At 38.9% G+C, this 72089-nt stretch overlaps 3 protein-coding genes across 3 annotated transcripts; 2 read left to right on the top strand and 1 right to left on the bottom strand.

Moving 5' to 3' along the window:
• The first annotated feature begins 3345 nt into the window (after positions 1-3345).
• Positions 3346-9282, top strand: LOC114271336 (cytochrome b5). The gene is made up of 4 exons (XM_028212965.2): positions 3346-3572; positions 3685-3785; positions 8640-8706; positions 8832-9282. Exons 2-4 carry the CDS (start codon positions 3699-3701, stop codon positions 9074-9076), a joined length of 399 nt encoding a protein of 132 aa, XP_028068766.1. The 5' UTR covers positions 3346-3572; positions 3685-3698; the 3' UTR covers positions 9077-9282.
• A 26397-nt stretch (positions 9283-35679) lies between these two features.
• LOC114271338 (cytochrome P450 78A9) lies at positions 35680-38761 on the bottom strand. The gene is made up of 2 exons (XM_028212966.2): positions 37479-38761; positions 35680-36575 (listed from the first exon to the last, which is right to left on the bottom strand). Exons 1-2 carry the CDS (start codon positions 38451-38453, stop codon positions 35943-35945), a joined length of 1608 nt encoding a protein of 535 aa, XP_028068767.2. The 5' UTR covers positions 38454-38761; the 3' UTR covers positions 35680-35942.
• A 12694-nt stretch (positions 38762-51455) lies between these two features.
• LOC145819822 (uncharacterized) lies at positions 51456-52712 on the top strand. The gene is made up of 2 exons (XM_082913680.1): positions 51456-51621; positions 51700-52712. The coding sequence occupies exons 1-2, from the start codon at positions 51550-51552 to the stop codon at positions 52435-52437; spliced, it is 810 nt and encodes a 269-aa protein (XP_082769806.1). The 5' UTR covers positions 51456-51549; the 3' UTR covers positions 52438-52712.
• Positions 52713-72089: the final 19377 nt, after the last annotated feature.

Below are 72089 nucleotides of genomic sequence, written 5' to 3' on the forward strand. Positions count from 1 at the left end.
TTGAACTTTACTCAATATCCTGCAGTACTAGAAGGTTATTGTGATGCCAATTAGATATTGGATACTAAAGATTCAAAATCCACTAGTGGATGTGTCTTTACTCTGGGAGGCGCTGCTGTTTCTTGGAAATCCACAAAACAAACATACATCACACGATCCACATTGAAATTTGAGTTTATTGCTTTACACAAAACAGAAGAAGAAGCAGAATGGCTTCGCTACTTCTTAGAAGACATTCCAATGTGGCCAAAACCTATGCCAGCTATTTGCATTCATTGTGATAGTCAATCTGCAGTAGGCAAGACACTGAATCATATGTACAATGGTAAGTCATGACATATTTGTCGTTGACATAATATCGTAAAGCAATTGTTCTCAAATGAAATAATCTCAATAGATTATATAAAATCTAAGGAGAATATTACGAATCCGTTAACAAAAGGTTTGACTAAAGAGCAAGTGTATAGTTCATTAAAGGGGGATGGGATTAAAACCTATTACATAAAAGTCATCATAATGGTAACCCTACTTAAATGACTAGAGATCCCAATAACTAAGTTCAAAGGGACAACTAAGTTATGTATGGCTCGCCACAAATCACCAAGGGATTAAAATTACCTACCCATTCCTATAGTGAGAATGATATCTGTAACATGTGTTGTATGGTTTAAGGATAAGCTTTGCTTTTAATGATTACTTATATCTTGATTTAGGCATAAAAATCAAGACGAGTATAAAAGAGATACTCATAATAAGAATCACCTATATGAACACAACCGTGAGAACCACGATGTGTTAGAAAATATTTTGTGTAAAATCTATTGTCTTGGCTTACACAAACGGCTGAACAATTCAAGGCATCGCGTCCATTGGTTAGCTAGTAAGTTCGATAGGTTATCACTAGAGAAAGTTCAAGGCTGAAAGCTACCTATCCTGATGCGAGATATTTTTGATTTACACTCTTTTGACAAATTCTGTATATTGTTGCATTTCCGTTGTTATCCAATTCCATTCATATGGGGGATTGTTAGAAATGGGTTTTGGAAGTTTTGGAAAAAAAAAAAAAAAGATTTTTCCTCAACTTTGGTCCATTTTTTAGGTAGGACCCATGCGCCAAAGTTGGTAGGTCTAAGTGGCAATGCGTTTTATGTCATGTTGTGATTCACATGGTATATTTGGTTGCTCAAAACCATTATCGAGTGAATGGAAAATTGAAGCCAAACAAAGCTCCATGGAAATGATGTTTTTGGTGAAATTTTCTAAAGATTTGGTTTAAGGCTTGTCCCACATTGATTTTGTGGGCATACTTTGAATGGGTTTATAAGGCTTGGGCTTGTAACTTGGGGAGGGCCCCAAAGAGCACCCCAAATTTGTAGAAGGGAGAGGTTATGAACAAATTGGGCTAGACCCATTGGACCCAAAAATAAACACACACGCGCGTGCCGTCGTTGCCGGTCGGTCGGTCGGGTGGGCTGGCTTGGGCCTAGGCACGGGTGCGTGGTGTGAGGTTGGATTGGGCTTATCCAGCTCAATACCTATCTGTTTGGGTCAAAAACATTTGAATTGAATTTTATTTTTTGGTAAAATAAAAAAAAACTGTCCAAAATTCTAATTTAATTTTGAAAATCTGTCCAATTTTCCCTCTACCTGAACAGGTTCCAATCTGTTTGAAATTAAATCGAACAGATTCAATATCTGTTTAAAATTCAAACCAAACAGTGCATTACCTGTTTAAACAGATTTGTATATGTTTAATTTAAACTGCACAGGTTTTGTACCTGTTTAATTCAAACCAAACAACCACCGCTCAGTCTATAAATAGGCAGTCTCTCATTTTGGTTTTTTCACTCCAATTTTCGTCTCTAACTCTACTTGCTCTCTTTACATTTTGCTGCATTATTTTCTTGTGAGAAAGAGCGTAAACACAAAGTGTGTCCGTTGTGCGAATAATTTGTAGTGCTACAATTATTCGTAGTTAATCGTTTTATCCTAGGAGATAGACGTCCATAATCTAAAAGCACTGTGGAGAGGACGCATCTGTCTTAAGGACATAGTGTTAAACACGAGACTTGATCAAAAGTTTGTTCAAGAAATTAATTTTGTAAGTTATTAATTTACTTTCTGTTTTATTATTTTCTGCTTCAAATTTTGATTTTATTTTTGTAACAAAATAAAAATCTATTTTTATTTATTTATTTTTATTTTCTAATTTGATTTTTGTAATCAAACAATCTCTCTCATTTCCTTTATTTCTTATAAATTCCGTTTGTTGTTAAGTACACAAACAAAATTTATTTTTTAAATACAGTGAAAATTGTTCAACAATACCAACATCAAGTACTTCTTTCCCACTTCTCAGCTTTCCTCTACCATTTTTCAAACTTTCTGTACATTTCAACCTCCCTTCTATTAGTTATCACCAAAAGGAAAAAAAAAAAAAAACCCTATACATAGAGAAAGAGGAGAGAAATTGAATGAGGTCACAATTGTAGAGATCTTATAGTAGAAGTACAATGGAACTATTGCAGTGCAGATTTGGCAATTACAGCAGGAAAGAGGGTTGGGGTGAACAAAGTTGAGAAAAATGAGTAGATGGCGATGGTGGTGGTGAGGGTGGTCAGTGGGTTGGGAATGAATGGTAAGAGTAATTGATGGCTAGAGATGGTGAGAGAAATCTACAAAATGCGATAGTGGTCATGATAAAGTTGTTGGGGTTGGATAAATGGGGCTGAGTATGGCGGTTGATAGTGGAAGAGGAATAGAAGTGATAAGAAAAATAATGGTCGACAATGTAGAAAGAAAGAGAGTGACGAAGAAAAAAAAATACAGTGTATTTAGTTTCAGTTTTTTAAAAAATAAGTTTTTTATATTTTTGTATTTTTTTGTTTTTAGTGAGTATTTTTAAAATTTTAAGCAATTTTTTTACTTTTTAGATGCATCTTACTTAGATGTATCTAAATAGTAAAATATTTGTAAAAAAATATTTTAAAAAATTAATAAATACACAAAAATATTAAAAAGAAATTTATATTTTTTTTATATTTTTGATATAGTAAATTTTTAAAGATTTTGTTTACAATATTATACTTTTTAAGTATATTTATGTTAGGTGTATCTAAAAATTAAAAAAAAAATTGTTTAAAATTTTAAAAAAATTCAGTTAAAACAAAAAAAAAATACAAAAAATATAAATATAAATTTTTTTGAAAAGTGAATTCTGAAAACTAAAAACAAACATTGTCTGTGATTTCGTAAATTTTTTTTTCCTATAAATCTCATGCAGACGTAACTTTAAAAAATAATAATAATAATAATAATAAAAGCCCTACTATTTTATAATTGATTACCCAAATATCATTTTTTAGTAGTTTGTCTTTGTATTTTGTGGATACTTTCCGTATGCAAAGTTGTAATGCAAAGTTTTAATGGACCATGGCATAAATAGAGGAGTGTAAAAGGCCTTGTATTGCAATACCCAAACTAGGAGGGAGTAAAAAAAAAGTGGTTTGAGGACGGTGCTCTCTGTTCTGTCGTTTACTTTGAAAGTCCATCCGCTCTCTTTCTCTCTCGCCGTAAGAGATCTTCTCTTCCTTCTCTTGAATCAATTTTCTTGTGATTTTAGCATATTCACATACTTTGCGTATCGAATCTAACAGTTTCGTTTCTGGGTTTGTGTTTTTTTAGCACTAGTGGCAGATATGAGTTCAAATTTGAAAGTCCACTCGTTTGAGGAGGTTGCAAATCACAATCACAAACAGGATTGCTGGATTATCATCTCTGGAAAGGTCAGTTTTTGTGTAATCTTTGTTCGAAAATCTTTATTTATTTTCTATTTATTATTCATGATCTGTTAACTGTTTGTGAAAAGTTGTGTATCAGGCTGATTCATGATTTCCTATTATCTTTTCAGTCTTTTAACACTTGTGAAAACTTGTTTGGGGGTTGATGAATTTGAGGATTGGATCTAAAGACTTGAATTTGACAATCAATTTGAAACCAAGAAATGAATTATACAATGCAGAAATGAAGAAATAAACTGATTTGGTTAAAGAAGTAGTATTTGAGATCATACAACAAAAACATAACCCGACTATGGTGTAGGCACGATGATAATCAAAACCACGAAACAGATTTAGGCTGTGTTTAGATAATGGATTTGTGAATGACATTTGTGTAGGGGCAAAGATAATGGAAGGGAATAATGAAAAATATGGCGATTCCTTTTCATTTTCCTATACAAATCCCTCATAAATTCAATATTAAAACACAATATTAGAGTGCAAAAATACAAAGTAAAAATAAATAAAAGGACGAGCCGGCAATTCTGATATGTTTAGATTCAACGCTAAATTACTAAAAACATGGTGTTTTCAAATTCATTCCTTGGGCCTTTCCTCAGAAAACACGACACCAATGATTTGGTTGTGATGGATTTTGATCTTGGTGCTTATTCCAAGTGCTCAAGGTTGTTCATTTGAATTTTTGTTCTTAATTTACTGAACTTTAGCTTGACACTATGGTCTGTACAACCTTTACCATGGTGTCCCAAGTAAAGCTAAAGAGACTTATATATTTGTGTTGCACTAGTTTCATCACATGATTATGCCATAACAAACTCATACAAGACAACTTATGTCACATTTTTTAGGTGTAAACAATATTAAACAGAACCTCAAGGATTTGTTTTTGAAACTGTGAACTTGTTGTGAAAATCGGAAGTAATTCATGACTTCGTACACCACATTGAAGACATTTATTTGATGTAATTTCTTGTTTTGTAAGTTGCATGAATAATTTGCTTCTTATCCAAATACCTAGATGAGATTATCAGAACCTCAGGTATTAGATTACTGGGTATTGGATTCCTAGTAATTTTCACCGATCCAGACAAAGCCTTATAGTATTTGGGACAAAATTGAAAAAATTTAGACTTTGGGGACCAAATTGACATGAAACACTAACTTTAGGGACCATATGTGAATTTTATTAACATTCAATTAATAATTTTGACGGCCATTTGAAATTGAAAAAATTGGAACTTTACCAAAGTGACACAGGTCACATACTTTAGGAACATGTATATTTTTTCCATAAAAATATTAAGAATCTCTTTCAAATGCTTTATGAATTATTTAAGATATAGTATTGCCATTATTTGTACAAATAATGCTAGTATTATTCTGCTTGTTCTAGTTGAATGACACGGAAGAGATGGAGAAGCACTATCTTTGGATTACTTATTAAGTCATATAATAGTTGTTGAAAATAACTTTAGTTTTACTAGTTGAAACACTCATGGAAATAGTATATATTTTAGTGGGTATCCGTCAATTAAAAGGATACATCAAGTGCAAGTTTTTCCACTAGCACAATAGCCATAGTTCATATATGTACAATATATATGAGTTCTTATTAGTGGCGTCTCTTCACCTAAGAGAGATAATTTTGTAGAATAAACTCTTTTGTGAAAAGTAGGGAGTTTGCTTATGGTTTCTTGTAGTAAAAGTCAAAGTGACATTTGTCTATGTCATCGATATCTTAAATTGTGATAATAGATTGTTGTCATGACTAGAATAATTGGTGAAAGTTGGTGGACAAGGATATAACTATATCACCTATTACTCATAATTCATTTAAGTAATTTGAAAATTCATTCGGAAAGTTTCATAAAGTTGTTAAATTGAAAGACTTGCAATGTTTCAACGGCAAAAGGGATGTAGTGAACTTATTCCTTTAAATCTCAAATGGTTGAACTTCGACTCCACCGTTCATCAAAAATTAAGTCTTGAGTTCAGTGCGACAATGTACACCCACAGGCATGAGATTGAAAGTACTATAAAGACATTTATTTTAGGCATCTCAAGGTAAAGTGTTTGGTACCTAGGTAAAGGTTGAGCTTAATCCTCTTAATAGGCTTATAACAAATTTTGGTTATTGTGTTTGAATTGTAAGGGTACTAAATTTTGGTTATTTTAGTTTTTCAAAACATTTTTTTTGGGATTTTAAAATTATTTCTTAAAGAAGAAAAGTGAAATCTATGCTCCTTAAAACGTGGATCATTTTGGTATGAGGAAAGGGGATAGGGCTGTGGTTATGACACATGTTCTAAAATGTAGTATTGTAAGGATAGACTTGTATAGATTGCACTATTAGAATCTAAGGTACTTATAACCTTAATTGCACGAAGCGGGAGCGGGGGCAGGAACGGGAGCGGGGAAGCGTGAGCCGATAGAAGTTTCTTAGGTTGGGTGCGCCTCGAGGAGCGATAATATATATATATATATATATTAATAGTTATTTTTAAAATATACTTATTATATAAAGGTGAGTTAAATAGTTATTTTTAAATATATTTATTATTTTTATCTTAGGTATTATTTTTATTGATAATATTTTTAATTTATTTATATAATTATTTTTATTTTTAATTGATATATATTATAAATAAAAAATATAACAAATAAGGAATAATAAAATATGTTAAAATAAATAAAAGATAAAAATTGGATGATTTGTTTTATAGATTTTATTTGATTTTTTTTTATTATATTTGATTTAATTAGATTTATTATATAACAAATTATATTATTTATTATATTTATTATATGTTAAAAACAGGAGGGGGGAGACAAACAGAACACAAATCGACGAGAGACAGAGAGAGAGAGAGAGAGAGAGAGAGAAGAAGAAGAAGAAGAAGAAGAAGAAGGCGGCGATGGCGAGAAGATCGAAGGCGAGAGCAGATCGTGAGCAGATCGAAGGCGAAGTCGACGTCGAAGGTCGATGTCGCAGGTCCAGGTGATGTCGAAGGTCGACGTCGATGTCGAAGGAGAAGGCAACAGAGAGACCAGGTTTCTCTCTCTCTCTCTCTCTCTCCCCTTTACGATCCCATCTTGGACTGAATCGCGTTTCTCTCTCCATAGAAACGCAATTCTTACACGTTTCTTTCTAGGAAACGCGGAATCGCGATTCTTCCTCAAAATCGCCACCTGGTTGCACGATTCCTGCAACTAAGCTTATAACTATGAGAACTTTTTTAATTATTTTTAATAATTAGACATTCAATCAAATATATTTTATTGTTCTGCTAAAACTCCCCTCTATATAAGTTTTAGTTCACTATACTTTGTTTCTTCTCCTAAGGAGAACTATTAAGAAAAGATATCGGAAAAGTTTTGGGCATTGCTTTTGTTTGCTAAATTCACTGTTTTTTAATTGAAGTCTACCATTCCAAAATGTAAATCATTAGGGTACTAATGTTTTCTGATGACGCTGGATGGGTTGTTTTGAATAGACATGTTAGTTAAAATAATTAGACACAATTCTTGGCATAAAAAGAAATGCTTGTTGGTCCTAAAGTTGTGTCTTTTCAACTGAAAAGATAAAATGGTTGGTGTAGAAGTCATGTCTATTTAAGGACAAGGGCATGATGGTTGGAAATCACATCCATTTATGAAGGATCTAAGGAATAGACATACCACTTCATGAAAGGCGTAGTCTACAACGTTAAATCATGAAATGACACAGTCTAAATAACACAAACATATTTATTGAAAGAGCTGCAACCACTATTGCAATTATACTTGAAAAAATATGATCAATGAAGGGACACAACCATTATGAAGAGACACCATTAATTAAGCTTATAAAGAGGTCCTGCATTTCACCATTTAAACACGTTCAATTGAAGCAATGATAGGCATCTTTTATTCAAGTTCTCCTTTTTTCTTTTTCTTCTTATTCTTGTTTTCTATTACATTCTTGTATTTGGGCATATTTGTAATTCTCCTCACTGTTATTTTGGTCCACTTTCATAGACTAGGCTTCATTGTATTGCGTTAACCTGGTGCATTGCAATTTGAAAAATTGGTGGGAGCAAATAGCGTCTCGAGAATAGTGACCTAATCATGCCTTGAAGCATTCGACTTGATTCCATTTCTTTCTTTTCCACCAATTTCTCAAAAAAAAAATTTTTTTTCTTAAAAACAAAATTCTTGGTGAAAGTTCTAGAATTGTTTTTTAAAAGAACCTGAAATTTGTATTTGAAAAATGGATGGAATAGGATGGTACAGTTTTCCAAGGCATTTGCAAAATATTGAAGTGACAATTCTCTGTGTATTGTGGTGGATTCTGGACTGCTTTTGTTGCCTTTTCAATTTCCAATCCCCAGTTAGATGTCTTTTTTGGCTTCATTTCTGAAATTTGTTTTCAGAAAATTTTCATAAAAAACTGAAAACTAGTTTAGTGGAGGGGGGAAAAAATGAGAAACCCTCACTATGTTCACTTGGTTTCCTCTTTTTTGAGATGGAAATAATTCTTTAAAATTTGTAAATATCTTTAAGTGTTTATTTTTTTCAAACTAGTTTTTATTTTTCAAAAAAAATAAAAATAAATCAGAAAATAGATTTTGAAAACGAAGCCCAACAAGGTTATAGCTCTTCAAAACCCCTCTGCTAACCCAGAACAAAAAAACTGAAAAAATGAAAAAGAAAATCTTTTTTGTCAGTATTGCATAGCTTGTTAACCACTTGACATTAGATTATTAGTAAGAAGTGCTCCACTTGGTAACTGTTGTTTAATATTTCCTTCATTTTCAAAATAACATGTTATTGACTGGTGATTCTAATGCTGTGTGTTAGGTGTATGATGTAACATCATTCTTGGATGATCATCCTGGAGGTGATGAAGTCTTGCTAACAGCAACTGGTAAGATTGTGATGTGGCATTTCACTTATCCTATCATTCTTCTCATCAAATGACACCTTTTTCATGAAATTGAAAGGCCAACCACTGATATTAGACCTAAATCAAATCCGGGTGCAAATTTTCAGGGAAAGATGCAACAGATGATTTTGAAGACGTGGGCCACAGTGACTCAGCAAGAGATATGTTGATCGATTACTTCATCGGTGAGGTTGACAGCTCCACTCTTCCAGCAAAACAGCAATATAAGCCTCCTCCAAAAACATCATCAAATCAGTCACCGGGAATTTTGATGAAGATATTACAATTTGTGGTACCCCTCTTAATCCTTGGATTAGCATTTGCTTGGCGGCAATATGGAAAAAAAGACTAGGTGAATCATTCAGATAAGCACTGTGTGCATTGAACCAAACGAGTCTGCAAAACCTATTCTTGCTTGCCTTACTTCAGTAGTGGTAAAAAAATTTGAAATTGGTGTTGTGTCTTATTAAGACTTTGTTGTGTCTTATTTGCCATCACTAGTTGGTTGTGTAATGACTTTGGAGTTGATTAACCTTATGTCATGATTCATTTTCTTTATTTCCTAGCTTTGTGTGGTATTTGGTTTTCTTTTAGGCAGTGGTGGGTGGGGATGGGGTTATCCATTGCATGGTGGGAATGTTGCTTTGAGTCGAGCCAACTAAGAGGGGACTCCCTTGCATGGCCGTCCCTCAAATTGTGGTTGCTGTTACTCCACGGAAACAAAAACTGGCTGTTATGTACCGTTGTGTCTTCTGTTATTTGCCATCACTAGTTGGTTGTGTAATGACTTTGGAGTTGATTAACCTTATGTCATGATTCATTTTCTTTATTTCCTAGCTTTGTGTGGTATTTGGTTTTTCTTTTAAGCAGTGGTGGGTGGGGATGGGGTTATCCATTGCATGGTGGGAATGTTGCGTTGAGTCGAGCCAACTAAGAGGGGACTCCCTTGCATGGCCGTCCCTCAAATTGTGGTTGCTGTTACTCCACGGAAACAAAAACTGGCTGTTATGTACCGTTGTGTCTTCTGTTATTTGCCATCACTAGTTGGTTGTGTAATGACTTTGGAGTTGATTAACCTTATGTCATGATTCATTTTCTTTATTTCCTAGCTTTGTGTGGTATTTGGTTTTTCTTTTAAGCAGTGGTGGGTGGGGATGGGGTTATCCATTGCCAGGTGGGAATGTTGCTTTGAGTCGAGCCAACTAAGAGGGGACTCCCTTGCATGGCCGTCCCTCAAATTGTGGTTGCTGTTACTCCACGGAAACAAAAACTGGCTGTTATGTACCGTTCTGGGTGGTAAGTGATGGATTTTCGAAGAACATGTACTGTTACAGGCTGGTTTACCGGCACAATTGAAACCCTCCACGCTAAACCGGCTGATACATGTTACTTTAACTGTTGTTACTATGTACCAGTCCGGTTCACAACTGTAACATGTGACACCCGATTAGAGGGATTGCTAATAATTTTGTGACACAATTCTCATTACGTAATGACATTATCAATGGCGGTGATAACATTAAAGACTGCACACGACACCCACCTACACATTTGTTGCCAAGGATGACATTGTCACCGAGCAGTGATTTTCAAGCTGAAATCCAAACCTACTGGTGTGCTTGACTTATATTGGGGCAGGGGTGGTTGGCCCATTATAGTAGTTTCCAATTCAAGTTAATTGAACCGAGTATCTAAATTGGTCTGGATTTAAGGTCTGTAGGCCTATTAGCACTGTACCATTATATGTAATGGTCTGGCCTATACTTTGTGCATCTACATACATGGATTTATCGTGTACATGCAATTGATTGACAAATTCATAGGTAGTATTGTATTGTAGCAACACTCGATTATCTCATATTTTGGTTTTTCTTCACTTGCGTGTTATTTTCTTAATTTCTATATGTTTATAATTGAGGGGAAGATCACTATCTTGTATCTTGTAAGATGTTACAAACTAAACATTGATGGTGCAGCTAAAAGGAATCCAAAGAAAGTTAGGGTTCATTTGGGAAGAATTTTTTTAGCTTGACTTTTTAGCTTTTTAACTAATTTAACCTGACTAAATTAGCTCTATTTGAAAAGAAGATTTTAACTTTTTTTAATATTTTTGTTTTTTCATAAGAGAAAAAGTGAAATGACTATGTTTTGGATGTGATATTTTGTTTTATCAATTTATTTAGCTTATTTTATTCTTTTGTGCTTTCTTAGGCCAAGTTTGGCTAACCTAAAAAAGTGTACTTATTTCATCTTTTGATCTTTTTTGGGTCACATCAATCAACATCTCCTCTCTACTTTTTCTACACATAATACAAAAAAAGTTAAAAAGTGTACTTATTTAGTCTTTCCAAACTTGGCCTAGTCCGAACTCACTTCCAACCATGTTCCCAAACGGCAGCTTAGTTGTGGAGGCATTATTAGCGATTGTGAAAGAAGATGGATTATTGTTTTTACAGGAACATTTGGTATTACCTCAAGCATAATAGCCGAGTTTTGGGCTTTGAGCTTAGTTGTGGAGGCATTATCAGCGATTGTGAAAGATGGATCATTGTTTTTACAGGAACATTTGGTATTACCTCAAGCATAATAGCTGAGTGTTGGGCTTTGAGCGATGGATTAAAGCTAGCGCTGCGGATTGGCAAATTTCGAAGTAAAAATAGATGCAACGTTGTTACAACAGTTGATTATGGGGATCCCTGAAGAGCATCACCATCTTGGTATAAAAACTCTTTGGAACAGCTGAGAGTATCGATAATTAGTTATATTTATCATGAAGCTAATGGATGCATGGACATCCTTGTATGATGATGCTTTCAGGGTGAAATATCCAATCCATGACTTTGTTATATGAATTTCTTTCATCTATGTAAGTTTCAGTTTAAAAAAGAAAAAAAAAATATAGAAAGAAAGAAAGAAAAGAAAAGTGGAGAAAGCAAAAGAGAATAATTCATATGATAGAGCATGGTGCAAGTTGGTCTGTCCTTGGAAAGTGTTGGTCCCTACGAGCTTAATGCGGCCCCCATTTTAGGCAAGTATAGTAGCACCCATTCATGCTATGTAAGAATGATAATAGAGAGAATATTTATATACCCACTATCATATTTGTAAAAATTTGTAATCTTTTTTTATTTTATTTTTAAGTTCTCATATTATTAAATTCAACCACCTACTTCAATTCTTAGTGTAAAATTACAAACGATTCACATTTAAAATCATCGATATTATATATATATATATATATATATATGAACACCGACAAATAAGAACCACAATTGTACTGAATGGATGTATGAGGAAGGCAGGCATGTAAAATGATTGTAGACAATAACTTTTAAATCTAAAGTCAGGAAGGAAGGACTGTGGGGGATATGCCATTTCAACATCCAGACAATTATTTTAGGAAACATATGTATTGTCCTACCCAAATGACACGCAAATCTTTTAGGAAACATATGCATTGTCCTAAGGAAAATGACTAATGAACTAATGCATCCCCTGCAGAGAGAGAGAGAGAGAGAGAGAGTCATGATACTTTCTGAACCCCTAATAATAGTAGCTGAATTAATATATGATGCGATTTTTTATTTGTTGACAATTTTATGTACACAATACCATAGTTATAAGTATATTTTAAACTACTTAATTGACTAAGTGGAAGAAAAAATTGATCATATCCATCTATTTTTGTAGGTTTTCTTGCCTTGCATACACATGCCATGATGGTGCTCTCAAACCATTGAATAATATTTTGCTTAAAGAATCTATTCAATACTACATGGAGATGATCCAAATGATTTTTATTCAACATCATTCTTAAAATTGTTTTTTAGTATTTGTTTTTGGGTACAAATATCAAAATTATATTGAGTTCTATAAATTTGATATAATTATATTAAATTTTCTTAAGATTTTAATTCATATAATATTCAACTCACTTTTCATAATTAATTTGTTAGTGTGTTTTTTTTTTTTTTTTTTTTTTTGTTTTTGTTTTTAGATGGGGAGTTAATTTGTTAGTTGTACAGATAGAAAACTAATGATATCATGTCACGACCCCAAACCGCTCCTAGTAGGATAGTGCCGTGATGGCCAGTAATCCGAGATTACCGAAGGCCAACTTTCAAAATTCACACACAATCAGAGTATAAATATATGGGGCTCACAAGTGCAGAAGCAATATATACAAATCTAATTAATCCATAAGAGCTGTGCATAAGGCAAATGGAATGGCATACAACTTTACATAGCTTTACAACTTGAATACAAATAAAATAAAGTACAAAAATACATATTACATCTTGACTAAAAGGCTTCTCAAACTGACATGTTCAAAATACATAAGCTACAAGTCGAGAAACATAATCTTCCAGATTGCTGACATCCTCACTGCCAACATAACATATATACAAAACACACATCTCGGCGTAACCGACTTCTTGCTTGTTACCTACATATATACATAGGGAGGGTGAGCTTGGATACTCAGTGAATGGTACAAGTAATAAAGGTTTTAAATGAATGATACCCGAGATCCTTTCAAAACAATACATAGTATATCTTTATCAAAACCATACATAACATAGCTTAGATTGGCTTGAAATAAAACATCAATCGAACCTTGGTCTCTCAAAACTTACTTACTTACTTAACATACGTCAACTTAAAACATGGAGTGATGACATTCCGGGCAAAACAAAAGTATAACCTCGGCATCAAGCACGCCCGTTCATAGTCCGTCGGTGGCCGATATCTTAACAAGGGTGCTACTTAGGCTTAACGTCCCCTAGCACGAAAGGACGGTGCTACCCAGGCTTAAAGTCCCGTAGCATGGAAGGACTATGCTACATAGGCTTAAAGTCCCCTAGCACGGAAGGACTATGCTACATAGGCTTAAAGTCCCCTAGCACGGAAGGACTATGTTACTTAGGCTTAACGTCCCCTAACACGAAAGAACAGTGTTACATAAGCTTAACGTCCCCTAACACGAAAGGACTTGTGCCACAAATACTTAAAGTCCCCTAGCATGTACGGACTATGTTACCTAGGCTTAACGTCCCCTAACACGAAAGGACGGTGTTACTTAGGCTTAACGTCCCCTAACAAGAAAGGACTTGTGCCACAAATGCTTAAAGTCCCCTAGCACGTACGGACTATGTTACCTAGGCTTAACGTCCCCTAACACGAAAGGATGGTGTTACTTAGGCTTAACGTCCCCTAACACGAAAGGACGGTTCCAAGAATGTCATCCAAAACAAAGCTTATACTTGATACATAAAATAGGGATATCATTCATGTTTAACAAATACTTTTATCAAAACAAGGCAAAGCTTTATCAAAACCTTATAACATAGCTTTATTAAAAATACCACTCACATAACTCTTCGGACGTCGGGATCAAGGCAAGGGTCCAAGTCCTACAAACACATGGCAAAGTCTACTGAACGTACTTCTCAAAACAAGTCTTACATGCATGCAAATGATCTCGGGAAAACATGCTGGAAGTCAAAACACTGTTTTACATGTCAGGAAGACATGCTGGGTACCAACCAGGTCTTTGCCAAGGTCCCACACCTCCTGGCCGAGGTGTGGCTACCTAGGCTTCGGCATGCGGCTGCATGTCGAGGTGCGCACAAGACAAACTAAAGGCGTAAGTGATCATGCAAGGTAGGCCAAGGTGAGATACGATGCTTGGCCTAAGTATGAGGTCTAGATAAGAGTGATCTCGGCGACTACACTTAGGGAAGTGAGGTCTAGAGATCTGGGTTTCCACCCGTGAAGAATAGGAAGAACATGAACATGAAGATCATGAAGAATATAAATGCTAGAATCATAACTTCTTTATTACAAAAATCTGGGATTTCATGCTATGAGTTCGAAAACATGGACCTGGGTACCCATACTTGAAAATCATATGAAAACAAACACAAAAACATGGATCTAGACATGAGCTTTCGGATCAAAACATGACTTTTCTTGAAGAACACATGAATACTATTTTCTCTTTCTAAAACCGAACTTCAAAGCAATGTATGGCTTACAAATCATATTCAATCATGCAATACAATAACATGAACATAAAGAACAACATGAGCAAATCAAGAATCTAACCTTAGAACACGGATCTAACGGTTCGATCTCTAGGGATCAAGCTTGGAAATCTATTCTCCCTCAAGAACTTCTCTTCCTCTCCTAGAGCTTCTCTCTCCTCTTCAAAAACAAGTATAGAAATGATAGGTTTCTCCCTCTGCCGGCTAACTTAACACTCAGCTCGGACACGTGGCAACGGCTGGTTAGCTCTCATCAAAAAGGTGATAGATTGACAAGACAAGACTATGACAAAGTGTACTCAACAAGCTAGGCGGCAAGAGCACTCCGATGAGTGATGACATCGGCTAAGGACAAAGCTTCGGCAACTAAGGTGACAATGACCTCGGCTAGGAAGGACAACACTTGACTAAGCTATGCCACACCTTGGCCTAAATGTGCCACACCTCGGTCTAGGTCATACCACTCCAGGACAAGATCACTTAAGTGCAAAGGTAGCATCTCGGCCTTGGTGATGAACACCTCGGCCTAGATAATGACATCTCGGCTAATATGTCAAGGCGAAGATGGAGGTCAAACAAAGGGGTTCCAAGACAATTCTAGACTGAAGATGACCTCGGCTTGGAATGATCTAGGCTTAACATAACTTAGGCTCGAGACACCAAGGAAGGAACAAAGCATGCACACAACACTTAGGCAAATCACATAAACACAAAACAAGACATTGACCTTACTTAGGCAAAACAAGTCACAACCATACAAATGCAAGCTTAACGAATCATAATCATACAAATGCTCATGAACATGACTAAGACATAAATGTGGGTTGTTACATCCTTCCCCTCTTAAAGAAGTTTGCTCCCCAAACTTCACTTACCTTGTTCCCAAAACGACTCCGGATGTCAAGTTCTCATCTCTTCTTATCATCTCTAGCCTTTACCTTGGGACAATCCTTAATACGATGACCTCTCTCACCGCATCCGAAACATGCTCCGGTCGCACGAAGACAAACTCCAAAATGTAGCTTCCCGCAACTTGCACATGTCGGCCAAGTGCCACCTTCCGGATTCGCGTTGTTGGGACTATCCTCCTTTGTCTTCTCATCGGCATCATTCGGGTCTGCCTCTTCTTCGCGATTGTCATAGGTCTGCCTCTTCTTCTGATTCTTTCCCGAACTTTGACTTCTGTTCAGGTTGGCTTCTGCAAGGATGGCTTTATCTAACACTCCAGCATACGTTAGCATGTTGAGCAAATTAACCTGATCTTGTATTGGCCCTCGAAGTCCACTCTCAAACTTCCTAGCTTTTCTGTATTCGTTGTCGACCATGTAAGGTATATACCTTGCCAACTCGGTGAAAGCACGATCATACTCTGCACTAGGTCGAATGGTCGAAAAGGGTGCCCCGGTAAAACCGGGGTTTGTGTTCCCATACTGTCAGAGCCCACAACCGGTCAGCCTTATGGCATGTTTTGACAGAGTCAAGCCTCCGGCAAACCGTTCAGGAATGGCAGATGGCAAACACGGTGTCCTAGGCGCACCAATGCACATGCGATGCAAAGAGACACATAAATGAAATCAAAACAGGATATCATGAGTTTGAGTCAAGCTCTCTAAATCCCCAGCAGAGTCGCCAAAAACTGTAGACGCCCCCGAACGCCCCGGGAGGACGAGTCCCGTTCTGTTCGTTTTGGGGTCACTACAGTTCAGGACTCTCAAATTGTCACGGTTCTAAATCTGAACCAAAGAGTCCAAATCCGGCAAATCGTTTTAAGAAAACAGATTTTTAGAAAAGAAGTGTCAAACATGGACTGCTTTGCCAAATACAGAGTCGCCACCTAAATATTTTATTTTGGGAAATTTAGGAACCCTGACTCGGTGCCAAAGGCCACGTGTCCGTCATCACCAAAGTTGCCTCGGCTCGGGAGCTTGGTAACGATTGAGGAAGGTCAGCTATGAGCACCCCCTCTCACCCGATCCGAAGATCGGCCTCTACTAACCGTGATATCCGTTTTTGAAAACGTTATGTGTTCTTATTCCAGTTATTAGCCTAGAATTACTATGTTATGCGCACAGCAAACAAGTATAGACCAAATTGCCTAAATTGGAACAAAACATTGTATGTTTGTTTTGAAAATGGTTTGCTACTCGCAAGTAGGCTAAAATGCAGATTTTGCCACCCTCAAGTGGGCTTTAGAAAAGATGGTTTTGCCACTATCTAGTGGGCTTAAAACTCACAGTTTTAGTGCATCATTCTAATTTAGGTAATTCAACCTCCATCCACAGGCACTCAAGCAGTTATATCACATAAGCAGCTAGCCTCATGGTAAGCATGTTGTCATGGCAACACTCACACGCATGCAAGGATGCTAACCGAGTACTCCAAGCCAAAACAGAAACTAGTTAGTAATCATATGCATGATCCTAGTTCATGTTAAGATGGCTAATGCAACGCATAAAGGATGCAATCTAGAATAGGCTCGGCTAATCTAAGGATGACATGTGAAAATGCACAGGTAGCATGTATTCAAGTTAAATTTGAAATACTTTATGCAATTAGCATGATGCGCCGAGCCTGGTGCATGCAAGACTAATGAATGATGCACTCATGCATAGCATAAGGTATGCTAAAGTAAACATGTCCTAATACTAACCATCAAAAGCAGGTAAGTAAAAGGGAGAAAGAAGTGGGGGTTGGAAGACATGCACACACGCACCCACACTTAATACACAATTGCCCTCACTCGGAGGGTCCGAATAAATATTACAGTCCGAATATATAATATCAAATTAACTATTACAAAACTTCTAATTAATTAACAAATTAAATGCAGAAAGAAGGTGGCCACAGCCCCGCCTCGAGGTGCGTGAATGATGCGTGCTTGACTCATCTCGCCCGGAAACTCACTGCCATAGCACTGTTGCCTCTGTTAACACTGCCTTGCTCATCTGAGGACTGCCAAAGTCCAAGGGTATGCTCTTTGGACACTAGGGGAAACCACCGACCAAGTAGAAACACCACCGGCCGAAGGGGATGATCACCGGCCACTGAATAAGCTATCGGCCACAAATTCCTGGCCGGTCGGCACTGTATTTAGCCGACCGGCCAAAACTTCCTGCAGAACCTACAGTTGACAGCAGCAGAGGGCAAGCAGTGTATGGCATGGAATTTTTAGGCAAATGTATGCATGGACACACTTCCTGTCATGTAATGGACTCAAAGGAGCATGGCCCTCGACCCTCGGGCCATTAATTATGCATTTTGATGCATGATAGCCTAAGAGGCCAAGTTAGCAACTTAATGTAAATGCATGCAAACAAAACACATGAATGCCAACACCCTATCATGTTAAGGTCAAGGGGGGGTCAGCGACCGAGGATCGAGACGCGTTACGTCACTTTGAGTACGAACGCATCTCAATTCTCATGTTTGGTTTGACACCCCAAACCAAAGAATGCAATATATGTATGCAAATGTGGCTCGACTATGCAACATGAGGCTAAGTTACAAGGTATGCCAAATGCAAGGTAAGCTAAACATGTAAATGTACAATGCTAGGAATATAAGATGCAATGCAATGCAATCAAACATGTAAACTAAGACATGAAATGCAACTAGCTAATAATATGCAAGCATGCAAGTATGATACAATGCAAACATGAAACCAATGCAACATGATCATGCAATGGTGGACCTAAGACACAAAGGGCAGACCTCAACCCACTCCCAAAACAGTGACAAAAGATGCCTAAAATGATGAACAAATACTCATGTAAGCATACACACCAATAGGCCCAAGATTAAGGCATAACCAAGGAGTATTCTACTACCACTACCCCAAGCCAACATGGCATGAGCTATACAACCAAAAACAGAGTTTTAATGTACCAAAATAAGTCCCAAAACCCACTGTTATGGCAACTCGAAGCCTAAAACACATAGGCATATACAATGCTCAATTCAAGGCACAACAAAACAATTCCCCTAAAGCATGAAAGAGATGATGAGTGCAGGCATATAAGTATGGTTTGGGGACTGAAATGACATGGCAAATGACTCCAACTCATTGAAATAGGCCAACTAGGGCATGTTTATGACTCACACACTTTGGGCTCACAAGCCAAAATGCATGGCAACCACATCAAACATGTCAAGCATGACCAAATCAGTAACCAACAGACCTTAAGCATGGAAAAATAATGCTAAAACCTTCTTAGGACCAAGCCAAAAACATACTCAAATGATATGCTATAACATGATGCACTTTAAGCCAAATGATGGGATTTCAAAGCAAGTGTATTATACATGCAAAAGGCCAAAAAACCAACATGAGGCAGAGACAATACATGCTAAATGAGCACCAAATAAGCTCTGAAATAAAGCCAAACATGACTAGACATGCATGCTACCATATTGAGCCAAGACATGAACAAAATGAGAGACCAAGGGAGAGGGGTGTCCCTCCCCTATGCAAGACCTCAAACCCCCTTCTTCACCACTGAAAATCCACTGGATTTCAGTGGTGAGAAGGCTAATACACCAAAGAAATCAAAACTTAATAAAGGAAACACAAAAAAGGGGCCAAACAAGGCCTAAGAGGGGGAGGTCGACCCCCAATGCCAAAACAACCTTAATGAGATATCTTAAGCATGCAAATATAAGACTTTTTTCAGTTATACACAAAGTCCAAAACAATGAGCAAGATAGGCAAAAGTCTAGTGCAAGATTAGGGAATCTAAAGTAAAAGAGTTACCCTTGAAGAACCCTTGATGAACAGCAAGTGCAGCCTTCTTCTTTTGATCAAAACCAGTCCAAAACCTCAAGAACAAACCCCCAAAGCCCCTCAAATTCGAAGTAAGGTGTAATGCTATGTGTTTTAGTGCAAAACTAAAAACAAACACACACTTTAGGCCCTCAAACACACACAAAATGAAGAGAGAGAGGGAGATATAGAGAGAGAGGATGATATATATCAGATATATATGTGTATAGCTCTGGTTTTTTGCTGAACCAAACAAAGGAGGAGAAGGGGCTCTTATATAGGCAAGCTAATTGGCCAAAGCTTCTAAGGGAAGCTACTCAAAAGGGTCAAGGCTTACAAGGGAAGCCAAGCTAAGGGTGCAAGGCTTCTTAAGGAAGCTAGAACAGCTGGCAAGCTTCTTGAGGAAGCTTTGACAAAGGGTCAAGCTTCCTCAAGAAACTTTGACCAAAAGGGTGCAAAAAGGGCAAAACAGCCACAAGCATGCCCCGGGGCAGGTTTGGAGCATTCCAGCTGGCACAGCTAGCATGCACCATGCCTGAAAAAGGTAAAAAGGTGCTATCGGCCAGAAAAGGAGATCACCGGCCAAACAGATGGCCGGCCGGCCATACTGAGTGCCGACCGGCCAATGGTATAATTCACCAATGGCCGATAGCCTCAAAACATGACCAGTGGCCTCAAACCAAGGCCGGTGGGTGTCAGGGGTAGCTAACAAGTTACTTTCTATCCTCAAAAGTAAAAACACAAGTGTTTGGTACAAAACCAAACACAGAACAGTCGAGTTGAGAGATCCTGAGGCAAGGCGCGTAGCCGAGACCTCCGGGAACTCAAAACGAAACACAAACATGAGTAATCACCGAGTGTTCGAGCGGTGACGTCCAAGTCTTGAGGACGGTCAAAATTTGGGTGTCTACACACACCTTGTCAAGTAGCAAACAATATGATGCAATCCTAACATCATTCTAAGGGACATCCTATGCTCTTTAGGACTCAAAGTGTGTGAATAACGTACTATAAGGAACGCGTGCTCTGATACCATTCTGTCACGACCCCAAACCGCCCCTAATAGGATGGTGCCATGATGGCCAGTAATCCGAGATTACCGAAGGCCAACTTTCAAAATTCACACACAATCAGAGTATATATATATGGGGTCACAAGTGCGGAAGTAATATATACAAATCTAATTAGTCCATAAGAGCTGTGCATAAGTCAAATGGAATGGCATACAACTTTATATAACTTTACAACTTGAATACAAATAAAATAAAGTACAAAAATACATATTACATCTTGACTAAAAGGCTTCTCAAGCCGACATGTTCAAAATACATAAGCTACAAGTCGAGAAACATAATCTTCCAGATTGCCGACATAACATACATACAAAACACACATCTCGGCGTAACCGACTTCTTGCTTGTTACCTACATATATACATAGGGAGGGTGAGCTTGGATACTCAGTGAATGGTACAAGTAATAAAGGTTTTAAATAAATGATACCCGAGATCCTTTCAAAACAATACATAGTATATCTTTATCAAAATCATACATAACATAGCTTAGATTGGCTTGAAATAAAACATCAATCGAACCTTGGTCTCTCAAAACTTACTTACTTACTTAACATACGTCAACTTAAAACATGGGGTGATGACATTCCGGGCAAAACAAAAGCATAACTTCGGCATCGAGCACACCCGTTCATAGTCCGTCAGTGGCCGATATCTTAACAAGGGTGCTACTTAGGCTTAACGTCCCCTAGCACGAAAGGACGGTGCTACCTAGGCTTAAAGTCCCCTAGCACGGAAGGACTATGCTACATAGGCTTAAAGTCCCCTAGCACGGAAAGATTATGTTACTTAGGCTTAACGTCCCCTAACACGAAAGGATTTGTGCCACAAATGCTTAACGTCCCCTGGCACGTACGGACTATGTTACCTAAGCTTAACGTCCCCTAACACGAAAGGACGGTGTTACTTAGGCTTAACGTCCCCTAACACGAAAGGACTTGTGCCACAAATGCTTAAAGTCCTCTGGCACGTACGGACTATGTTACCTAGGCTTAACGTCCCCTAACACGAAAGGACGGTGTTACCTAGGCTTAACGTCCCCTAATACGAAAGGACGGTTCCAAGAATGTCATCCAAAACAAAGCTTATACTTGATACATAAAATAGGGATATCATTCATGCTTAACAAATACTTTTATCAAAACAAGGCAAAGCTTTATCAAAACCTTATAACATAGCTTTATTAAAAATACCACTCACATAGCTCTTCGGACGTCAGGATCAAGGCAAGGGTCCAAGTCCTACAAACACATGGCAAAGTCTACTGAACGTACTTCTCAAAACAAGTCTTATATGCATGCAAATGATCTCGGGAAAACATACTGGAAGTCAAAACATTGTTTTACATGTCAGGAAGACATGCTGGGTACCAACCAGGTCTTTGCCGAGGTCCCACACCTCCTGGCCGAGATGTGGCTACCTAGGCTTCGGCATGCAGCTGCATGCCGAGGTGCGCACAAGACAAACTAAAGGTGTAAGTGATCATGCAAAGTAGGCCAAGGTGAGATACGATGCTTGGCCTAAGTATGAGGTCTACGTAAGAGTGATTTCGGCGACTACACTTAGGGAAGTGAGATCTGGAGATCTGGGTTTCCACCCGTGAAGAACAGGAAGAACATGAACATGAAGATCATGAAGAACATGAATGCTAGAATCATAACTTCTTTATTACAAAAATCTGAGATTTCATGCTATGAGTTCGAAAACATGGACCTGGGTACCCATACTTGAAAATCATATGAAAACAAACACAAAAACATAGATCTAGGCATGAGCTTTCGGATCAAAACATGACTTTTCTTGAAGAACACATGAATACTATTTTTTCTTTCTAAAATCGAACTTCAAAGCAATGCATGGCTTACAAATCATATTCAATCATGCAATGCAATAACATGAACATAAAGAACAACATGAGCAGATCAAGAATCTAACCTTAGAACACGGATCTAACGGTTTGATCTCTAGGGATCAAGCTTAGAAATCTACTCTCCCTCAAGAACTTCTCTTCCTCTCCTAGAGCTTCTCTCTCCTCTTCAAAAACAAGTATAGAAATGATAGGTTTCTCCCTCTGCCGGCTGACTTAACACTCAGCTCGGACACGTGGCAACGGCTGATTGGCTCTCCTAAAAAAGGTGATAGATTGACAAGACAAGACTATAACAAAGTGTACTCAACAAGCTAGGCGGTAAAAGCACTCCGACAAGTGATGACATCGGCTAAGGACAAAGTTTCGGCAACTAAGGTGACAATGACCTCGGCTAGGAAGGACAACACTTGACTAAGCTGTGCCACACCTTGGCCTAGATGTGCCACACCTCGGTCTAGGTCATACCACTCCAGGACAAGATCACTTAGGTGCAAAGGTAACATCTCGGCCTAGATAATACACATTTCGGCCTTGGTGATGAACACCTCGGCCTAGATAATGACATCTCGGCCAATATGTCAGGGCGAAGATGGAGGTCAAACAAAGGGGTTCCAAGACAATTCTAGACTGAAGATGACTTCGGCTTGAAATGATCTAGGCTTAACATAACTTAGGCTCCAGACACCAAGGAAGAAACAAAGCATGCACACAACACTTAGGCAAATCACATAAACACAAAATAAGACATGGACCTTACTTAGGCAAAACAAGTCACAACCATACAAATGCAAGCTTAACGAGTCATAATCATACAAATGCTCATGAACATGACTAAGACATAAATGTGGGTTGTTACATATCATCTATGTACACTCAAATATATATATATTATTTTTTTATTCATAATTTGCATTAATTTTAGTTATTTTAACCTAATAAAAGGGTAATCAATGTAATTATACTGAGCTTGTGCGACTTGTGTATATTTTCAAAACCTAAGAGGTAATCAATGTAATTTATCCTAGTCAAAATGTGGAAGGATTTCATTATAAATTTACCTAATAAAAATAAAAGTGAAGTGTCTATACGTTGTATAACAATAGGGACAATTACACTACAGAGGTGTCAGTAATAATTAATTATAAATTAATACAAAATTTATAATTTTAATTATTAATATTTATAATATTTCTCACTTTTTAATAATTATTTTTTTTCTAATATTACTGTCAAGTTGTTTCTCCATAAAAATAAAATGACTTATGAATTTACCTAATAAAAATAAAAAGTGAATTGTTTATACTTTGTATAAAAATAAGGTGAGTATAGAGGACTTCCGGTGCTGCTGTGTCTTTAAGGCAAAGTAGCTTGCTGTGTTCTTTTGTGGGAGTTCGTCCCGAATGTTTTTTTGATAATTTGAATGTTTATATTATAAGATCCGTCGAGAATATTTTTTATGTAAAAAATTAAATTAATCGGATATTCATAATCTCATAATTAGATCTTAATTATTTTTAAAAATTTATAAAAGTTATGTTAACCGTTAATTTTTATAAAAATAAATGTGTTTTGGTTATAGGGTTCCAGATATTCAATCAATTTGATTTTTTACATCGATGATCTACTCGATGAACCCTATAATATAAACGGTTCAGATTATTGAAAGAGGCTCAGGACGATGCTCTACAAGAAAGCACAACAGCTTGTTGTGTCCAAAGACATAGCAGGATCCTAGATCCAAGTATATAACACCACCACTTTTTTTTTTTTTTTTTTTTTTAAAAAAAAAAAAATTGGTTCTCGTAGGGAACAATGGAAGCTAGCTAGTAAACATGTGTTGAAGATAACTTTGCCATCATATCAACGGTACCACGAAAATGATGGCACAATCTATTGCCTAGCAAGAATTTGCTTAGTATCTCCATTTCATTAGTGGAAAAAGTACATACCATCCATTAATCTTTATTAACATCAACAACTTTATATTTCACTTCTGAAAAGCATACATTAGCTACAGGGTAAAACAAATAAAATAAAATCTAAGACACAAAAACTCATCACAGTATTGAATATAGAATGTATATGAAGAAAAAAATATTTTAAAAGTGAACCTCACTGATAAATCTTGTAAATTCTTGTCCTTTTAAAAAGTACTATATGTGAGGTTCTATAATTAATTTTGGTGCTCATAACAAAATTGATAAAAAAAATAAAAAATAAAAAATAAAAAAAAAGAAGAAGAAGAAGAAGAAAATATTATATGTCAAATTCTACAATTAACTTTTGTGTTGGTAGTAGAATTGATTAAAAGATAAAAAGTCCAATGACCATATGATTAGTTAAATCTCAATGAGCATGATTCATGGGATATGCCACATTCATATGCTAGGTGTAGGTGGTGGGTGAATTTCATAATAAAAGTGTGAGAATAAGCAAGTTCACCAAACTATAGAGACAAGCACACCAATGTTTGCCAAATCATAACACATTAATCAGAAAATTCTTCAATTAGGAGCTCTCTATTGCTTCATCTATCATGATCCTTATCTACAAAATCATCATTATTGGTATGAAAATCTATCCACCTCAATAATTAGGGTGAGGACATTCATGATTATACGCCTATCTCTTTCTTACTTTGTATAAATTAAATTTGCTTTTTGTTTGTGGTTGTAAAGTATATGTATGCTTAAATTGCAAATAAGATAAGCTAAAAGGCAATACGAAAGTGTTTGAGTTTGACTCTGCGCTCAAAATTGAAAACTAAAATCACATTATTAAATATAATATAAGTATTTATTTTATTTTGGTACACAATAATATATTTTTATATTATTATTTATCTTCTGTTTAAAGAAAAAGAAATGTCCTTATAGAGTTTTTTTTTTTTTTTTTCACATGTAAAGCGAAGATTGGAATATTTAATAATAAAAAATAACTTAACAGTGAGTGTTGAAACACTAACAATCAGTACCCTTATTGGACTCATATACCAAGAAATTTATAATGATTGAGTCGAGTTTATTTTAACTTGAACTCAACTCTAAGTATTAATTGGACTTGAATTTAGCCTCAAATTCTATTCAAATAGACAATAAATGAGCTAAGCTCATGCTCTCTATTGCAACCAAGTAATGTTGATACAAATTTTGAATGTCAGTGCAATCAAGAAAACTTCCCAAAAACAACCTAGCAGGATTGATAAATTTTTACAATACCATATGTTTATTTCATTTATATTTTTTATAAATTAAAAAAGAAAAGAAAAAATGAGACTAATGTGGTACTTCATGACTATCCACCAATAGTACTAGAAAAATAAAACAAAAAACAAAACATATTTACAGGCTTTGCACCTGAATGCTGACACAACCATCTCTATTTTCAAGTGGTCCTTAGTCGTTCCTCCTAAAACCCAAATTTAAATTAACATTATGCTTTCTAATCTGTATGATATAACTTTGTCAAATAATAATTAAACATGCATACGTATGTGAAATATATAGTTAAACTATCTGTTCTCAATTCTCAACTAAAAGTTACGCATTAATACAATCACCACAAACGTTGAGAAATAAATATTAAATGCAATGATGATATTGTTAAGTTATCAATTTTTTAAATGTGTAATTTTGTCCTACACATGAAGAGAGACAAACAGAGAACCAAATAGAAGAAGCAAATAACCAAGCAGAGAAAAAGAAACAAAATGGAGACAACATACCAAAATCCCAACGGAGATACTTGAATGTAAGACCTCTCTCAACATGTGCTCTGATATTATGTTAAATTATCAATTTTTTTGAAACTTTTAATTTTTAGAAAATAAGCTCAACAACGTATATCAGGCATCCAACATATATCATTTTATACGATGTTATTAGCCAATAAAAATCGTCAATGAAATTGACTCGGCAATAAGGTTTGTCCATTGTGATTCGAGCATCATGGGTTCAAAACTATGAAAATCTTCTCTTCGCACGCAAGATAAAATTGTTAACATCAGATCCTCTTCAGATTCCCCAGTGAATCTCATGCATTGAGACAAGAAACTGCCCTTTAAATGGAATTGGATGCGCACTCTTTGCCACCCACTAATTCAATCACATAGTGGGTTGTTTGGTGCAGCTTGCCACAAGCTGAAAACTAAGAAACTAAAAACACTCTTTCTCTTATTTCTAATTAATCTACTTTTTACAATTTATTTAAATTATTTCTGAAGTCACTTGATATTACCGCTTACAAAGATTAAAAAAACAACTTATAATAATGCGATTGAAGCAGACGTACAAACCAGTTAAGAAAGACCAGTATTTTTGAACTTGCATTGTTCCTTATCCAAACATGGGGAGTCACCTTGTTTTGTTTGTAGTGATTGGGCTCATTTTCAAGGTCTCCATCATTGTCCAGGGCTTCCAAGGCAAGCTCCAGACCCAGAGATGGCCTTTGCAGCTTTGATGGACACTAATCTTAAAACTATTTGCACACACTGGTAGGAGGGATGTCTTTATCTATTCAATGTAAGTCTAGAAATACATAAATCGGTCACAGAAACAAATTTTGAAAAATCTAAACTGTTCATGTATATTCTGTGTTTCATTTTGTGTTTGGTTTATATGTTTGTAGTGATTAGCATTGGCATTTTTCTGAGTAAGAACCTAAAGCAATATTATTTGGAGTCTAGAGATGATGTAGATGTTGCCATCCGCACGTTTTGCATTTATACCTTTGTCTTAGATTTTGGTGTGGCTGTAATTTTCAATTCATAAAGTTGGTCCCAACAATGTTGCAAGCGTGTTATGAATTATGATGGTAAACAATACAAAAATGAATGCAGATAGAGATATCCAAATTCCTTCCATTGGCGGACTCAAAAGTTGTGCTGGGGGAAGGTTAAGATAAAATTATTAGATTTTTAGGGGCCCAAAGCAAGATTCATATAAATTTTTGGGGTTAAAATGCTAATTATTATTATTTGTTATAAATACTCAAACATAAGATTTATATAGATTTGGGGGGTTAAAATGTTTTTTTTTTTTTTATAATAAATACTTAAAATTGCATAAACTAATGAGAATTTGTTAACTTTGGGAGGATTGAAGTAACATACACAAATTTAGAGGCAAGTAAAATGATAAGGGCCATTTGGTACGTTTTTAGTTTTCTGTTTATATTTATAAAATTTTAAAAAATTTAAATAAAAATTTATTTGGTAAAATTTTTGATTTATAAATCAGTGGTCTCAATTTATAAATTTGGCCAAAAAATGTGTTTCCGTTTTGAGTTCTCAATTTTTTTTTTTTTTACTACCCAACGCTAGCCACCACCCGCCACCATTTTGCACCACTGTCTTCCGCCACCACCGCCCACCCCCACCCCCCATCACCACCTGCCACCACCACTCACCACCCACCTACCACCACCACCACCCACCACCCGCCACCACTACCCACCTGCCACCCACTCGCCACCACCCACCTGCCACCCACTCGCCACCACCACACACCCCTCGCCACCACCACCACCCACCACCCACCTACCATCCATCCGCCACCACCCACCACCCGCCACTACCTTCCACCCGCTACCCGCCACCTACTTGCCACCACCACCCACTACCCACCATCCACCACCTACCACCACCAGCCACGCACCGCTACTAGCCACTTGTCACCCACCCGCCACCAACACCCGCCACCAACCACCACCACCACTACCAGCACCCACCACCCACCCGCCACTCACCTGCCACAGCACCTACCACCCACCACCACCATCCACTCGCTACCACCCGCCACCACCATCACCTGCCACCACCCACCACCACCCGCTATCCGCCACCACTCGCTACCACCCACCACCCGTCACCGTCACCCACCCACCTACCCACCATCACCACCCACCACCCACCCACCACCACCACCCGTCATCCGCCACCCACCTGCCACCACCACCCACCATCCGCCACCGTCACCCACCCACCCACCCACCCACCCACCATCCGCCACCGTCACCGCGTCCACCCACCACCACCACAACCACCCACCCGCCACCACCCACCACCCACCGTCACCGCTTTCCACCACTGTCTTCTGCAGCTACTTGCCAACACTTGCCATTTTCATTCTTTTTTATATTCTTAAATTTTTTAAAATATTTTGTTAATTATCAAACGCATTTGTAGTTTATGTTTTTTTAAAAATAAATAAAAAATAAATAAAAATCAATTTATAAAATTTTTATAAATATAAACTGAAAACATAAACGTTACCAAATACACCCCAAAAATTCCATATAAATATTTAAAATTGCACGAGACTAATTAAGATTTTATGAAATTTATAGCGGACGTGGTCCTCGCATGTTCCCTTTTCGATATGTATGCCATTATTTCTAATCGATCATAATTGACTTGAGAGACTACTCGGTCAAACTAAGCTCACAAGGATGGTTAAATAGACCTTGGGGTTTAGGGTATGGTCCAGCCCTAGATCTTACAAAGTAGCCAAGCTGATCTCATAAAATAGCTGGGCCTAGGGAGAAAATTAAGGGAAATTATTTTGTCCATAACTCTCATAACCCAAGTGATAACTCCAACGTAAATAGTTCAAAAACCATCAAGTAAAACATAGAAATTTTGCACAGTACAATTCTTTTCTTTGTGATCATCTTTGGAAGAGACGTAATGAGAAGAATTATAGAATAGATTGTTACCTATGCCTAGATTGTGAATAAATAGAAAAATTATTGTTTTGGACAATGCAAAAATCTACATCAACAATAGTCATAGTCATAATTAAAATGATTATACTTGTATCCAATTTTCTTTATTAATATAATCTCTATGATTAGTGAAGAATTATCGTCACTACTGTTCTAAACAAATTTACGCAAATATTTATAAGGTAAAAATTATTATATTTTTTGTCTTTATTCTATAAAATTACAATAAAGTCCTCATTTCTCTCACTATTTAGAGTTAATTTGTACAATAAAAAAAAATTAAATAAATAAATTGTTGTAGTATAATATGAAAGGTTGAATAGTATTTAAGTAACATCCATATGTATTTATAATAATAGGCAATAGAAAGCAAACCATGAGAGAAGAAACAAAAGGAGAAGGGACCAGTTAGAAAATAGATTAATTAGGATATAGTAATAAAGATTTAAATCAAGTGAAAGAGACCTAACCTATTGCATTGTAAACAGAAGAGAAGATGATGTGAAAGCCAATTTAGAATCTAAGAAATTTAAATAGCCTGTTGACACCAAGTTGACACGACAATTTGTCATTTTAGAGTGGGTCCAAATCTTAGGAATGCTAAATGCTGTGGAACTCTCTGATTGATCCAAATTAATTATTTATTCATTATGAGGTATATCTTTATTCATTATGAGGTATATGTAGGTCAATGGGAGTTTAATTAACTGAGGTGATTTCACTCAACAAACTACCTCCTTTTCATCGTTCAAAAAAAAAACAAAAAAAACTACCTCGTTTTTTTTTCAAGAAGTAGTACTCAATGAAAGTCTAATACCATAGGTTTCACGCTATTAATTCAATGAGAAATGATTTAACACTCTAAAATGTGAACATTAATGTCAGTTCCAATGAACTGATAATGTAAAATAAATAAATAAATAAAGGCTAAACTATCACATCAGTAATGGGGTTTATATAGTATCAGGTCATTAGTAGTGTATTAATGGTGTTGAAGTAGTGGTTTGAAACATTTTTCTAATTCAACTATCAATTACTAAACAAAAACTCATAGTTTCAATACGAACTACCAAATTAAAATTATGTTCACATATCAGCTATTAAATTAAAGGACAAATTAACAAAGTATAACACACATATATATTTTTTTAAATACGTAAAAATTAATCACAAAACACTTGTCTTTCAGTTTTAGTCAAAAAATTAAAAATTTATTATTATCATACCATTTTTTTTATTTTTTTATATATTTTTTTATAAAAAATTTAAAAATTATTAAAATAATATATTTCGAAACGAGACGTTAGACAGGGTGAGGTTGCACAGTATGAATCCCACTGTGAGCTCACACCTTATGTGTTTGAACAATCAACAAGCTCAACAGTAACAATTCACCCAAACTTAAGTAGAAATGGATTGGGGGTCACTGCTGTGACCTTTCCAAATGTTCCACCTGTGGTGTCTTAAACGGCAACGTTTTAACTCATCTTTTTTTTATAAAAAAAATTATGTTCTCAATTGTGCCTCTTTCTTGTGGTGCTGTTTGAATAATGTATATTTTTTCTTTTTCAATTACGTTATGTCACAATGCTGTTTACTTTTTTTTAAATTTTTTTTTAAGTTATCTTTTCAATCTATATTGCTTGCATTTAAAAAAATATATTTGTTTAATTTTTTTTTGTTCCCAATTAAAACAATGTAATTTTTTTATTTATTATTTTAGAGTTAATCTACTAAATCAAAATAAAAAGGGTATACTAACATTTCTTAATGTTTAATGGGAATATATTAGCATCCCGAATATTTTCAATATATTATAAATACCCCTTAAACATTTGAAATTATATCAAAAACATTTTTTGACGTTTAGTTAAATCACAAACACTCTTATCATTTAACAAATACATGAACACCCCCTTAATATTTTGCGAAAAGATCACATACACTGCTTTTAACTTAAATAAATATATGTGATAATATTATTAAATTATTTATGTGTATTTCTATATATGAATACATATAAAATTATTTGGATAATTATATATAAAAAAAATCTTTGAGTTCAAACCTTTTAACAAAATAAATCTTGCGTTTTTAATTTTGTCAAGTCAAATCATTTAATTAATATTATCACATTTTTCAAGTTGAAAGAAATGTTTGTGATCTTTTCAGAAAATATTAATGCCATGTTTGTTTGGGCGGACTGGATTAGCATTCCCATGACTAATAGTCCTAGGACTACGAATTCGTTGGATTATGTATCCTATCTTAACTAATAGTCAAGTTTAAAATAATTAGTCCGTACTTCAATTGTTTAACCAAACATCGGATTAATAATTTTATTGGATTATTAGTCCAATCTCAAACTCATGTCCACCCAAACAAACATGGCCTAAGGGGTATTCATGTATTTTCACTAAATGATAAGGGTGTTTGTGATATAAATTTCAAATGTCTAAGAGGTATCTATGATATATTCAAAATGTTATGGGTGTCCATGTATTCCCATTAAACATTAAGAAATGTTAACATATCATTTTGGGCAAATTACACTAATGGTCCTTATAATTTGGGACTTGTGTTACTTTGATCTTTGACTTTTAAGTTGTGACACATTTTACCTTAAATTTTGAATCTTGTTCCAAATAAGAACAATTGAAGATACCATTGTTCAATTTTAAGGACAAAGTTATCAATTTGATAAAATATAAATTAATTTGACAAAAATAAATATCAAAAAAATATTATTAAATTTTTAAAAATTATTTCTACCCACCAAAGATAAAATTATGCAAAATTGATAAATCTTTTACATATTTATTTAATTTTTTTTACCAAATTAATTTTTATTATATATTTAGATAATGATCATGTAATGGGTGATTATTTTTGTTTTCATTAAAGTAGTTTCTATTTTTCCAAAAGTCAAATATGGCGATAACTTTGATATCATTATTAGACCAATCCATTAAATCAAAAAATTCAAAACTAAAAACATTTCATATATTAAATATATTGGTTATACATTAAAAATCTAGCAACCACCCATTACATGATCATCATACAAATATATAATAAAAATTAATTTGGTAAAATAAATAAATAAATAAATAAATACGTAAAAGATTTTTCAATTTTACATAATTTTATTTTTGGTGTGTAAAAATAATTTTTAAAAATTTAAAAATATTTTTTTCGACAATTATTATGGTCAAATTAGTTTATATTATATCAAATTGACGAATTTGTCCTCGAAATTGAGCAATGGTCTTCAATTGTTTTTATTTGGAGTAAGATTCAAAATTCAGGGTCAAATGTATCACAATTGAAAAGTCAAGGACCAAAGTGATTCGAGTCCCAAACTATAGGAATTGTTAGTGTAATTCGCCCTATCATTTTCAAATCACAAATGACGATTCTGTTGGAAATGGTTTGGAAAAATCTGGGTTTATAACTGATTTTTTCTTAACTTTGGTCTATTATTTAAGTGGGACCCGTGTGTCGTTTTTCGCGGGTCAAAGTGATAATGCGTTCTATGCTGCGTTGTGATTCACGTGGTATATTTGGTTGCTCAAAACCATTACCGAGTGAATGGGAAATTGAAGTTAAAGTATGCTCCATGGAAATGGAGTTTTGGTAAAAAAATCCTTAAAGGTTTGAATAAGGCTTGTCCCATATTAATTTGGTGGGAAGTTTTGAATGAGTTTATAAGGCATGGGATTGGAACTTGGGGTGTGCCCCAAGGGGTACCCAAGTGTTTTAGAGAGGGAAGTTATGGGCTAGACCCATTGGACCAAAAAATCACCACACACGCGCGCCGCCGTCCGTCCGGGCCTGCTGGGCGCGGGTGTGTGGTTGGATTGGGCTTGTTCGGCCCAACACCTATCTTTTTGGACAAAAAATATTTGAATTTAATTTTATTTTATTTTTTGATAAAATAAAATCCAGAATTCAAATTAATTCCGAAAAACAGGGCCCTTGAATTTTGAACCCAACAGATTCAAATCTGTTTAAATTCAAAACCAAACAGGTTTCATACCTGTTCAAACACGTTTGCACCTGTTTAATTCAAAACCTGCAGGCACCACTACATCTATACATAGGATAGCTCTCATTTGATGTAAAACAGATTCAGAAAATTCGTACTTCACATCTGCAAATTTATTTTTCATTTTGCTGCATTTAATTTTTGTGAGAAAGAGTATAAACACTTAGTGTGTTCGTTAGGCAAATAATTTGTAGTGCTGCTATTGTTTGTAGTTGATCATTTCATCCTGGGAGATAGACGTCCACATTCTGAAAGCACCGTGGAGAGGACGAATTTGTCTTAAGGACACAGAGTTAAACACTGGACTTGATCAGATATTTATTAGAAGAAATTAATCAAGTAAGTTGTTTAATTTATTATTCTGTGTTATTTGTTTATTAAATCATATTTTAATTTTATTTTTGTAACAAAATAAAATCTGTTTTTATTTATTTATTTCTAGTTTGATTTTTGTAATCAAACAAATTCGCTCATTTCTTTTATTTCTTTATATTCTTGTTGTTGTTTAGTACACAATAGAATTTAATCTATTTAAATACAGTAAAGATTGTCCAACAGATTCATATTTTAAACAAATCTCATAGGATATATTTATAATTTATCCTAAATTAAAAGATTACATTATTTTAATAGGGAAAAAAATTAAAAAAATTTATTTTTTTAAAATGCAAGCAGTATAGATTGAAAAGATAATTTTTTTTTAAAAAAAAAAAAAAAGGAAAAGGCATTGTGGCATAACATAATTGAAAAAAAAATATATATTATTCAAGAAATAGGCACAGTAAGAAGTTGAGAACAGAATTTGAAAAAAGGAAAAAAGAAAAAAAGAAAAAAAAAAAGAATAAATGGAAACGATGCCATTTAAGGCACTATAGGTAGCACAACTAGGAAAATCACAACAGTGACCCCTATCCAAAAATAAATACTTACAAACAACTCCTTATAATGAGAGAGAAATATAAACACTACAAGTACCAAGTTTTATAAAATGGTATTATACAACTATTAAGTCAAATGGCTATTAAATACCCTACTTGATACATCAACATTAATAGCAAACAAAAAGTCCAAATTAATCCACGCACGCACAATTTGAATTAAATGACAAAGCACAATCCGTGCAAATTGTGAAAACGCAATATTGAATTGTGTGAGTGAGTCCATAAATTTGAGTTTTTGTTTGCAATTAATGTTGATATTTCGCAATACAATTTAAAAACAGTCAATTTATAAATATTTGATCTTCTTATATCAGGACAAGTCAACTTCAAGGAATAACCAATATAGAGAGGTACATATATTGACAATTAACCTTGAATTAATTCGGCATACACGATGATGCATGAATGACACCTTCTCATTAAAATTGAAAGTCAAATAATTAAATTAATTAAAATCTATATATATCTATACAGATATCTCTGTCTCTCAATGTCATCCACAGGATTAAAGTTGTCTCCCTCAGTTTTGCACAGTTAATCCCCGAAAGTTTGGGACATGATAATTACTGTGAGTTGTTAGCTAACTAATTTTAAACCATGAACCCACCATCATTGGCCCCACTCTTGTCTACAAAATGTCTTTTCAGGACAACCCTTCTTTGTTTATTTTTTGTTTTGCCTAAAGAAATATCAGCACATTGGATCGTCTAACACCACCTCCAACCCAATCTACTGACCAAGTTCATAGAATCAAATATGTATTGGGACATACCAAATACTACTTGTTTATAATTTGAAAACTTGTTTATAATTAGCATACAAAATTTTCAGAAATTTTCTAGAAACACCCAATTTAAGAAAAATAATTTAACTTTTTTTTTTTTATCAGGTCGACCATTTGCCTAAGTTTAGCCAAACGTTTAGAGAAATTCCTCTAAATTTAGTTTGAGTGACTTTAGTCTAAATTAACTTGCTCAAGTCCGAACACAAGTTTGTCTTTGTTAAGTAATCCCAATTATCTTTGGTTGAGGATTAAGGATTGTTCTGGAAAGATGGTTAAACGTTTGGCTTTTTTTGACTTTTTTTTTTTTTTTTTTAAACGTATAAAAAATATGAGAGATGATTTAACTCAAAATGAATTAAAAGTTAAGAACGGACTACTAACTCACTTTCCAAGAGAGTCCTAAGTCAGCCTAAACCAATATATTATACTTTAAAAAATATATACTCCATATATATATGGGAAAATTGTCGAGTCCTATTTTAGCTATTAAATTTTCAGACATTATCTTTCAAATAAATGGAAAAGGTTGGAAAACAGCGTTGCGATTTCATTTTATATTCGTACGGAAACAAATTTCTAAGAAATGTTATTATTATAATATAATATTGCCAATGTTTTCTACTTTTATTCCTAGAACAGCCATGCAAGCAAAGAGCAAACAAATAGTAACCAAATTTCATTGTAAAATTATGGGTGGAAAGAGGGACAGAGTTTTCAATCTTCCGACAACTAAAATTTAACTTGTATTCTTATTTGCTTTCAAGCTGTATATACATAAAGTCAAATAAAATAAAAAGACAACTTAACACTGAACTGTCACAAAAAAAAAAAAACTACCAAAGAAGCTTAGACATAAAAGACAGGACATTTGAGGAGGGGGGGGGGGCTAAAGGTTTGAAGATTTTGGAATCCCTAAACATGTTTTTATTTATTTATTTTTTTTTTATTTTAACACTTACAAATTAACATACTATTTAGGAGGACAACAAACTTAGCGTGCGCCTAGGGCGCACGTTAACGATAAGCGGATTTATCATCTCACTGGACAACTTCAATACCTCTGACAAGTCAACGACACTTTGATCTGACGATCGTAATTCGAACTCTTGTAAAATTAAGGCCACCCAAAAAGTAACTGTGGTCAAGCCCAAGGTCTTACCCGGACAAGTTCGCCTACCCGATCCAAACGGAGCGAGCCTAAGATCCGATCCAAGCACTGAGAAATTAGAATCTGATGTATTAACAAACCTGTCGGGTTTAAATACAAGTGGATCTGACCAGACTTCAGGGTCTCGCATGATGGCCCACATGTCCACCATTGCAGTGGTCCCCATGGGGACATGATGGCCATCAATGGTGGTGTCTGTGATCGCTAGACGAGACCATGACAAGAGTGGGCCTGGCGGGTGTAGCCTAAGCACCTCCTTCACGACCGCAGGTAAGTATTCCATCTCGGTTATATCAGTCTCCGTAACAACACGTGATTGTCCTACTACCTTGTCTAGCTCGTCATGGACGCTTGATTGAAGATCAGGATGGAGTACTATCCTTGCTAATATCCACTCGATTAGAACTGCCACTGTATCTGTTCCCCTAAAAATCATTTCCTGTAAGATAAAAATTCAAAACATTAAAAACAAACCATCACTTTTTTATTTTATTTTATTTTAATATTTAGCACTTAAATTAATGCAAATCGTTCCACGTGTATGGATAGTATACCTACTAATTAAAAGTTTTGCAGTAAATCTGTTAGATATAACAGTCATACATTAAAGTAAATAAATAAGATTAGTAAAGATTAACTTTTGGTAATTACACTTGACAATTTCAAATCGAGTGGTGTTATATGCATCAATTAGTATATTAATTAATGTACCAACACTAATTATGATCTTATGATCGACCCGACTCATTATACAAATTATGAATATGAAAAACATCTTAAATTATGTCACATCATCCATTAATATGGTAGTTAATACATTAATTGGTACATATAGTATTACTCATTTCAACCAGATTAGACTTCAATCCATGCCAACTCCAATCTTTACTTTTTAATAGAATAAGGCTTTGTTTTTAATAACTTTTTTGATTTTTTAATTAAAATATGAGATAAAAAAATAATATGTTTAGAATGATTTTTTTTTTTATATACAAAAAGATATGAAAAAAGTAGAGAAAAAATAAAATCTTTAACTTTTTAATATATATTATAGATTTTTTGATTTTTTAATAATTTTTAATTTTACATTAAAACTGTTACATGCTAAACGAGACCTAAATAAATGAAAACAAATTTATTCACGTATATGAACAAAACAGACTATATAATTAGTAAAAAATATGAGTTATTTCTATCAAAGTGTTACTATTGATTCTACCCACCACTCTCTCAAATTAAATTAAAAAAAAAAAAAAAAAGTAAATTTTGATAATTAAAAAAAAAAGAAAAAAAAAAGAGAGAGAATGTATATGATTGATAACATATATGTTCGCTGGCTTACCCAAAGGACGGCGATCATGTCGGAGTCGGATAGTTTGTCGGGTCCTTGAAGAGATAGCAAAACATCGACGAAGTCACGGTTTAGCTGGCCGGGTTTTTCCTTGTGCTCTCGGATGATCCGGCTGACAAACCGGTTAACTTTGGGTACAAGTTTGGAGCACCTGAACCGAACTTTTTGCGGGTCGAAGTCTGCTAACCAAGGAAGATGATCCGACCAATTGACCGTACCCAGAAGTTCATACCCTTCATCAACAAGCTCCCTCAGCTCCTCGGTTTCCGGGTTGGTTGACCCGAGTCCGTATTGGAGTCCGAAAACAGAGCACATCATGTTGTTGAGAGAGGCTCGCTTGAGTGCGTTGCGAACACTGATATCTCCGGTGCTTCCACGGAACATTGCCACCATCTGATCGGCGATCTCGAACCTTTGTGATTCTGTGGCTTTGATTTGCTTCGGACAGAAGAGATGATTGGCGGCTATTCGGCGAAGAGTTCGCCAGTAAACGCCGTAGGGAGCGAACCCAATTGCTCTGTCGAACATGAGACTGTAAGCCGACTCTTTCACAGGACGGTCTGCAAACACCGAGCTGTTCAGAATCTCTCTCGCCACCTCCGGATTGCATGTTACAATAACTCGTGTATCGCCGAGGCTGAAAGCCATAAGACGTTTCGCATGGCAAGCCTCGGCGATAGCTGAAATCCGGCGGTGCGCGAGGCCTGACATGAGGTTCATGCTGCCAATCACTGGGACACCTTTCGGTCCCGGGATTGGCTTAGTCATGAATCTCATATTGAGGCCTTTTTTGAACCTGTACTTGCCCCAAGCTGGACCACCTGGGTAAGCCCAGTAAATCAAGCTCAGGACTACCCAAACCAAAGCAGTGAACAAGAGAGTAGACCATATTGAGTTGAGAGAAGTGAAAGCTTTGCATTTTGAAGCTAGAGCGAAGATCCAGAGGCTTTCTATATCTGTTCTCATGGTGGGTTTATGAGATTGTGAGCTCACTCACTCTCACAAGCAGAGAAGAACACTCAAGCTGGCTACTGCTTTTGAAGAAAAAATGTAGGGGGTTTGGTTGGTTTATATAAGAAGGAAATATGTGAGAGAAAATTTAAATGAAAAAAATAAATAAATAAATAAATAACCGTTATACCAGGAGGTAGGACCGTATAACTGAAAATTTATTTATTATAGACAACAGTGTTTCTCTCCATCAATCCTTCGACTCATGATTCGAGTTTACGGTTTGAGTTTCACTATAATACTACAATTACATCCTCATAACTATAGATATTTTCATTTCTAAAGAGTAAATATACATACAACACATGATTCTTCATAAATTTTTTAATAAAGAAATTATGTTTTTATATCATTATTTTTTATAGATAATGTCTTACATATTGAAAAATTGTTAAGTATGTGAAGATGTGATACATTTAACCAATTACTAATATTTATGCCTTGCCTTCACCTTGTGTCCTTGTCACCAACGCATAAATGTTTAGAATTCACTTTCTAAACTATTGAGGAGTACCTGAGAGGGTAATTTGTGTAGCTAAATTGGGCCGAGCTAGGTTGGAGTGGCGGTCAAAGATGTTTATAGGACCTAGCTACGGAACCTAGCTACAGAACCAAGCTGTTGGACCTAGCTACAAGACCTAGCTACGAGACCGAGCTACAAGACCTAGCTACGGGACCAAGTTATTGGACCTAGCTATGCGGCCTAGCCACGGGACCTAGCTACGGGGCTTAGCTACTTCCTAGTGGCGGTCAACACTATGGCCGAGCTACCAAGCAAGGTAGTCAAACGGAGAGAAGAGCCGAAGTAACTTGGTTGACCACAATGTTAGCCGAGGTAAAGATATCAGCCGAGGTAAAGGGTCAGCCGAGGTAAACGTGTTAGCTGCAGTAATGAAGAAGCTTGAGAGATGGGCCACGGTCAAGTGTTAGCTCGGTCCAAAGTAAGGCTCTTGCCGCCAGACTAAGTTAGTTCGGTCACGCCATTCGGAGCTGAGACACGGCAACTTCGCACGGTAAGCCTAGCTTTGGTTAACTCGGTCCAAGCTTGCTACGGTTAGCTCGGTCTCAATAGGTGAAACCGGGGTACAAGCTGTGAAGAGAGAGCCGAGCTAACTAGAGTTTGGTCGTTTTGGCCCGATTAGCATGGCTATGTTATCCCGGTCGTTTTGCCATACTACCGGTTTGAAACCATCCCACTTGGTTTAAGCAGTGAGGAGGGTGTTGAAGAATAAGCATTATCTTTCAGGAGTATGACTCCTAGGAGAACTCTACATGGTGGAGTAAGAGCCCTACTAGGATTGTGCTACGCGAAACCTATAAAAGCTCACAACATCACCTATGGAGAGGTAACACAACTTTGATTCCTGAACATACAGAGCTTTTTGTCTATTTGTCTATTTTGCTGACTTAGGCATCGGAGAGATATCCGGCACACACCCGCCGGCTAGCTCACGTTTGTATTTTCAGGGAGTAAAGCGACGTCATACGGAGGAGTGTAGACTTGATCAACAGGATTATACGAGAAGGTTTATTTCTTTCCCGTACAATTGGCGCCGTCTGTGAGAAACATCAGACAAGAACAAAACCTCTTGATCCAGTTAAACTTGCTAATCAAAAGTAATGACGCACAATGAAGATTTGCCACAGTCCGCCATCAATGAACAAACCCCAGAGGGGGGTGGAAGGCGCGAAGGTTTACCCACCATCCCTCCCATGGCGGATTTGGAGCCACAGCGACAGAACCCCCAGAGGGATGCAAGGGAGAGGAGGCGGACTAACAGCCCCCGCCGTTCTTGCTCACCAAGTCCTGACAGACAAAGGCGGAGGATCGACCCTCAAGCTCTGGAGGATCGCGTCAAGGAGTAGGACGAGTTGATACGAAGGATGGCAGCGGACATGGAATCAATGAAGCGCCAGATGAAAGGAAAAGAGGTGGCGACAGGAGAGGGGCGCAAAAGCAAGACGCTCCCTCGCCACTCGGAAGATCATGGTAAGCATACCACGCCAGCGCAAGTAGAGAGTAGGAACCTTAGAACAGGCGATACCCAAACAAGGACTTCCAGGACTCGTTACTCCAGGTCTGAGAGAACGAGAACTGAGAGGTTATATACTGGGGGAAGCACCTATCGGCCCTCGCGCACGCACCAGACGGCATCCAGGCAGACGGAGTTGCCCAGGTCATCTGACTTGCAGATTGTGCTTGAGGAAAAGGCGCGATGGAAGGAGGATACCAGGGCGCGCAGAGTCTCAACCCTTCAGCGGTTGGCTCCTCGGACGCATGGAAGCGTCGAAGTAGGAATGCCAATACCGCGTCCTGCTTACGAACCAACAGACAAAGCGTTAGCGAGGCTGCAGACCTCACCGTTCATTCCAGCAATTGAGAACGCGCCCCTACCTTCTGGCTTCCTTCAGCCCAAATTCACCACTTATGAAGGGAAGACGGACCCCTACTCACACTTGAGCCACTTTCGCCAGGTTATGGCTGTATACCGGCGAAACAAAGCTTTAATGTGCATCCTATTCCCATCTAGCCTTGGCGACCTAGGTTTAACCTGGTTTGAAAGGCTACTAGAATGCAGTATCGCCTCCTGGCACAGTTGGCAGAGGCGTTCGTAACAAGGTTCAGAACAAATACCAAAACGCCAGTGGAGATCGACCAGCTTCTCTCCATTGACATGGGTGACAAGGAGACGATAAGATCCTACAACAGTCGCTACTAGGAGACCTTCAACCAGATTGGGGATTGCCCCACCAATCTCGCTATCGCACAATACAAAAGAGGTCTTCTAGTCGGAAACAGGTTGAGGGACTCAATCACCATGACGCCACCCCATACGATGGAAGCCTTGATGGAGAGAGTACACCAACATATTCGCGTGGAGGAAGATGGCAACCGCGCTAAAGCAAAATCTGGCACAACCGCAATACCAGATAAAAAGACTACGGTAAAAGTCAACGCGGTGGAACGTCCAAGCAAAAAACGGGCGAGGCAGGCGGGACAACGGAGCGGACCAAGACAAAAGAAGGTTGAGAGTCTACACTGCCATTACCACGGTGTTCAAAAAATCGATCTATCGGATTCTCAACGAGATTCACAATGAACCTTTCGTCCGATGGCCTGCTAAACTGGGAGAAACGCAAAGAGACTATGACGAGAGGTCGTGGTGCACCTTCCATGATGAAAAAGGGCACCACACTGAAAATTGCACACCATTAAGGCAGCACTTGAAGGAGTTAGTGGCAGCTGGGCACCTGGACCAATACATAGAAAAAGGGACACAGCCAACCCCCTAGAACCACAACAACCTAAACGGGATGCCGGTCGACGCTCCACCTCAAGGCGTAATAAACGTAATACATGGAGTATTCGAACCTGAGCGAGTATGTGAGCTCAGGGGGATGATCAAAAAGGCTGAGCACTTAAGGGAGGTACTAAGTGCACAACCTACCATAAAAAAGGGGAGAACAGAACCCACAAATGTCATATCTTTTTCGGACAAAGACTTAGCAAGGATATACTGCCCTCACAATGATGCACTGGTCGTCACTCTACGCGTCAAGAATTTCGACATCAAACGGATTTTAATTGACCATGGAAGCTCATGTGAGATAATGTATTACGAAACCTTCAAACAATTGAAATTAGAGGACAAAGACTTGGCACCTGCAACATCTCCCCTAATCGGATTTAACTCAATGCCAGAGTGGCCAATGGGTAAGATAATCCTCCCAGTCAAGGCAGGAACCATGACAAAACAAGTGGAATTCTGGGTATTGAAAGTCCCTTCCTCTTACAACATAATATTGGGAAGGACATGGTTGCACGCCATGCGATCGATAGCTTCAACCTACCATCAAGTATTGCGGTTCCCCAACGAAGCCGGGGTAGTTGAAGAGGTCTTTGGAGACCAAATTATGTCCAAACAATGCTTCGTCACAGCAAATGGCAACCGCGCTGCCAAAGGATATGTACAGCTGGTGGAAGAACTCGAGAGCAAGAAGCTGTTCACAGATATTGGTAAGGCAGCTGAATAAAAGGCAATTTAAGATTGGAGATTGGGTGCTGCGCAAAGTAATGAGAAACACTTTGGCACCCAGAAATGGCAAGACTAGGGCCCAAATGGGAAGGACCATACGAAGTGGTTGATTAGCAGGAAAAGGGGCATACCACTTGGAAGATGGAGATAGCAAGGTCATCCCCAGGCCGTGGAACATTGCCAATCTCAAGTTATTTTATTTTTAGCTTTCCTATAGAGTACTTGTAATTTTTCTTTTCCTCAATAAAACAAGTAGTTTCCTTTTCAGCATAGATTGTTTTCTTTTGTAAAAGTTGTTTTAGCGAGTTAGGGGCATTAAAAGCAGAGTTGGCAGGTTTGACCAACAAGTCTTTGCCCGACTTGGGAGGCAATCAAGAAGTTTGGTAGGAATAACCAAACGCTTAGCTCTATGTTGGCCGGAATAACCAATATTTCGCTCTCCTAAGCCGAGATAAGGATATCTAGGCTGCAGGAAGTTGGCAGGTTTGACCAACAAGTCTTTGCCCGACTTGGGGGGCAATCAAGAAGTTTGGCAGGAATAACCAAACGCTTAGCTCTATGTTGGCCGAAATAACCAATATTTAGCTCTCCTAAGCCGAGATAAGAATATCTAGGCTGCAGGAAGTTGACAGGTTTGACCAACAAGTCTTTGCCCAACTGGGGGGCAATGAAAAAGTTTGGCTGGAATAACCAAATACTTCACTCAGGGTTGGCCGGAATAGCCAACTTTGAGCTCTCTTCAGCCGAGATCAGAATCTAGGCTGAAAAGGTTGGCTGGAAAAACCAACATTATTGTTCTTCAGCCGAGATAAGGATCTAGGCTGAAAATGTTGGCTGGAAAAACCAACTTTTAGTCCACTTTAGCTGAGATAAGAATCTAGGCTGAAGAGTAGTTGGTTGGAATAACTAACTTTTGGTACTCTTCAGCCGAGATAAGGATCTAGGCTAAAGAGTGGTTGGCAGGGATAAGTAGATTGCAAGGTTGAGATCGAGATTGGTATCTCGGAAAGAAATTGTTATACTTCATACAAGTTATAGTTGAATAATGGATGCAGGTATAAACCGAACAGAAAGATAAGAAAATTGAAGATTTTCATTCCAAAAGTGCATTACAAAAGGAGGGGCCATAGCCTGGTTACAAAAGCTTCCAAAGTTAGCATCCAAAGAAAAGAAAGTACAGGGTCATGCAAAGAGGTCATCTAAATTGGCGTCCAATTCAACCCTGGCTTCACCTAAAGGTAGCTCGGTTATGGCAAGCACAGTTTGGTTGAGCTCAGTCGAAGGCACCGCATCAGGCACAACAGGCAAAGGTGGGATGGAGACCACTAGAGTTGGAGAGATGGACTGGCGACCGAGCTGGGCGTTGTTATCAGGCTCTTGGGATGCATCATCTTCCTCCTCAACTTGAAGAAATTTTTGCTGAATGGCTGTAACAACCCTCATACTGTTTACTGATTAGGGACTGATCGATTACCGATAATCACCGATTACTGCTAAACGGAACTGATAACTGACTGATAATCGAACTGAATGAAATACTGAACTGACTGACTGAAATTGAAACTGAATTGACTGAGTATATGTTAGTTAATTGCATTCTATCTGTTTGATTGTCTGATTATCTGTTCATGTTTATATGTTTAAACTGCTAATTGAAGGCCTTATCGGCGGCCGAATTAGAAACCGATTGATGTTCCGTGACCCTCATAATTAATGTGATTTTATGGTATATTTATCTGAAAACTGATTAGGTATGATTAAATTAGATTAAAAATAAGCCAATTAAAGAGTTTGCCATATTTACCATTTTGCCACTATCTCATATACACACACTTGAGCCTTATACTTGAATCAAAACACATTTGCTCAGCCATTTTCTTGTGCTTAACCGACCAAGAGAGGGAGAGGGAGAGAAATTGAGTTCTACCTTGTGAATTGCTTGGAAATTGAAGGAATTGGAACATAGGTTGCAAATTTAACTTCCACACCTTGTAACTAAAGCTCTAGGTAAGGAATTCAACCCCTCTTTGTAATGTGTTTGAGCTCATTCATGTTAGATTCTTGAGCCTCTAGTGATTCAAGTCTAGAATTGGTTCATTGTGTTGATTTGGAACTCATTTCATGCATGCATGTTTGTAATGTAGATATTTGAGTTGTTTTCATGGCAAAAGGTTACATGCATGTCCATCTTTTGGTCATACCCCATGAATTCATCATGTTCTTGAAGAAATGAGTCCATTTGAACAAGCTTTGAAGATTTAATTTGGTTTGAAACTCATGCATGACATGTTTGAATGTTGTTCTTGAAAATGGGTTTGAATGTGGTTTTAATTGACTCACCTTTGGGGCTTGAATTCATAAATTGAGCTTTGAAACTTGTTATACATTGAATTTAATGATGTTTTCCAGAATTTGGGCCCAAGAGGTCGAGTTTGGAGTGGTAGAATGCTTGGTTTGAGCTTGGGAGGCAGATCTGGAAATTCCAGATTTGGCTTCCTCGCTCGAGCGAAGGATTACCCGCTCGAGCGAAGGATTACCCGCTCGAGCGAGCACCTTTGTCCAGGGCTCCGCTCGAGCGACCATCGAGCGACCATCGCGCGTAAAATCTCAGCATCCAGTACTTTTACTGTTTTGCAGACCGCTCGAGCGAAAGATTCCTCGCTCGAGCGAAGCCTTTGATTTTGGACTTACGCTCGAGCGGAGAAAGTCTCGCTCGAGCGAAGCCCCTATTTTCAGCAAAGTTTGCGAAATGTTTTCTAAGTGTATTTTTGCATCCTCATCCCATCCTAGGCATTCTTAGGCCTAGTTTAAGACATTTAGATGAGGATATCGTTGTAGAACACACCAAGGCAAATTAGGGATTAAGTTATAAGATTTCCCAACTGTGTAGCTTAGTGTGTTCAACCTGTGAACTGTGTAGGGTTGGCAACTGGGGAGACACGCTCTAGCATACTGTAGCCCAGAACTCTGTGAGTAACAATTGTGTAAAGATATGTTCAACTGATTATCTTTTGAATACTGAACTGAACTGTTTACTGAACTGGTATTATTTACTGAATGAATGTATGTCCTTTATTTCTGAACTGTACTGTGGCATCCTTAGTATCTACGGTTTACTGTTACTGTTACTGTTACAGAGATCTCTGTCGGTTCCCTCGTGGAACCACTACTGTTTACTGACTGATGGCCATCATTACTGTTCGGTCTTTCAAGACCTACTGTTACTGTTATGCTAATGGATGTACCACATATGACTGTTTACTGTACTGAACGACTGAAATACTGATTGAATTGAACTGTCTTCATTACTGTAAGGACATTCATTCTAAACCTCTTTACGCTTTATGTTATTCACTGGGCTTTAGCTCACTGCTCATATATATATGTAGGTGTTCAGGCACCAGACCGCAGCTAGAGGCGTCAGGGTTACTCCAGTTTTGTCAAGCCAGCCTTTGTGCCTCACTGCGAGGTTCCGAGTTGCCATGCTATGGCTTTGGGGTGTTTTGTTTGTCTTCCCCCGTCTGTCTCCGTACTGTTTGGTCTACTGTACTGTTATAAAAGGATTAGGTCCCTGTACTGTGTGACTGTAAATTTTGTATAGACCGTACTGTTTTGTACTGACGGAATGTTTTCTGTACTGTTATGTAGGGTTGAGTACCTAGTTTGAATGGATGTCAATATTGTACATACTGTTCTGTACTGCTTGTGTATAAATGTATGAAAAGCCTTTTTGCATACAGACTGTCACAGCTCAATGGACACTATTTACTTGCTGTATTGGCTTCCGCCAGGCCCTGTACTCTGTTTTACTGTATTACTGTTCTGCAGGCCTTCGGTAATCTCGGATTACTGGCCAGTTACGGTGCTAAACCCATAGGGCCGGGTTTGGGTCGTGACAATGGCATTTGCATAATCCACCATGGAGCTCGGTATAAAATATGGAGGAGGGTTTAGGAAGACCTCGGTCTCTTGGTTATGACCGAGTTGCGCCACAGCTGCTTTCCACCCACACTTGAAGAAGAGGTCTTTGGCAGCCTCACATTGCAAGATATAGTATCACGGTTGAGTGTACAAAGGTGTGCCTGGCCAACCTAGTCAGTGTGCAAAGTGAAAAGGAAAAATATTAAACACGGATCGTTGGGCCGTGCTAAAAGAAACAAAGACGAAATAAAATGGAGTCCTCGCTCGGCTAAATGGAACGAGGGATTCGTAGCTCGGTTGAAGCTTATGGTGCGGCATTCTTGGTTTGGTTTTGGCTAAGTCAGGGAGTTGGTTTCGCCCCAAGTTATTGCTCAGTTGAAGGGCTGAAGTTTTTAGCTCGGCTGTTAACAGGTAATCCCAAATCATGCTACGCAGATGGAATTAAGGGGCAATTGAGAGGGTAATTTGTGTAGCCAAATTGGGCCGAGCTAGGTTGGAGTGGCGGTCAAAGATGTTTATAGGACCTATCTACGGGACCTAGCTATAGAACCTAGCTACAGAACCAAGCTGTTGGACCTAGCTACAGGACCTAGCTATCAGACCGAGCTACAAGACCTAGTTACGGGACCAAGTTATTGGACCTAGCTACGCGGCCTAGCCACGGGACCTAGCTACGGGACTTAGCTACTTCCTAGTGGCGGTCAACGCTATGACCGAGCTACCAAGCAAGGTAGTCAACCGGAAAAAAGAGCCGAAGTAACTTGGTTGACCGCAATGTTAGCCGAGATAAAGATATCAGCTGAGATAAAGGGTCAGCCGAGGTAAAGGTGTCAGCCGAGGTAAAGGTGTTAGCCGCGGTAATGAAGAAGCTTGGGAGATGGGCCACGGTCAAGTGTTAGCTCGGTCCAAAGTAAGGCTCTTGCCGCCAGACTAAGTTAGTTCGGTCACGCCATTCGGAGCTAAGATACGGCGACTTCGCACGGTAAGCCTACCTTTGGTTAGCCCGGTCCAAGCTTGTTACAGTTAGCTCGGTCTCAATAGGTGAAACCGGGGTACAAGCTGTGAAGAGAGAGCCGAGCTAACTAGAGTTCGGTCGTTTTGGCCCGATTAGCATGGCTATGTTATCCCGGTCGTTTTGCCATACTACCGGTTTGAAACCATCACACTTGGTTTAAGCAGTGAGGAGCGTATTGAAGGATAAGCATTATCTTTCAGGAGTATGACTCCTAAGAGGACTCTACATGGAGGAGTAAGAGTCCTACTAGGATTGTGCCACGCGAAACCTATAAAAGCTCACAACATCACCTATGGAGAGGTAACACAACTTTGATTCCTGAACATACAGAGCTTTTTGTCTATTTGTCTATTTTGCTAACTTAGGCATCGGAGAGGTATCCGGCACACACCCGCCGGCTAGCTGACGTTTGTATTTTCAGGAAGTAAAGCGACGTCATACGGAGGAGTGCAGAATTGACACATACCATATGGCACATAAAAATTGAAATTGTGATCTTCTGTATTACATATTTATAATAGAGATATTCTATTATATCATTCAATGATGAGTATAATGATATTTTTTTTAATTTAAAATAATTATAAATTATAAATTTATATTTCATAATCATTAGATATGAAATGAAATTTTTTCATTACATGAATGAAAAATATAGAGAGAATCAAAGTTGTAAAAATTGTATCTATTGGCCATGTTTGTCTAGAAATTTGAATTGAGAAATTGAAATAGTATTCTAATTGCGAATAGTCTACACTCGCTATTGCGAAAACCTCGTCTTTCACCCTTGCCATCGAGAACACCTTACTTTTTCACTTATGTTATCGTGACTGTACGGGGAGGAAATAATTCTCCTCGTATAATCCTGTTGACCAAGTCCACGCTCCTCCGTACGACGTCGCTTTGTCACCTGAAAACACAAACGTGAGCTAGCCGGCGGGTGTGTGCCGGAAACCTCTCCGATGCCTAAGTCAGAAAACTTGACAAATAGACAAAGCTCTAAGTTCTCAAAAAGATTGTGTTCAATTACCTCCTCCAAGGTGATGCTTGTGAGCTTTTATAAGTTTCATATGGCACAATCCTAGTAGGACTTGTATTTCTCCATACAGAGTCCTCCTAGGATTCAATCTCTTAAGGATAATGCTTATCCTTTTACACCCTCCCCCACTGCTCAAACCAAGTGGGATGGTTTTCTTTACGGCCGAACTTCCTTTCGACCGAAGTAAACTTGGCTATATCGAGTCACAGAAGGCCGAACTATCCTTAGCTCGGTCCTCTCCTCCAAATCTTTACTTCGGCTGCCCTGTTCAACCTTGATGCGCTTAGATCAGACTTCCAAGTAACAAGTTCTGACCGACCTAACCATTGTAAGTCACGACCGGACTAACTCTGAGATCGGCCTAACTGTGAGTTGCCTCCAGACCGGAGTAGTTTTACTCTTTCTTGGGCCGAAGTAACTTTGTCTTCCCAAGGCCGGAGTAGCTTTACATCCATGAGCCGAAGTAACATTTACTTCTCCCAGCCGGAGTAACATTGCTCTCTGGGCCGGAGTATCCTTTACGGCCTTCTTACTTAGTCCTTCGCGTTTTGGGCCTCAAAGCCCAACTTGCAGCTCGGCCCAATTTTTTCCCAAAAATTACCCTCTCAATTGCCCCTTAATTCCATCTGCATAGCATGATTGGGATTACCAGTCCACTGGCCGAGCTAGTGTCGTTTTAAGCTTTTCCAGCCGAGCTAAAAAATACTTTAGCCTCTCCAGCCGAGCTAAAAACTCTCGAGTTTTAAGCCGAGCTAATTTTACTCCTGGCCATGTTTTGTCCGGTCAAAAACGTCTCTTCAATCATAATGTCTGTAACGCTTCCCATTCTTATGACACGTGGCATGTTTTGGTTGGCTAAGGACGGCTGTCACGCCGTCTTTCGTACTTCGTGAAATTTGAACAGTCCCGCCCAAATTTTGGGCTTTCTAACAAAATCAATCCCTGAGGCTAGGGTCCCCTCACTTTTGCCATTTCTCCATCTTCTCTCTCTGTGTTCTTGCTGCTTGTGCTCTTTCTTTACTGCGACAGTCTTCATCTTCAGTCCTTCCTTATTTAATTCTGGTAAGCAAATCCATTTTCCCTTCATGTTTTTGCTTTTACATTCGTTTTGTGCAACTGTATATCTAGTTTTCGTATGCTTTTGCGAAACATTTCTTCCATTTATCTGCTCTGCTTTTGTACTTTCTATGAAGAAACCAGTAGAACTTGTATGTGTATGAACTATTTTGTAGGAATCTTAGATCCAAAATCACCTAGCAACCGGACTAGAAAACTGTTTGTGTTATGTATGTGGATAGATTCTGAACATAACCGAACTAGAACTTGTAGGAATATCAGTAGTTTCTTCTGACCCACTCTAGCCAAGATAAGATCACCGAACAAGCTTGCTCATACCGAACTCGGTACTTCGGTCTATAACCGAGCTAAGATTTTGGGGCCAAGCCGGCTTTCTTAGTTCTCAAACCGAACTCAGAAAGCCGCCCCTGAGAGCTCAACCGAAGTAATTATACTGTAACCGTTTTAGGCCTTGGGACTAAACCAGCTTTCTTAGTTTCTTAGACCGAACTCAGGAAAGCTGCCCCTAGACGTTAAACCGGTCTAAACTGCTCAAAAACCGAGCTAAGAAACCTTCTGATGAGCCAAGGTAGAACCAGCCAACTAAGCCGAAGTAGGATTTGTATATCTTGCTTATAATTTTGTAGCGCGGTCCAACGATCTGTGCTTAACCCCCTTGCTTTCTACTTTGCAGACTTAGGTTGCCCAGGCCCTCCTGCGTGTGCTCAACCGAGCTTACTGAGCCAAATTTTTGTACCGAAATAACTTATCCGTAATTTATACAACAAATGGGTAAGTATAGATATTTAGTCGAAACCCCTGGTGGCATGGCCGAATTCAGGCAGGACTACCAGATTCCTGATGATGTTCAACTGGAGTTGGCCAAGAAAGATGCTACTCCCTGGGACAATGAAGGCTTCGTCCCTTTCACCCTTCAATCAATAATTGAAACCGGACTACGGTTTCCTGTCCAACCGCTAATCTGCGAATTCCTTAGGCAGACTAGGCTATGTCCCACCCAACTATCCACCAACACATATCGTATTATAATGGGGATAGCCGCATTAAACCACCAAACCGGACTGAATCTTGGTCTGGCCGAAATATTCCATCAGTATTCCATCGGTTCAAAGAATGCTGGGTGGGTATATTACCTTAGAATTCGCCGCCGCCGAGAGAAGATAATTAAGCATACTCCGGACAAAGATCTCAATGATGATGATTTCTTTTGGGTCTCTGGGAACTTTGAGGATTTTCAAGCTCAAATTCCTGGCCGACCTATAAATTGGAAAATGGGAGAGCCTGGTAATTTTACTTCGGTCTTCTGCTTTGTATGTTATCTCGGTTGCTTAATCTGCTAGCCGAACTAACACTTGTCTTTTTTTTTTTGCAGATTTCGCCCATCTCCACTCCTTGTATAGCTATCCTAACCTCGGCGTTTTGCGACCCGCATTTCGGGTTAAAGAAAGAGATTGGGCCAAGCTTCTAAATTTCGAACCGACCTACCGTTACAGCGGTCGACGGAAGGCAAAAGTAACCGATTTTCTTCTCGAGGAAGCACCGGAGCCGGACCCCACTTTGCCCGAGATAAGACTTGTTCCATTAACCGCTGAGGAAGAAATGGCAAAGAAGAGCAGAGTCAGGGCCCTTCTAACTTCAACAACTAGAGCCGAAGTAACACCAACTACTGAGGTGCAACCTGCCGTCGTGGCCCTTCCTTCACAACGGCCCTCTTCGTCTCGCCCTTCAAAACGCGCCCGATCTACGTCAGCCGAACAACAACTTGTTGACGAAGTCGAAACCGTCCCCCAACGTCCTCAACCTGCCTCCCAACCTGAACAAACTGACCGAGCCCGATCTCCGAAGTGGGCTCCGCCTTTGATCTTCAATGACCGAAACATCAAAGTCACTGATTCGGTCGTGGGTGAAAAAGACCACCAACTGGCCTTTAACCTGGCCAAAAGTGTGTGCCTCCCTAAGGACATGGAGCACCACTTGAAGCAACTGAATACCGAAATGAAATCAATTCGGTCTGTTTCCAAGTCCATGGTCTTGGTAAGTAGCTGTCTGCTTTTTCCTGTCTAAATTTTTCCAACTCTTACTTCGGTTCTAAAGGTATCTTTGCTTTGCCAGGCCTTGCAAAAGAACAATGTCACTTACCGGAAAGTCCAAGAGCTCCGCAAAACCACAAGGCAGGCGATGGCGGAAGCCGAAGCAAGGTCGGCCGAACTACAACAAGCCGAAAAGAGAATGGCCGAGCTGGAAGCGGAGAACGGCCGTCTTGCCGATCTAGTTAATTCGGCGGAAGCGGAGAAGCAGAAAGCTGCCATTGTTATGAAGGACAAGTATTTGCGGGAGTTGTTGAAGCTAGAGAAGAGAAAGGACGCCGAAATGAGCGAACTGAAAAAGAATATGGAGGCGGTCGACAAGGGGGGGTACAAGCGAGGTTTCAAGGAGGCCGAGGAGGCCTACGTCAAGCAATGCGATGCCGCCAAGGAGCTTTTCTTCAAGTGCGGCTGGAGGGCGGCTGTGGAGAAGCTCGGTCATGATCAACAGACCGAGGTCTTCAACCCTCCAGAGTACTTTATACCGAAGTCCCTTGCGGGGTACGCGGATGCCATGCAGCAGCAATTCCTTGAAGGTTCAGATACTGACGAAGATTCTGCTTCTGGGGGTACTCCAGTTGAAAACGTGGATCAGACAGATCGGCCGGAGTCCAGAGTGGAAGATCTGGCTATTGAACAGCCGAATGAAACTGTGGCTCCGGTCGATGCCACCGTTGTGACTGAAGGAGTGCTGCCGCCAGAGACCGGTCTTCCAGTAGATGCCGATGCGGTTTTCGATGCTGAAATTGATGAACTTTTCTCTTAGTTTTTTACTTTTTCTTCTTTGTAACCGAACTAAGCCCCCTTGTAATGACTTCTGTTTGAATAAAAATTTCACTTCTCTTATTCCGGTTATTGTGTGTATGCTTGGGTTTGTAATGTCTTCTATTACTCCAAGTGCTATTTCGGTTTTTGGTTGGTTAAACTATACTTACCAGCCAACCACTCCTTAGCCGATATAATTACTTCGGCTGAGGAGTACAGTGTTGGTTCGTTTCAGCCAACCACTCTTCAGCCATACACTTACTTTGGCTGAAGAGCAACAGGTGTTGGTTTATTCCAGCCAACCACTCTTCAGCCTTGCACTTACTTCGGCTGAAGAGTAACAAGAGTTGGTTTGCTAACCACTCTTCAGCCTTGCACTTACTTCGGCTGAAGAGTTACGGGTGTTGGTTTATTCCAGCCAACCACTCTTCAGCCTTGCACTTACTTCGGCTGAAGAGTTACAGGTGTTTGGTTTATTCCAGTCAACCACTCTTCAGCCTTGCACTTACTTCGGCTGAAGAGTAACAAGAGTTGGTTTGTTCCAGCCAACCACTCTTCAGCCTAACACTTACGTCGGCTGAAGAGTTACGGGTGTTGGTTTATTCCAGCCAACCACTCTTCAGCCTTGCACTTACTTCGGCTGAAGAGTTACAGGTGTTGGTTTATTCCAGCCAACCACTCTTCAGCCTTGCATTTACTTCGGCTGAAGAGTAACAAGAGTTGGTTTGTTCCAGCCAACCACTCTTCAGCCTAACACTTACTTCGGCTGAAGAGTTACGGGTGTTGGTTTATTCCAGCCAACCACTCTTCAGCCTTGCACTTACTTCGGCTGAAGAGTTACAGGTGTTGGTTTATTCCAGCCAACTATTTGAAGTTAGTTTTTCCAGCTAACTTAGAATAGAATGCTCGCAAAAAACTTAGTCTCTAAGGCTAACTTTTACAAAGAATAATTTGTGCTAAAAAGGATTGCTCATTTTATTGAAGGAAGAAAAAATTACACATGTTTGAAAAAGAAAAGCTAAAAGTAAAATAACTTGAGATTGGCCGTATTCCATGGCCTAGGGATTGCCTTGCCATCCTTGTCTTCTAGGTGGTATGCCCCTTTGCCGGCTAACCCAACCACCTTATAAGGACCTTCCCAATTTGGGCCTAACTTGCCGTCTCCTGGGACCAAGGTGTTTCCCATTACTTTGCGTAATACCCAATCGCCAATTTTGAATTGTCTTGGATGAACCTTTTTGCTGTATTTTTTGATTAATTCTCGTTGGTATGCGGCGATGTGGACCAACGCTCTTTCTCTTCTTTCTTCTGCAAGGTTGAGTTCTAAGGCTATGGCTTCTTCATTTAAGTCTGGATCAAAATTTTCGCTTCGAATTGTGGGGAGGCCAACTTCTAGTGGGATCACCGCTTCCATTCCATATGCTAAGGAGAATGGTGTTTCTCCTGTTGATCGTCGAGGCGTGGTGCGGTAGGCCCATAAAACATGAGGAAGTTCATCTGCCCACTTGCCTTTTGCCTTCTCTAGCCTTTTCTTAAGTCCATCCAAGACGACTTTATTTGATGCTTCTGCTTGCCCGTTTGCTTGGGGATATGCCGGTGTGGAATTGTAGAACTCTATCTTGTACTCTTCACAAAAGCTTCTAAAGATCCTGCCGTCGAACTGAGTTCCATTGTCTGAGATCAGTGCTTTTGGTATGCCAAACCGAGTGATAATATTCTGCCAAACAAACTTCTTCACATCCTTCTCTTTGATTGACGCCAGTGCTTCTGCTTCCACCCATTTTGTGAAGTAGTCTGTTGCTGCGAGAAAGAATTTTCTGCCTCCGGGTGCTGTTGGAAGTGGTCCTACTATGTCTAAGCCCCACATTGCGAAAGGCCATGGGCTAGTTAAAGGTAGGAGTTCTCTTGCTGGTTGATGTATTTGGTGTGCGAATTTCTGGCATTTTTCACACTTCTTCACATATTTTTCTGAGTCTGCTTGCATATACGGCCACCAATATCCTTGCGAAATAGCCCTGTAGGCGAGCGACCTTCCCCCTTGATGACTTCCACATACCCCTTCATGTATTTCGAATAGGAAGGCTTCTACTTTGCTGGGATGAACGCACTTGAGGTAAGGCCCAGAGAATGACTTCTTGTATAATGCCAAAGATGGAGATAGCCAAAATCGCTGCGACTTTGCCCTTATTTTGTTGGCTTCTTTTTTCTCTGCTGGTAGGATGCCGTCTTTTAGGAACAGGATGATGGGATCCATCCATGAAGGGCCTAATTCAGTGCAATATACTTCTTCTGCTTCGGGGTCTTCTATACTTGGTCTTGGTAAGAAGTCGATGAGTACTGGATGAGGGATCGATGTATCTGCCATTGAGGCCAGGCCTGCTAGCTCGTCCGCTCGGCTGTTTTCCTCCCTGCCAATTTGTTCTATCCTTACCACATCAAACTTCTTGATCTCTGTTCTGACTAACTCTTGGTACTTGGCCATTCTGTCGTCCTTTGCTTCGTATTCGCCCGAAATTTGGTTTACTACCAGCAGAGAGTCACTGTATACCATTAGTTCGGCTGCTTTCATGAAGTGTGCTGACTTGAGTCCTGCGATAAGCGCCTCATACTCTGCTTCATTGTTGGATGCTGGGAAGCCAAGGTTGATTGCTTGCTCTATAACCAGGCCGTCTGGAGAGATGAGGACTATGCCAAGCCCTGCACCATGTCGGTTGGATGCTCCATCCACAAAGAGCTTCCACATCTCTCCAACAAATAGTTTCCAGCATGTGGAAGGGTCAGACGATGCCGTGGGGTTAAGGATGGTGTTTTCTTCAAAGTCCATATTGGCTGTCTGCCCTTCGTCCTCTGTTTGAACTGCTGGTGAGCCTTTGTTTGGCTCCTCCTTGTCGTTCTTAATGTGGTCTGCCTTTGTGCTTGATGGACTACCTTCCACTAGGGGTTGCGCTATTCCGGCGTCAACTTCCGTCTCTAGTTCGGTCGATGGACTACCTTTCACTAGGGGTTGCGTTATTCCGGCGTCAACTCCCGTCCCTAGTTCGGTTGAGTTAGTCAGGTCGACTGGACAGATATGATGACTTCCAGGAGTAAACTCTGCGACGAAGTCTGCCAAAGATTGAGCTTTTATTGCGGTCTTTGGTTGGAACTTGATATCGAATTGTCCCAACTCTACTGCCCATTTCAAAATTCGCCCACTGAAGTTCGCCCTTTCAAACAGAGCTTTTAATGGAAAGGCCGTAAGGACGACTATGGTGTGGGCATGAAAGTAGTGCGCCAATTTCCTGGATGCCATCATTAATGCTAATGCTAGTTTCTCCAATGGTAAGTACCTTGTTTCGGCTCCCAACAATGTCTTGCTGACATAAAAGATGGGCAAGTGTTGTATTCCTTCTGCACGAACCAACACTGCGCTGACTGCGTGTTGAGAGACTGCTAGGTACAAAAAGAGTTCTTCACCAGGTACTGGAGTAACAAGTAGTGGTGGGGAAGACATGTATTCCTTTAAGCTTTCCAGAGCTCGGTCGCATTCTTCATCCCACTCAAACTTGGCCTTTAAAGCTTGGAAGAACGGTCGTAGCCTGTCCGACGATCTGCTTATGAACCGGTTGAGTGCAGCCGCCATACCAGTAAGATGCTGCACTTCTTTAACTGAGTTTGGTCTCTCCAACTCCTGGATCGCTTTGATCTGAGAGGGGTCGGCTTCTATACCTCGGTTGGTCACCAGGAAGCCCAAGAATTTGCCAGATCCAACTCCGAATGCGCATTTGGACGCATTGAGGCGTAGCTTGTGTTTCTTCAGGATCTGGAACATCTCGCCTAAGTCTTTCAGATGGTCATTCTCATCCTTGCTTTTGACCACCATGTCGTCGATGTACGCCTCCATTGTTCTGCCTAACAATGGTTCAAACATCTTGGTGACCATCCTTTGGAATGTCGCCCCTGCGTTCTTTAGGCCAAAGGGCATGACCTTGTAGCAATATAACCCCCTTGGTGTTGTGAAGGATGTGACCTCCTGGTCTGGTTCATGCATGGCGATCTGGTGGTAGCCTCTGTATGCATCCAAAAAGCTAAGTCGGTTATGTCCTGCCGTTAAGTCCACCAGTTGATCTATCCTTGGTAGAGGGAAGCTATCTTTTGGGCACGCTTTGTTGACTGTTTTGTAGTCGACGCAGACACGCCATTTACCATTCTTTTTTGGCACTACGACGGTGTTGGAGATCCATTTTGGGTAGTGCACTTCCCTTATCGCTCCTGCCTCCAGCAGGTTGCCTACCTCTTCTGCCACTATTTCGGCGTGGTGGAGTGTCGATCTGCGCGTGCGTTGAATGACTGGTCTGGCGGAAGGGTGGACATTGAGTTGGTGACTGATGAAGTTTGGATCAATGCCTGGCATGTCGTAAGGTGTCCAGGCAAACACTTCGATATTGGAAGTCAAGAATTCCATGACCTCTAATCTCTCAGCGCTGGACAATGCTGAGCCAAGCAGGAAGAACTTATCCGGGTTCTTCTCATCTATTTTTACCTCCACCAAGTCTTCCACCGCTTTCTGATTAGCTTCTTTGCCGACGTCAGCGAATAGTTCATTACTCTCTGGTTCTTCCACCGAATGAACGTATCCTTTGGCAGCTCGGCTTCCATTTGCTGTGGCGAAGCACTGCTTTGACATGATCTGATCGCCATAGACTTCTTCAATTATACCGGCGTCATTGGGGAACCGCATTACCTGATGGTATGATGACGCCACCGAACGCATGGCATGCAGCCATGTTCTGCCTAGGATGAGGTTGTAGGTGGAGGGGACCTTCAATACCCAGAACTCCAATGTTTTGATACACTTCCAGCTCTGACTGGAAGGATTATTTTGCCGACAGGCCACTCTGGCATGGAGTTGAATCCAATCAGGGGAGAAACTGCAGGTGCCAAGTCTTTGTCTTGCAATTTTAGTTGTTTGAATGTGTCGTAATACATGATCTCACATGAACTACCCTGGTCAATCAGAATCCGCTTGACGTCAAAATCCTTGACTCGGAGAGTGACAACCAGGGCATCATTATGGGGGCAGTAAATTCGTTCCAAGTCCTTATCCGAAAAGGACATGACGTTTGTTGCCTCTGTCCTCCCCTTCTTGATGGCGGGTTGGGAACTTAATACTTCCCTAAAGTGTTCAGCCTTCTTGATTGAACCTCTAAGCTCGCATACGCGCTCAGGTTCAAAAACTCCATGAATTACATTGATAATGCCTTGTGGTGGTGCGTCGTTTGGCATTCTGTTGGGTTGGTCATGATCTTGGGGGGCCGGTTGCGCTCCTCCTTCAATGTATTCGTCCAAGTGGCCTGCTGCCACCAATTCTTCTAAATGCTGTCTTAGGGGCGTGCAATTCTCAGTTCGGTGCCCCTTTTCTTTGTGGAAGGTGCACCGTGATCTGTCGTCGTAATTCTTCTGAGCCTCCCCAAGCTTGGCTGGCCACTTGACAAAAGGCTCATCCTTGATTTCGCTCAGAATCCGATATATTGGTTTTTTGAACACCGTGGTTATGGCAGTGCGAATTCTTAGCCATCTTTTGTCTGGGTCTTCTCCGTTATCTCGTCTGCCACGTCCGTTTTTGTTACTTCGGTCCACCGTATTAACCTTTGCTGAGGTTTTCTTTTCTGGTACCGTGGCCGCACTTGTTTTGGCTTTGGAACGTGCGCCATCTTCTTCTACCCTGATGTGCTGATGCACTCTCTCCATCAGGGCTTCCATGGTGAGGGGTGGCGTCATGGTAATTGAATCCCTTAGTCGGTTCCCTACTGGTAGGCCTCTTTTATATTGCGCAATGGCTAGATTGGTGGGGCAGTCTCCAATCTGGTTGAATGTCTCCCAGTAGCGACTGTTGTAAGATCTGAGGGTTTCTTTCTCACCCATGTCGATGGAGAGTAGCTGGTCTATCTCCACCGGTGTTTTAGTATTTGTCCGAAACCTTGTTACGAACGCTTCTGCCAATTGGGCCCAGGAGGCTATGCTGCCCTCTGGGAGTTTTTCGAACCAAGTCAAGCCTAAGTCGCCCAGACTTGATGGGAAGAGTATGCACATTAGGGCCTCGTTTCGCCTGTACACAGCCATGACTTGGCGAAAGTGGCTCAGGTGAGAATACGGATCCGTCTTCCCTTCATACGTATTGAACTTCGGCTGAAGGAAGCCTGATGGTAGGGGAGCGTTTTCGATCGCTGGGACAAACGGCGAAGTCTGTAGCCTTGCCAATGCTTTGTCCGCTGGTTCGTAGGCCGGTTGCGGTATTGGCATTCCAACCTCGACGCTTCCATGCGTTCGAGGAGCCAACCGTTGTAGGGCCGAAATTCGGTGTGGATCCCTTGCCCTGGCATCCTCCTTGCATCGTGCTTTTTCTTCTAGCACGGTTCGTAAGTCGGATGACCTGGGTAGCTCGGTTTGTCTGGATCTGGTTTGGTGTGAATGTGAAGGCCAATACGTGCTTCCTTCAGTGTATGATCTTTCGGATCTCGTCCTCTCAGACCTGGAGTGACGAGTTCTTGAAGATAAGGAGTGAGTGTCGCCTGTCCTGAGGCTTCTGCTCTCTCCTTGGGAGGGCGTAGTATTCCTACTACGATTCTCTGAGTGGCGAGGGGGCGTTTTATGCTTGCGCCCCTCTCCTGTCGCCACATCTTTAGTCTTCATCTGGCGTTTTAAAGTCTCCATGTCCGCCGCCATCCTTCGAATTAGTTCATCCTGTTCCTTTACGCGATCTTCCAGGGCTTGAGGATCAATCCTCCTCCTTTGCCTGTCGGGACTTTGAGAGTGACGAGGGCTGCCATTCCGCCTTCCCCTGCCACTCCTCCTGGAATTATGTTGTTGGGGCTCCAAGTCCGCCATGGGAGGGACGGTAGGTAATCCTTCACGCCTTGCGCCCCCTTCTGGAGTTTGTCCGTCGACGGCGGACTGCGGCAAGTCTTCAATGTGTGCCATTGAATGAGAAAAGGAGAAGCTTAGTCAAGAGGTTTTTGTTCTTGTCTGTTCTTCCCACAGACGGCGCCAATTGTACGGGGAGGAAATAATTCTCCTCGTATAATCCTGTTGACCAAGTCCACGCTCCTCCGTACGACGTCGCTTTGTCACCTGAAAACACAAACGTGAGCTAGCCGGCGGGTGTGTGCCGGAAACCTCTCCGATGCCTAAGTCAGAAAACTTGACAAATAGACAAAGCTCTAAGTTCTCAAAAAGATTGTGTTCAATTACCTCCTCCAAGGTGATGCTTGTGAGCTTTTATAAGTTTCATATGGCACAATCCTAGTAGGACTTGTATTTCTCCATACAGAGTCCTCCTAGGATTCAATCTCTTAAGGATAATGCTTATCCTTTTACACCCTCCCCCACTGCTCAAACCAAGTGGGATGGTTTTCTTTACGGCCGAACTTCCTTTCGACCGAAGTAAACTTGGCTATATCGAGTCACAGAAGGCCGAACTATCCTTAGCTCGGTCCTCTCCTCCAAATCTTTACTTCGGCTGCCCTGTTCAACCTTGATGCGCTTAGATCAGACTTCCAAGTAACAAGTTCTGACCGACCTAACCATTGTAAGTCACGACCGGACTAACTCTGAGATCGGCCTAACTGTGAGTTGCCTCCAGACCGGAGTAGTTTTACTCTTTCTTGGGCCGAAGTAACTTTGTCTTCCCAAGGCCGGAGTAGCTTTACATCCATGAGCCGAAGTAACATTTACTTCTCCCAGCCGGAGTAACATTGCTCTCTGGGCCGGAGTATCCTTTACGGCCTTCTTACTTAGTCCTTCGCGTTTTGGGCCTCAAAGCCCAACTTGCAGCTCGGCCCAATTTTTTCCCAAAAATTACCCTCTCAGTGACTTAACATCCTATTGTGATCCAGCCCTTATTGGTCTCTTTCATTACTCGTGCGTGTGCGTGAGAATGAGAGAGAAAGAGAGGGGGGAACAAGCCTAAGGGCGTTGGGAAGACGAAGTAGCAACGAAAGGAAAGGAAGGCTACGCAAAGTAAGCGATAGTGAGAAGGGTAGGTGGCCGGAGAGGGAGTGGCGGTCAGCGGTGATAAGGTTGGGATTTGAGTTTGGAATAGGGAATTGAAGAAGGTAATAATAATTTAAAACTTTTAAAAAATTAATGCAGTGAAGTGAGAAAAAAGTTAAAGAATTATAATGGAGAGAGCATTACGTGTTGGGGTGAGATACACGCTCCAATGGCGAGAGATTGCGTGCTGAGATTAAAAATAATTAGCAGAGTAATAAGTATATTTTTAATATGTTTGGGTTGGGGACCCGCGGGCTTTAATAGTCTAGTTTTGTTGCCGTCAAGATCTATGATATCATGTGATGTCGGCACTATTTGTCATGTGGCATGCTTCGCTATGCATAACATTTCTTCATTTTATTTTTATCTCATCCATTACATCTTATTTTAAAATAAACTAATTTTGTTTAATAATAATATACCAATAGAATGAATTGTTATTTTGTGTTTCTTTCATTTTTAATCATAATAATTACTATTATTCTTATAATTTTAAAAATGTTATTGACAAACTATTTTTAAATACATTTTTATAAATTACTTTCTAATTCTATTACATATACCCTTCTTAATTGTTATATATTACATGTACTTTCATTTTTTTTTCTTTTTTTTTTCATTTCTTTTAGTTGTTAAAATTTTAAAAATAATTTTGAGATATTACTAAAAGTAAAGATCACTTTTTTCCCTAACCAAATCTTTCTAACAACAAACACAATATGACCTTTAAAAATATCTAATGTGATTGAATGAATTATGTCGTATGTTTAGATGTAACATTAATTAATAATAATAATAATAATAATCCTAATAAGCGGTCGTTTTTATAAAAATTATAATTATTTTACACTTCGTCAATGAATATTTTTAAGAGACACATTAACAAAACTCATATAAAAATTAAATACTATTTAATAAATAATAATTTGTTAATCTAGTTAGACTCTAACTTTTTTTAATTGAATATCCGTATTCAGATTTGTTGATTTTGCATCTTGAAAGAGTATATCAATGAATCATAAATAAAAAAATTATTTAAAATTAATTTTTTTTTAATATTAAAATACTATAATTTCAAATCGCACTAGGTGAAATTACTAGGGGTGAGCATGGTCCGGATTAGGATAAAATCAGAACCAATCCGTTATTTACGGTTCCTAAAAAATTGGAACCAATCCAATCCGTTTAAATCATGGAACCAATCCGAACCAATCCATTTAAATACGAATTGGATCGGTTTAGGACCACGAATTCACATAATTAAATAACAAAAATATATATATAACACTTGAATTTCATAAAAATATAAACATAGCGCTATATTAGTTCCATAATAGCAACATGTTTTTCTATAATAACGACATACTGTTCTAGAATTTAAACAACCATAAGAAAACTGGTTTCACCATAAGTATTTAGACCATTGCAAATTAAAACTTAAAACTAACAAACAAAAGTAATAAAAGAAGATATTATACGATTTTAGGTTTGAGTTTAGATTTTACATAGAATAAGAAAAGATACTATGGGGGAGGATGTATAATAAAAATATAGACTATTTGTATACGATCCGGATCGGTTCCAATCCGGAACCGTGGGATTCAATCCGGAACCAATCTGTGAACTACGGATTTTTAATTATTCAATCCGGAACCGAACCACGGATTCAAAAAACCAATCCAAACCTATCGGATTGGACTGGACTGGATCGGATTACGGATTTCACGGATTCCTTGCTCAGCCCTAGAAATTACCCCAGGTGAAAGCGTGATGCGTTGACAAGTTGGATAGCGCGTGCGAGAAACATGTACTTCCTACAAAATTTAACAAAGTAGTATTAGTGATTATAAAAAAAATATTATAAAAATGATTATAAAAAATTCTTTATAAATACAACAAAACACTACATTAATTAAAAGATAAAAAATCTTAATGATACATTTTATAATATTTTTTTCACAATCTCTAATATTATTCAGTTTAGCATGTAACAGTAAATTGAGGTGATTAAAAACACTGACACATGGACACAATGTGACGTGAAGTTGCCGGGGAGGGGGTCAGGAAGTCGAGAGAGTGCGACCGATACATTAGGGGTGTTTTAAAAAGTTGGCAAAAAGTTAATTTTTTTTATTTTTTTAAGTTTATTTTGTCTTTTTATAAATAAGTTATGTGAGAGGTGATACGATCCAAAATGAATAAAAAATTAAAAACTGACTTTTTATCAACTTTCCAAAAGAGTACTTAACGACTCACTGATACATAGGTCTACGTGGAAAAATTATTCCATGATTCATGTGTTATTACAAATCAGTTTAAATTATTTATTTGTATCCATATCAATTTCTTATAAGTTATATATAAATACCAACAGGGGGCGCTTGTGTTCAAGTCTTCATAACCCCTTGTTGGGGTTAAATATACTTTTTAGCGCCTGAAGCATTGCGGGGAGCCTAAGTTTCGGCCTCGACGTAGGTGCTGTAAAGTTCCCTGCAGATATGCTGTAAGTGGTAAGGGACAATACTTCCTGACAGATATGTTGGAGTAGCCTATCTACATATTCATTTACTGAATAAAAAAAAAATTATATATAAATAAATAATTTAAATTAATTTGTGACATTCAATGGCTGACGGATAACAATTAACTGATAACAATTAATTAAATGGCTTTTTATTTTCTTTTTCAAGTGTTTATATATATATACATATATATCTACTCTCATGTGATGTAAGTGTTTTAGGAAGTTGATAAAAAAAAATATTTTTTTGACTTTTTTAGTGACTTTTTTGGCTAAAAAAGTTGGATTTTTTGAGACTTTTTTTGTGGTTTTTGTGTTTTTTTTTTTTTTTTTTTTTGTGTAAAAAAAAAAGCTAAAAGATCAAAAAATTGATTTTTTTAACTTCTTCCCAAAATATATTTGTTTCAAGTGCTTTACTAACAACGGCAAGACTAATTTATCATTTTTAATTAATTTCAGAACATTTTTAATATATATATATATTAAAATTATTTTAGACTCCAATCGCAATGTAAATTGGTGGTTTGCAGCACTAATATCATTTGTCTTATTACAATTATAATCGTGATTAGCATGTCATTTAATTTATATTGGAAATAATACTAATTGAAGGGGCAATACATATAATTTTTTTTACTAAACAATGGAAGTCAATTAAAAAGCTTACCAAAATTGATACGGCGTGGGAGTGAGAGAGTCAATTAGATTACCAAAATTGATTATGTTAAATAACAAATAATTTAATAACTTTTTATTTTTTTTTTCAAGTGTATATATATATATACTCTTATGTTGTATAGAGTAGGTGTAATAATTTAATAACTTTTTATTTTCTTTTCAAGTGTATATATATATACTCTTATGTTGTATAGAGTAGGTGTAATATATTTGTTTCAATTGCTTTACTAACAAGGGCAAGACTAATTTATTATTTTAATTAATTTCAGAACATTTTTAATATATATATTAAAATTATTTTAGACTCCAATCTCAATGTAAATTGGTGGTTTGCAACACTAATATCATTTGTCTTATTATAATTATTGAGAGGGAGATTCATGGTTTGGTTTGGGCCGGGGTAATGGCCGGGCAGATTTGGGCCGAACAAGTTTGGGCCGCGGTGAAACGGGCCTATCCTGAAAGGTTTTGCTCGGTTAAGGCAAGGCGTGGTCAGCCGAGCTATTTGGCTTCATGGTATAGAAGCCGGTTAAGCGAGATGTCCGGCGCCAAGCCAGGCGTGGTCGGATCGAGCTACATGGCTTCATGGTATAGAAGTCAGTCAAGTGAGATGATCGGCGCCAGGCAAGGTGTGGATGTTCCACGGTTCACGAGTTAGCTCGGCAAGAAGGCCGGTGGCAAACTCGTATGAGCTGTCCCGAGTTCGGCTATGCCGGAATGCAGCCGAGCTCGGTCCTCAATGAGCTTGGCTATTGGAGCACTTGGTCTTGAAGTGCAGCATGGTCGTTGGCAGCCGAGATGCTGCAATCCAGCTGCCGAGCTCCCAATAGAGTGGGCTGGCAGTTGGGTTAGGTGGTGTTCAGCAAGATTTGTGCTAACAGATGGGATAGCAGCACCACGTGTCGAGAGACTAATGGGAGTAGATTTGGAGCGCAGAAGGTATATAAGCGAGTCTGCGCCCCCCATACTGAGGATGACACATTTTTGGTGAGATAAACACTAAACACAACTCAGTCCTCTCTCTCTCTCTATCCCTATGTGTGTGTCTAACTTGATTGTCGGAGGGGTTTTCCGGCCACACACCGCCGGGTAGCTCACCGCCGTTATGTTCGCAGGTCGATCGGACAGGCAGGAGTTTGGAAGAAAGGAGTGCGGGCTTGCCTGAATATTTGCTCCCCGCACAATTAGCGCCGTCTGTGGGAACTTTGCAGACAAAACCTTGTCTTCCAGGCTCATCTGATCGCCGTCCATAGCGAACAACGAAGAGATTCCACTGTCCGCCGTCGACGAAGTTACCCCGGAGTCGGGCAGACGGAGAGAAGGACATCCCACCATCATTCCTCAAATGGTGGACCTGGAGACTTCTCCAGGTGGACACTCTAGAGACGCGCGCAATAAGTGCGGAAGAAGTTATGGTCATTCACGGAGTCCAAACGGTCATCGGCGGCGGAGAGAATCGCACGCCAGATGTCTGGAACACAAGCTAAGGGGGAAATGTTAGTGAACTCATCCTCGGTTGCTTCCAAGTTGACTGTTGGAGGTTGGCCTTGGACACCGGTCTTAGTTTGGCGGGGTTGTTCCTCCATTTGGTGGTCCTATTCCTCAACATTTGCCTCGGTTTCTCCTTCGAGTCCTTCCTCGTCCTTAGCCTGCAACGCGCTGAAGACGTCGTTGGCATACGGCACGAGATAGGTCGATAGGAAGACAGCCGGCGGAGAGGCAAACACGTCGGTCCCTGGGTCTTGGCCGAGCTGATCGCAGGCAGACTTCCAGCCCGCATTGAAGTATATATCTTGGGTGGCGAAGACTTGTTTTTTGTAGCTGTTCTCGGCCTCCTTGAAGCCGGCATTATTTGCATCCTCCAGCTCCTTCTCCCTGGACTTTTTGAGTGCATCCAGCTCGCCCTGGAGCACATCCCTCTCTTTCTCGGCGTCACTAAGTTGGCCGAGCAACCGAGAGTTGTCCACGTTGGCTATCTCCAGCGAAGATTTTGCTCGGCCTAGCTCGGTTTGAAGGCTTTGAACTTGGCTGGCTGTGTCATTCGCCTTCTGCTGCAGTCGATGAATGCGCTCCATGACCAAGTGTTGCTTCTGGATGGCCTGCAAGAAGAAAGATTGATCAAAGAGGAAACCGTGCAAACACTTGTGAAAATTTGAATAGAAGTTTGACTATTACCTTGGTCATGGACTTCACGGCCGACTTCACCAACCGGGTGTCTGGAACATGGTCGCTGCTAACCACGTCGCTCGGTAGGAGAAGGGCCTTTGGAGAGGTCAAAGGCGAGAAGATGTTCTTTGTCGCCCTTCACTGAAGCTGTTGCCGGGATCTCCTTACCCCGGTGTTTGAGCTGCGATTGCCATGCTGGTGTTAGGTCGACGGTGACGGCGGGCTGCTCGGTAGTCAGCTCTTCAATTAGCTCGGCAGAGGGATCTGCGTGAGGCCGTTTCCTAGCCCGGCAGTTGTCTTGGCTGGCTTGCCCGGCAGCGGGAGATGCTAGGGCAACCACGGCCCCGCTGGATTGACCGGTAGCTGGAGAGCGGGTGATGACGCTCGGTATCTCGGTGGAAATTGCTGTGAGGAGGTTCTTGATGCGGCTTCTCTTTGCCATCTCTTTCGCCTCGGTTAACCGGATTAGGGGCACGTCCAGTAGTGTTGGGTCTAGAGGAGGTGATGAAGCACGGAGAAAGTCTGTGACCTTATTCCAGTGTGGAGCAGAGTACCGGTATGTTGGAGTGTAGCCGAGCAGCTCGTTGCAATCTCGGTTGTGATAACGGAGCACGGCCCTGATGGCTTTTTCGTTGGGATAGTGGTAGTTTGCTTGTAAGGCTTGAATTGCTGCAAAGAAAGGAAGAAAAATGTTTGAGTACAAATTATTGAGGAAAGGCAATTAATCGAGCCAGGTAGCACGGCTTACATGTCTCGCCGAAATTCTTGCTAATGAACCAGCCCGGTACGTCGGTTGTTTCATAATTGTCGGACACCCAGAAGAAGTCGTCGTCGTGTAAGTCTTTGTCTGGGTACCGGTCACTATTTTTTCTTTGCCCGGCCTAATCTTTAAGTAAAAAGCGAGGCCATCGTCGGTGTGCCCAAGGGTGTACTGTCGCAGTATCTCGGCTAAACCTAAGTTGGTCCCTAGCCGGTTATTTAGCTCATGGATGCCGTTGATTATTCGGTAGGTGTTGGTTGATACTTGTGTGGGTGCTAGCCTGGTACGGCGCAAGAATTCGGTCAGCAGAGGGGTTGACCGAGAAACGGAGGCCTCCTTCAATGATGGAAAGCACGGTGAAGGGGCACTAGTCTAACCTACCCCAAGGGGTTGTCTCAATTTCGGCGAGCTCTAGGTGAACGTCTGCCGGGATACCGTAGTCTTCCCAGAACGCGACCAAGGTAGCCGGAGTGTCAACAAGGAAGCGGAAGCGTCCCATGTGTAGCCGGTTGGACTAGCTCGGCTGAGGTGGTTTGGCACAGACTGGTGTCTTGATGGCTGCTCGGTCTTTGAGAGCCTCGGTAATGGTCTATGGTCCCCTTGGACTCTGTAGGAAAAGGACGGCAAGTGTAAGAGGGGGCGCGGTCGGGCAAAACGAGCTTGATTTTAGCTCGGTCATGAAGAGTGCCAAACCACCTCGGTCATTAAGTCTAACCAAGGAGCCCAGTCGCTCAAACGGACTAGATTTTAGCCCGGTTGAACGGCCAAGTCATTTGGTTATCTCGGTTTCTACTAAGGTTGGGACAAACTGCTTATTTGCTCGGTCTGAATGATTTTTTGGATCAAAGGAAGACCTGGAGCCCCGCCCGCCCCAGATCTTCAGTGTTCATTTGAGAAAATAAAGAACAGCAAGGAGAGTGAAGGGTCAGGTACGGTTTTGGGTGCCTATGTCCTAAAACCTACAGATTTAGTGCCCTATTATGCGAAATACCAAGTGAAATAACAACAAAAAGGGTTGACGAACTTACCAGTTAAGAGCAGTGGATACTTCCTCGAACACGAACTCAGTAATGGCAAGAAAGGAATGACAGAAGCTCTAGATCAGCAAGAATGAAGAAAAATCAGTAAAGACGAAATGAAGAAGGAAATGGCGTATATAAGGGAGGAAGACCGCCAAAAATTTGAATTGAATGGACGTGACTGTTGGCGGCTCGAGGCCAATCAGCATACGACACGTGTCCCCATTGATGGCAGCGTCAGAGCTGAAGAGACAGGAAGGTCAGACGAGGCGTCGACTGAGCAAGTCAAGACACAAGAAGGTCAGACGAGGCGTCGGCCGAGCAAGACAAGGAACCGAGCGCAGAAATTAGCCCGGTCGACTTCTTGCAAAACTGAGAACCGAGGAAGTGTTTACCCCGGTCATAATAGGTAATCCTAGTCACGCTTTGGCAAACGGAATTAAGGGGCAATTGAGAGGGAGATTTATGGTTTGGTTTGGGCCGGGGTAATGGCCGGGCAGATTTGGGCCGAACAAGTTTGGGCCGCGGTGAAACGGGCCTATCCTGAAAGGTTTTGCTCGGTTAAGGCAAGGCGTGGTCAGCCGAGCTATTTGGCTTCATGGTATAGAAGCCGGTCAAGCGAGATGTCCGGCGCCAAGCCAGGCGTGGTCGGATCGAGCTACGTGGCTTCATGGTGTAGAAGACAGTCAAGTGAGATGACCGGCGCCAGGCAAAGTGTGGATGTTGAACGGTTCACGAGTTAGCTCGGCAGGAAGGCCGGTGGCAAACTCGTATGAGCTGTCCCGAGTTCGGCTATGCCGAGATGTAGCCGAGCTCGGTCCTCAATGAGCTTAGCTATTGGAGCACTTGGTCTTGAAGTGTAGCATGGTCGTTGGCAGCCGAGATGCTGCAATCCGGCTGCCGAGCTCCCAGTAGAGTGGGCTGGCAGTTGGATTAGGTGGTGTTCAGCAAGATTTGGGCTGACAGATGGGATAGCAGCACCACGTGTCGAGAGACTAATGGGAGTAGATTTGGGGCGCAAAAGGTATATAAGCGAGTCTGCGCCCCCCATACTGAGAATGACACATTTTTGGTGAGATAAACACTAAACACAACTCAGTCCTCTCTCTCTCTCTCTATCCCTGTATGTGTGTCTAACTTGATCGTCGGAGGGGTTTTCCGGCCACACACCGCCGAGTAACTCACCGCCGTTGTGTTTGCAGGTCGATCAGACGGGCATGAATTTGAAAAAAAGAAGTGCGGGCTTACTTGAATATTTGCTCCCCGCACAATTATAATCATGATTAGAATGTCATTTAATTTATATTGGAAGTAAAAGTAATTGAAGGGTAATACATATATATAATTTTTTTTTGACTAGACAATGTCAATTAAAAAGCTTAGGTCACAATAGTACGGCGTGGAAGTGAGAGAGTCAATTAGATTACAAGATAGAGGAGATAATTAAATTTACGTGGTCTCTCACTCAAGAGTGACTTTGTAGGGTGTGATTGGGCTCTTTGTCAATGTCAATATTGCTTTAATATAATTTCAAAAGAATATTATGTGTCTCCATATTGATTTAATCAGGTTGTTTTCGTGACTACTTCAGCCAAATTAATTTATATAGCTGCTAATTTAAATATTTATCATGGAACTATTAAGAAATGCTTAATTAAGACCCTCATTTTATACTTTATTCCTTTTAAAACTAATTAAAATTCGTTAATTAGATTTTGTGAGATCGTACATCTCATGTCAACAATGGATTAAAAGAATGCATCACCCACCCAAGACAATATCATTTTGAGCCTTGAACTTTTATGATATCTTCTCAACTACTTTAATTTACTTATTTTTTCAATTTTTATTTTAGTGTACAACTTGTCTCCAATCCTCTAGAGAGTGCATCACTGCAGTTGGGTATTTAGGATAAGAGGTGGGTGTCGTGTGAGTTGTGTTTTTATCCTACCATTTTAAAGTTTGTGTCAAAATTTCTTTCATACTAATCAAATCCTTTTATTATTTTATGTTATTGTCTTATATCATTTTCAATTTGTGTTGTGTATTAACATATAGTGTTAAAAAATTTCAACCTTAATTACAAAGAAAAATGAGATTTGCATGTAAATAATTCATGTAAGGTTCATGTGCCAATAATTCATATATAATGAACCTTACACAAACCTAAGGTTTCAAAAAATGGTTGCGATTGTCGTAACAGTTGCCGTAACTCGGTTATAGTTGTGGGATATAAGGCCGTAGCGTAATGGTTGCGGTAACCGGAATTGTGATTTCTTTTTTTTTATTTTTCGCACAATTTGAAGAAAACTTACCGATATATATATATATATATATATATATATATATATATATATATATATATATATATATATTCTAGAATCACATTTATTAGTGTTTAAGATAGGTTTTGATCAATTTTTGTTAATTTTTAAGGGATGATTATTCAGTAATTTCGGAATATGGACATGTGGTGCTTGGTAAGGTTTTGATTGGTAGAGATGGGTAGGAGCCCACAATTTATGTTGGGGATGGGGGAATATCATGGGGCTAAGTAATTGGTGATTGGCTTGGAGTATGAGCCACGTGGTGTTCTGAGATTATTAAATAATTTTCCATTTTTAAGTATTGTCCAATATATTTTATATTTTCAAATCACTATAAAAGGAGCATTTTATATTTTATTTCAACAGTTAATGACTTTAAGAATAATTAATTTTAAATATCCTGAACTAAATGAATAAAAAATATTCATAATTATTAAATGAGATGATGATAAAAATAAAAATTTTCCCATAAACAAAAATTATTTTTGACTCCTTTTTTAAGACAACACTTTATATGTAACTAAATAAAATTATTTACAATTAAGTATTAAATGAAATGATTATAAAAATAAAAATTGTGCCATAAACAAAAAAATATTTTTGATTTTTTTAATGACATTTTTTAGACAACACATTACAGTAACAAAATTTTTATACAAAAATTATAATTAAATATTAAATAAAATGATTATAAAAATAAATACAACTATTATTTATATATTTTTTATTTTACATGCTAATGTAATGAAATAAAAATTTTAAAAAAAAATTATAAAGAAAATAAATTCATATAAGATTTTTTCTTTAGATTTGGATCACTTAAATGTTTATTTTTTTTTTTGTAATTTTTTTTTTTTTGGAAAATGAAGCTATTCTGAATATTATAAAAATGGTGTAGCGATGTGTAACGGACCGTTACGGCTATTACGATACTGCTACGGCCATTATGTAATACCGAAATGGCTGTTACACATGTAAATTTCCGTCATATCGCTATAGTGGCCATAATGGGTGATAGTAACTATCACAACCGTTACGTAACGGTTGCGATCGTTTTTTAAAATTTTATACAAACCTTTCTATGAAAAAAAATAAAAATAAAAAAAAAGAACAAAAAGACACAGAAATACTATTTGCACGTAATGAAAAAGTTAATCTAACGAGATGAAAGAGTTTTGACTAATCGGCTAACCTATTTAATTATTATGACATGAGCCTTACATCACCATGCTGGGAGTGGATTTTGCTTAAGTTGACCCAACTCTTTACCTAACCATGCAATAGATGTGAACACTCCCAGGAAAAATGAAGAAAAAGTTGAACACAAAAATTAAAAAATTTGGAATAATGCCATAGTAGTTGTAGGTTCATGTAATCGTATTAGAAATCATTGATAATAACTATGTTTGATGAATAATTGATCCCCAAAAAAAAAAAACCAAAAACTAAGTTTGATCAATAAAAATGCTCTTTCAAGAAAGACCATATAGATCTATATACTTGTTTTAATAAGTTGTGATCTAATTGATTCCTTATGCTTAGGTAAGTGCCTTCGAACTTAACAAAGCTTAACCGTACTAGTGCTCGTGCCCGATATTATAATGCAACAATGATAGGTGGTCTGAAAATTTATGACTCGAATAGCTTGAAATACTCAAAACGACGCTGTTTTGAGTATAAAATGATATTGTTTTGATACATTCAAGCCATTCGAATTACATAAATTCGGACCACCAAACATTTTTCATTATAATGGTGATACTATGTGGTAGTATTACTAATTAATAAAAAAATAAATAAAATTAAATTGCAAACAAAACCTTATTTGATTTCATTTTTCTGAATTCAATTTTCTAAAAATTGAGTTTATTTATTTATTTTTTATTTTTTTCATTTTTTTTTTGTTTTTAGTGATTTTTTTTTAATGTTTTAAACAATTTTTTAAAAAAAAACTTTTTACATACACTTTAATATAAATACAATTAAAAATATAATATTTGTGAATTTTTTTTTGAAAAATTCACTAAATATCAAAAATATAAAAAGAAATATAATAATTCAATACATTTTCGTATTCTAATGTATTTATTAATTTTTTAAAAATATTTTATTTTTTAGGTAAATTTAGGTTAGGTACATCTAAAAAGTTAA

This window comes from Camellia sinensis, chromosome 2 (genome assembly GCF_055761805.1).
Source record: "Camellia sinensis isolate YWXY chromosome 2, ASM5576180v1, whole genome shotgun sequence".
Classification (NCBI taxonomy): Eukaryota; Viridiplantae; Streptophyta; class Magnoliopsida; order Ericales; family Theaceae; genus Camellia; species Camellia sinensis.

Excerpts from the sequence above, each read along its gene's own strand:
- LOC114271336 (XM_028212965.2), top strand. The coding sequence starts at position 3,699 with ATGAGTTCAAATTTGAAAGTCCACTCGTTTGAGGAGGTTGCAAATCAC. Across the intron at positions 3,786-8,639 it reads GGATTATCATCTCTGGAAAG|GTGTATGATGTAACATCATT; the intron begins GTCAGTTTTTGT and ends GCTGTGTGTTAG. Across the intron at positions 8,707-8,831 it reads AGTCTTGCTAACAGCAACTG|GGAAAGATGCAACAGATGAT; the intron begins GTAAGATTGTGA and ends GCAAATTTTCAG.
- LOC145819822 (XM_082913680.1), top strand. The coding sequence starts at position 51,550 with ATGGAGCACCACTTGAAGCAACTGAATACCGAAATGAAATCAATTCGG. Across the intron at positions 51,622-51,699 it reads TTTCCAAGTCCATGGTCTTG|GCCTTGCAAAAGAACAATGT; the intron begins GTAAGTAGCTGT and ends TTGCTTTGCCAG.
- LOC114271338 (XM_028212966.2), bottom strand. The coding sequence starts at position 38,453 with ATGAGAACAGATATAGAAAGCCTCTGGATCTTCGCTCTAGCTTCAAAA. Across the intron at positions 36,576-37,478 it reads ACATGATCGCCGTCCTTTGG|GAAATGATTTTTAGGGGAAC; the intron begins GTAAGCCAGCGA and ends TTTATCTTACAG.